This window comes from Coffea arabica, chromosome 3e (assembly GCF_036785885.1).
Source record: "Coffea arabica cultivar ET-39 chromosome 3e, Coffea Arabica ET-39 HiFi, whole genome shotgun sequence".
Taxonomy (NCBI): domain Eukaryota; kingdom Viridiplantae; phylum Streptophyta; class Magnoliopsida; order Gentianales; family Rubiaceae; genus Coffea; species Coffea arabica.
This window is the reverse complement of record NC_092315.1, coordinates 11,044,030-11,115,932: the sequence shown is the minus strand read 5'-3', so window position 1 is coordinate 11,115,932 and position 71,903 is coordinate 11,044,030. Positions and strand designations below refer to the sequence as shown.

Genomic DNA, 71,903 nt, shown 5'->3' with positions numbered 1-71,903 from the left:
AAAAATAATGATGGACGAACTCTAGCCAATAGACAACTTCGGAGATGGTTCACTTAATTCGATCACAGATGCAAGGATTATTCCAGTTACTATCTGATAAATTAGTTATAGTTGTCATACACGCGATAAACAACCAACTCTTCCTCAATTTGTCGATAGCCAAGGTACGACCGTTGACTATTTCTCTAATCAGGAAATAACCCTAGGTACGACAATAGAAGTTCAATTCCCTAATTGCATGAATAATTAGAAGAGCCTAATTCTAACCAATCAACACGCTACGAGGGTCTCTTTAAGTTAGCCTGCCTATCTCCCTGACACAAACCCAATCATGCCAGTTGCCACCAGTTTAGAATAATTAAACAATTACGGATTTAACTACCCTAATTGGCTTCAGGTTATTGAATTAATCTAGAATCCGGGCCCTGGATAATCGAATAATAAAACAACCATATGAACATAAAGCAGAAGATAGACAAATACCAGTGAATAATGGGAATAAATAAAAACTAATTCGATCTCACAAATTTAGTAGAACCAAATCCTCCGTTGTTCTTGACTAGACAAACTTAGCCACGCCTCATGAGAAAATCTTCAAGTAATTCCACTGAGGTCCAGGCCATCAAAAAAGCCAAGAAAGAAACAAAACTAAAAACTAAGCTAAAACTATTGATTGATAAATAGTTCTCTGTATGTTTGTCTCCTCTTTAAAGCCAACAATGACTAAAGCTTCTTATCCCTGTGGTCCCCTGCTGAAATTGAGAATCAACCCAAAAGTGGGACTCTATCGAATTCCTTGCTTTTAGTTTCCTATTGCCCGTAGGACTCCAATCTCCTAATCAGCAAAGGAAATGCAATCTCTTTGTAGTACCATGTGGGCCCGATTGTTTGAAATCCCAATTATCTCCAAAAAGTCCCTCATTTTTGTAGTTTTCTGTTTCACTTCCTGAAATTGAGTCAAATACCAAATATAAGTAAATATTAATAATTAAAACAATATTTGGCAAGGATAAAGGGGAAAATTAACAATAAAATAACCAACAATTAACACCCTATCACTAATGTTCCTTAATAAATCTATACCCAACAAGACCAGTTCAATGACAGAAATAACTGTTAGATCACTAACTCGATATTCCATTAAAATTCTTTTTTGTTCCATTTATGACACGCCTGTTGTTTATGAAGAAGAATGCTTGTCTGATATGCCACCTCACATGCACTTGAATATTTTATTGCCTTCTTGTTCTCCGCTTGATCCTGTTATTGAACCATACGGGCCAAGAAATGTCAATGCTTCATTAGGAGGAGAGAATGCAGGTACAAAAGTATAATTTATCCTATATTTATATATCTTTTTTTTATTTTTTTTAATGGGAAAGAGATGGAACTTAAGAAATGAAGAGGAGAAAGGAGGATTAGAATTCAAAATCTCCAAATCCTAGTCATTGAAGTCATTTTGGGTTTTTAATAGAATAATTTAACATTTTAGCTAATTAATTCCATCGCGGAGGACGATATCCATCAGTTTGATGCTGTACTTCAAAGCATTGGAATTATGTACATTTGACAGTATAATGATTATACGAAGATGCACTAAATTATACGGGGTTAAAGTATAATATATCCAAAAATCTTTTAAAACGAAAGGCAAGTCTAGGTTCACAACTACTAAATGAATATAAAAACTCCAATCTCTTTACTTTAATGAAAGTGAATTAGCTTGCAGAATCAATCATGCATTTTTCTTTCAAATGAAATTAATTGATTTCCTCTTATTTCTCTATTTCTCTATTTATTTTTGGTGGCTTTGTACTTTTTTCAACTTTCAGTTGCCTGTAATATCTTATGATATATTATTCTTTAGATACTAAAAATTTTTATGAAATTTTGATCATCGACATCATAATATAATATTTTTATGTTATTTATTTTTTAAGCTAGTTACTTTTAAAAGTTTTATTAAATGAAAAGAGAGAAAACATTCCAATGTAGTTGACTCCCTTAGGATTGAATTTGAAATCATGAACCAAACATTTATTGATAATTTGGAATCATGAACCAAACATTTTTTGATTTATAGTTTGAACTCTAACATATCAAATATTGATAATATATCATGTTTTACCAAAATTATTGTATATTCATGATCCTATTGCATATAAACCACAATCATTACAACTTTTATAAACCAGAATATACTTAAGTTAGAAAACTAAACATACATGTAATTTGAATTTTTTGTATTATGCTAATTCTATTTTTGTCAATAATGGAGTATAAATGATCCACCGTGTAAAGTTTTTTTTAACTTATACACTCTGACAATTAAAATTTTATAAATAGAGATAGTTGGAGTTTTTCTATTTTCCTTTTCTTTTATTCATATTTTTAGCACAATCCAATGCAAAGCAAAACCAACAAGTCTACTTTTTTCATATGAGAACAATATTTTTGGTTTTAGTATTAGTTTTTCTGGTGATCATGCAATTGGAATGAGAATTGTGGCTAATTAACAATTTTAATGTTAATTTTTTGTATATTGCAACGTTTTTATTTTTTAAGTGCCAACTATTAATCCATAACTGCTATCATTATTATCAATTATTGGAATGCACTAAATCTATCTAATTACAATTGTCACCATAAATGAAATTTACTTAATTTTAAAGCTTTTCATTTCATAACTGCTTCCATTATTGATCACTAATATTGCAATACACTAAATATATGTAATCATTAGAAAAATAAGGGTATTTTGAGCATCACCAATAACAAATCGGATATCATTTTCATTTTATGATTCTTCATTTTAAGTTTACTCTTATTATAATTCTTATTTGATCATTGGAGATGGTTTCTGGCTTGATGGATGGACTTGGTTTGATCAAACCAATACAAATGAAGCATTACTATATTATTGTCAATAACAATGTTTGTCTTCCCCTGAATATTAGTGATTTGGATGTTGTCTTTGGTATTATTTGAATTGTATTTTAGCTTTTTAATTCCTTTGCTATTTACTTTATGTCATTTTATAAATAGTTTTCAATTTTTTTCAGTTCTTCTTGTTTTGATCATTTGCAATTAATGATAATAGTGGTTTGTATGGTGCTATTTCATATTTCTTTTTTCCAGTTTAATACTATTATTTCAATTATAAAGGTGTCATATTTTTTGGGTGCAATATGAAAAATTCTTCATCATTACTATATAAAAAGTATGAATCTTCGTAAAAAGTACATAATTGTAAAATTTGCTTGTGATGTTTGTATGAAGATATAAGATGAATAAGAGTTCTCTTCTCCATGTATGTTTCTCCATTTTTTAAAGAATATCTATTTTTTGGCATTGATTTTTTTTTTTACAATCTCAACTAATGACCAATGAGAAATTTTCATACTTCAATTAATAAATGTTGATGCATATAATAATTGGAGATGGGGTCTAAGGTAGGTAATAGTTTTTAATGAGCAATTTTTAATTATAATTACCAATACTAATAAGATGTAGTCAATTGGAGTGCTTTATTTCTTTTAATTATTGCCACATTAAAATGTGATGATTCTAACTAAAAGACATGAGGGTAATTTAGTGATAACAAAAACTAAGATAAAAAAGTGCTTACACTTACACTCCCTAATACCAAGATTCATACTTTTTATATAGTAATGACAATGATAATGATAATGATGGTTTTCATTGGATTAATGATTATTCTACAAATATGGTTTTCAATTTATAGACTGTAAGCCAAACGATAACAAATAGCAAAATTTTGAAAAGATTAGGTAGTATTCAGCTTGTTATAAGTCAAAAAGTATTTTTTTTTAATTTTTTATAGTTTATATAAATTATTGGAAGGATAGTATTGATATTTTAAAAATAATCAAATTGGTCAAATATTAAAAACTGAACCAAAACTATTAAAATGGGGTAACATGCCTTATGTATACATTTAGAGGAGAAAATTGAACATTAAATCAAACTTCAGGGGGTAAAGCAAAAATTATTATAATTTGATTTGACTTTTTAAATTAAAAAAACATGATTTCATTCATTAGATTTGTATTAATGGCAGAAATTACATTATCACAAATGTAACAACAAATTTGAAGGATCTTCATATATATTAGATATGAGGAAATAACAAATACTTTATTGTGAAGCTCTAACCTATTCCAAATGCTATCAATATCTTTGACCCAACGAATATCTATGCATGTCTTTTCTTGAAAATCTACTATTTAATTGCTTCTTAGAAATTTCAAATTTGATAAATATGAAAAAGTTGAGATTTGACAAAGGTAAACGTAAACTTAAAAATAAAACTCTCATGAGAAAGTCCAGTAGAAAAGAAACTCTCCAAGAAAAATTTAGAAGAAAAGAAATCTGCCATTAGAAAATTCTAAGAAAGAACAATACTCTCATTAAAAATTTTAAGAAAGATTTTATTACCTATGAGGACAGAATAGAAATCATTAGGGTCAGAGAGAGAAGGAGGCCAAATGCCCTCCCCTTCTCATGGAGAAAGGTGTTGTTTTGTTTTAGAGGACCAGAGGAACTAGAAATCATTAGGGTGTTGTTTTGGATATCAATCTATTTTGTTAATATCTGATTTTCAATTTAAATTGAATCCACTGATTTTTTTTTTTTCAATTTTAATACTCCTGGCGTTTATTAAGTTGTGAATATAATATTTGTGCATGAAAATGAGAAGGAAAAAAGTTGCCAATTGACAAGGATTAATTCGGCCTTTTGTGTCACGGAAACCAACCTGTGAATCAGCTGATTCTTTTTTAACATTGTCCCATCTCTCGTCATCTTGCTGCTGGAAAACAACAATGCAATTATCATCACCTTATCACTTTCAACACCCTTTTATATTCCCCTTGGAAGAAAACAATTAGGCAAAAAAAAAAAAAAAAAAAAAGAAGTGGGTGGATTTCCAAATTGGACCAATTCATCATGTTTGAATTCATTTGACATTTTTATTCCCTAAAATCAAATCAAACAGAACTTCACAACTTATAGATTTCCAATACATCAAAACTATGGATTTGGACAACCGTGCAAGTAAAACCCATTCGGTTTAAGCAAAACAAATAGTTAGGTAGGCTACATGATCACATTTGCTTCTAGGTACCAACTTGTATGTTGCTGAATATTTATTCAGTTATCCTATTTCATTATTGATGATTTTTTTTTTTTGTGGAAAGATTCATTATTGATGATTAGTTATTATATTTCTCGCATTTGGATTCAAATGGGGAAAAAGAAGTCAAGATAGATCTCACAAAGGTTAGCAGCCCGAGTTGAAATACTAACCTAAGGATTAGGGCCTGAAGAAAGTTTTTAGTTTTACACGATTACCTCCACAAAAAATCTCATGGATAACTTAGGCCCTATTTGTTAACCTAATTTAATATTTAAATTTAATAGGTTTAAATCTTAATATATTCAGACGCATTTAATAACAAAAAATAAAATATTTAAATTAATTAAGTTAAGTGTCATTGAATTTTTTGGGCAAAACTTGTTTCAAAAAATAATTAATAAACTATGCACTTATTAGTTAATGTGATATATATTCATAGGTATCAAATTTAGTACTTACAAATTCAATAATTTAATAGATTTAAATTTTAGATTTCAAAATTTTAATTTTCAGAGTTCAATTTTATCAAACGCAATCCTTAGTATATTATATTTGTACACTGTTCTTTTTTTTTACACTATTCTAATATCAAACATTTAAAATTTCTGTTAATTGTAACAAGAGAGAAACAACCTAAAATTCTAGGAGTACCTAAAATTGCCTCGAGCATTCTAGCATTAAGGCCCTTTATTGTGCAAGTACAACCGAAGGAAAAGTTGAGAGGCAGTTTCCTAAGTATTTAAATGGTTTAAAAAAAAAGTAGTTAAATGGTAGCAGTGATAGTTTAATATTTACAATATCTTTTAGAATAATTGTTGTAACACTTTTTTATGATATGATGTATGTGAAGTGTAAAGGTAATTAAAAATATTTAAAATTATTGAAAAACGTGTTTATAATACAAGTAAAATAATATTTAAAAAACTATTTGTATCCAAACATACCCATTAATTAGTTTGATTACTAAGGAATATGGCAGTGACATTAACAATCAATTTCTAATTCAATTTAGTTTGACATCCACAACCAATTGCACCATACATTTCCCTTTATTTCCCTAAATTTTTCCTTAGGGTGCGTTTGGTTCCCATACCAGATGAGAGGAGATTAGTTCTGCTCGGATTATTCATCTTGGATTGATTCATCCTCAAATGAATAATCTTGTTATCCAGTGTTTTGTTGGTTTTATGTTAGATAAGATGTTTTAGAAAATAATCTCAACATACTTTTGGTTAGAAATAGGATGAGGTGGGATTACTCATTTATAGACCATAGTACCCTCTTTGATAGAACTACAACTGGGAGTGTTAAGTTTTTAGTAAGCCCAAACTCGGCTTATATATAGTTTAACATGAGCTCAATGTTAGTAAACAACACACATATGTGAGCTTTAAATGGTCCGAACCTGAACCAACATATAAGTTTTTTTTTTGTTTTGGGCCAAGTTTGAACTTACAAATGGGTTCATAAGTTTTAATTAACATGTCTAACCTTTGTAAATTAAAATTGACCAAGAAAATATAGTTATATATTTAACTAGTAGGGTCAAATTAATGTAAAATTTACTTTTGCTTTTAGTAGGGGCAAATTAGTTTAAAATTTTAGTAGGGGCTAATTTTTCAAAAATTAATTCTATTAATAATAGTGGTAATGAGTTCAAAATTTAGTTATTTCATTAAAATGGCAATTTTGTTAATAATAAGGGGAAAATTCCATCAAAATTTTAGTTATTTCATTAATATGGATAAATGAGCAAAACATATAGTTTTGTTGATAGTGTAGGTAATCAGTCCACTACTATGGTATATCATTAATATAGGCAAATTAGTCCAAAATTTAAAATTTTATTAGGAGGGGCAAATTCATCCAAAATTTTGTTACGTTATTAAGAGGGGCAAAAATAGTCCAAAATTTAGATAATATTATAGCGAGAGTGTAAGTGCACATAGTTATTTGAATAAAGCATTATTCTAATAGTAAGGGTAAATAAGTGTAAATTGTCATCATCCTACCTTTTACTCATCCAAGATACTCATACCACCTCCCTCTATAAGGTTACTTTATCCCTTATACGGGAGATTAATTCAGTTAGGTGAGATGTATCATCCTATATATAAAACGCAACTAAACATGGGATGATATAAAATTAAAAATCCAATCCTATGTCATCGTATGAACCAAAAAAATCCTTCGAATATATGAAAACTAGAATTTTTCATTTGCAGATAATAAGAAATTTTTTTGTTTTATTTTGTCATCTAAATTTCTTTTATTTATATCTATATCTATACTATATATAAAGCGGAGAGGATTGGTGTAAATTTTTTGTGTCATTTTTATAATTCCTAGTTTATCCTCCAAATAAAGGGTCAAATGTTACCATCATTTCCTTAAAATAAATAAAGAAACACACGCAAACACATACACACACCCCTATTTTTCTAACTTAACATAACTTTCAATAAAGCAATAACTGCCAACAACTCCCTATTCAAAAAAAAAAAGAGAAAAACACAATTTTCTATACATATTTCTAAAAGAAAAACCTCCAACAACTACTAAAAAATTTAATAATTTTTCTTGAAAAAAATTTCTTTCTTAATCTGTACACACATAGGGTGTGCCATTTCCACCGGTCCATATCATGATTGTTCTTTTGGACACGGATAGAAATGAACTGTATGTTTCATTTCCAATAATGAAATATGTAAAACCATTGCAAATTTTGTGCAAAGCCTAATAATAAAATGATCAATCATCAAGAAAACTTGCAAAACAATTTGATTTAACGTTAAAACTTTTGGTGTCAAAATAATAAAAGCATGAATTGAAGAACAAAAGTTCAGAGGTAAAACCGGTTTGTACTATCAGGAAACTAACAGATAAGGTCCAAGTTTGTGATGAATTTAAAAATCCAAATAAAGCATGCATAAATTTAAAAAAAATGTAGAAAAACCATGAAATCCTGAAATTCTTTTGTTTGATAGCACTGGTGTTTCAGAAAAACGCGGCACCCGGTAGACGTTGCCACCGCCCCCATACTTCATTTACGTGTCCAAAAACCCCATTCCCACAAACCAACTCCCCATTCATCACTCAACTCTTCTCTATAAATCTTTTGACACCCCCAGCCCATACTTTGCGCAACAAACATTGAAAGAAAATCAAGAACCCAAAAAAACCCCACAAGAAAAAAAAGAAAAAAAGAAAAGCCAATGGCAAAACCATCATCATCTCTACTCACACTTTCTTCCTTTCTTCTGATCTTTTTCATTCTTGCACTATTTTCCACCACCATCCAAGTTAATGCCTTGGGAAGGAAAGTGGGAGCAAGGGAGAAGATTGAGGATGTGAAGAGCAACAAAGAAGTTCAAGAACTTGGGGAATATTGTGTTTCTGAGTACAACAAGAGTTTGAGGAAGAAGAACAATGAAAGTGGTGCTCCTATAATCTTCACTTCTGTGGTGGAGGCTGAGAAGCAGGTGGTTGCTGGGATCAAATATTATCTCAAGATTAAGGCCACCACTTCAACTGGGGTTCCCAAGGTTTACGATGCCATTGTGGTGGTTCGGCCTTGGGTTCATACTAAGCCAAGGCAGTTGCTCAACTTCTCCCCTTCCCCTGCCACTAAATGAAGAAGAAAATGTTGAAAAAGTTGGAACTGTTTGGGAGATCTGATCTGATGATTATTAGTACCTTTCAGTGCAAATTCTCTTTGCTGTTAAGTGTTCGGTTTTTTTTTTCCTGTGTCTATTTATGACCGTGGTCATGATGATATGGTATATGATCCAGTAATAATTAAAATCTGTTGCATAAGTTATAAATTACTGAGTTTTTTTTCAATCTTTTTCCTGCTGCCACTTTTATGTTGTTAATTTCATAGACTTTTTGATATACCTGCTGAATTTCAAAAAATCAGAGTATATAAACTGAATGGATGCCCACAATATTGCTTAATTATTTGAGCTCCTGGAGTTTGGAGATGATTTCACAAACAATCAAACACAGGGTGAATGTTATCTCTATACTGTTCTGTATTCTTGTTTTCTTTTAGGTATAATTTAAGCATAGCAAGCTCCGTTCACTTCCCACTAATGGTTTGTTTTCACTTCCCAGTAGCATGCGTGACAGCATTATGCCTCCCTAAAACATTGGGCGAACGCCCATAAACTGGATCACCCTTTTTTTTTTTTTTTTAAAACCTATTCTATCCTATTCCAAGAGAAGGAGAAACCTAACCGCCAGAAAACATCATCGAAGGAATTCATTTTATGGCAACATAAAAGTGGCATGCCACAGATAACGGCTGATGGGAGATAATATTTGACCTTCCACCCACAACTAAGACTTAAAAGTCTTTGTGATTGACTAGAAACTTCATACTCAAAATTTTTTTCTTACACTCCCTCCTAAACCATTCCAACCCATCCCTCCCTCAATCCATGTTAGCAAAAGTGGAAACTAGAAGAACATACCCGAGCTCCAGAGGGGGACTGTATTTGATTATCTATCAAGAAAACAAAAAAGAAAATTGCCCTTATGTCACTTTCAATCTATTGCTGAATCCAGAACACTCCTTTTGCCATCCTTCTAGACAACATGACAGGACCAAAAGAGGAGCTTATGCTCAAGTTCATCTCTCCACTTAGATTTCTCGTGTCTATAGCAATTAGTGGCGGCCAATATTTCCCAAGGAACAAGACAAAAGATGTACGTCCCAGGAAAATAACAAAACGTCATCCACCGTGTCTAGTCCATCGAGGATGGTCTGAAAGATGGCCGAAGTGGTAGACCCCTGTTCCTATCTTTTTTCAACAGCCTGAATCAGACTTTTGTTGTTTTATAAACCTAATCCCAGAATTAACCTCAAAAGCCGGCGGTAGACCCCTGTTCCTATCAACCATTCATTTCGGTTACGCACAAGTTTTTCGCCTCGTACCAAACCGCTTTAGATAAAAGTATTACGTATCCGTCTGGATGTGCATGTTTTCAATGGGACACGGTTTTGTTTTCTCCACCAAAGCAACGATTCAATACTTTTCAATGCCCCATAGTTCTGAAAAGCGAAATCCAATGAACAATGCTTATCCAGTTGTATATTTGGTGTCCAATCCACTGCCCGAACTCTGAAGCTTCTTGGCCCTCAAAACCACACACCCCCGAACCAAAAAGACCATCAACCCCGCATTTGAGCTCCATGAATTTCCACATTCGATTTCCTCAAATGAACCCCCACACGACAACTTGAAGATGCATGTACCACTTCAAATTCCTGCGGCAGCTTCAAGAACCACTAAGGAAAATGTAGCAAACATTGGGCAAGGAACCTGTATAATATTATTGACCTCCTTGTCAGAACGGCTTTAGTCTAATTGTAGTTTGATCGCCTCAAACTACTAGAATAACTAACCCAACCAACATCCTACTAACATTACCAGCCCAAATCATATTCTAAGCTTCAAAACAATAATTTTTTATATTCTCGTTGCCTTATCTACAATCCTGTCTCTCTCTCCTATATTAACTCTTTCTATCGATCATACGGGAATTCTAAATCATTCTCAGCCACTTTGAAGTGCTGAGGATGCTGGCCAGAGCAGTAGATATTCCACATCTTAAAGTAAGCACGGTCCAAATTTTGCACCTGAAAAAATTGCCAATATGTAATCAGAACGATCTTTATGCTTATCAAATAACACAGTAGAATGTAATCACACAGTAACTATCAATGGAGCAGAGAAAACACGTCTACATGTCTATCAGAGGACCACCTGAATCACATGGAGCAGCAGACAGAAAGAACAGAATTGCTTACCCAGCGTGCTGTATCAAATAGAGGGCATGTCATACGAGCAGCTTTCAGTCTCTCTGTAAGATCCTGGAGCTTTGGACGATTAAGTGCCAGAGATACGGCCCTTTCCTCGTACTCTTTCATGCTTCAAGTTGCAAGAAAGAAAAAATCAGCAACCAAGAACAGTGTGTGGAACAATTACCATCAATAGTAATAATAATTAGACAAGTAAAAAGCAGCAAGAGAGAACCTAAGGCACCCCCACCAAGAAGAGAAAAAGGTGTGAGAAGCAAGTTGGTTAACAAGTCGAAAGATTCTAAAAAGATATGTTACAATTCCATTTTTAATTAAACAAGCTAAATGCAGAAGCCATCAGAAATATGGGTTAATAACTTACCCTGTCTTTCTATAAAATTTTTAAGCTGCAATATTGGATTCATAACCCATACTGTGTCTGTCTATAAAATTTCTAAAGAATAACCGAAGTGGTAAAGCGCCACATAAATGTCACATAGAAATTTACACATCTGATCTAACGCCTACATCAAATATCTCATATACACAGCATCCCTGCATTTTAATCTAATGTTTTATAGGAAATCTACAGCACGCAAACATGCAAGTCATCACAGGAACCTCCCATTCTAGACTTTTCAGTTGATGTCGAAGTTCCGTGTAAAGTCAAACATACAATCCACATGCTCTTATGTTAGTGATCCGAATTTAAGTAGATGTAATTCAGATTCAACAATTATAAACAAGTGACACAAGGATAATGTGTCAAATATCCAACAAAAAGGAAATTAAAATGAATATAGCAACAGACGTTTCTGCCTTAAAATTCACCAGAAAAATAGAGAAAACAAGTTCAAAAACATTTTACCTGCTGACTATCATCTCCTCGCCAAATCCTGTGGCCAAAGCCAATGATCCAGCAACTCTAGTTGCCATTTTCTCAAGTGGAAGGGTCACCATAGGCAAACCAGCCCAGAGAATATCAGTTCCAGTTGTGTGTGCATTGCACAAGGGCCTAAACAGAATAACAAGAAACAAAAATGTAACTTGAGAGTAGAACTTAACTAAGAAACAGCATAAAAACTTTATTTTCACAGCTGATGGTGAGCATACGTGTCGAGGAAAAGGTCTGCTAAGGCACTTCGCCTAATATGTTCCTGTTTCATAGCAACGTCTGTAAAAATAATTTGGTCTGGTTGCACACCCTGTGCAGCAGCATCTACAAAATTCCACAAATGAGCCAATTAGAAGATTCTTAATTTCTTATCAGTAACTCCAGCCACTAATAAGTAATACTTAATAACAAAAGGATAGAGGTCTCCACTCCATTCTAAGTAAAATACATACATGCACGAAGTCTCATTTCGCCTGCAGCTGGGAATCTCAGAAGCCAGAGAGCACTATTTGGCACACGTTTTAGAATATTGCACCTGTACAATTCCAAAGTCATAAGCACTATGTTTCAATCCAAATCAAATTGCTGAAAGTACTATTCTATAAGTTACCAGGTGGTAAAAATTTCTGGATCCATCTTGTAAAGCTGGTTAAAGCAAGCAAATATAAATTTATCCTCTGGAAGCCCATAATCTGATCTCTTATGCTGGAAATTTGGATCTAGAACATCCAGATTCTTCTGAAGAGACACAGACTCATCAAAATATTAGGGGAAAAAACTCCAGCAACATCATTAGAAGTTAACACACACCCCAATCAGCCCCAATAGATAAAATGAAATATAGAAGGCTAGCTTAACGTTTAAAACAGGTACCATAGTTGACGACAGCAGTTTACCTGCTTATAATCATTTACAAAATAGCAGTGGGGCAGATGGACAATCTTCTCAGAGTATATATGCGAGTAACACATAGGTGAAACAAACTGCAAAAAGAACGAGAAAAACAGCGTTCAAAACGGAATTCAGATGCATGAAGTCACAATAGAAGAAAATGAAACAGTACCTCATCTGTGACCAGATAATCTATATAGTTTGCTCCAGTTGTCCCAGGAAATCCCATGTATGAAACCTGGATGGGAGCTGGTTGCATGGCAAAAATTTCATTCCTAGCCCCCTATTTATATGATTAAGAAATCCAGAAAAATTCATTAAGTCAAAAGCAAAAAAGTGGATCGACGACACAAAGAAAAGGGTAGCACAAATGGCACGCATAAACAGTATCAAGTCCTCTTAAAGGGCACCAAAGAATAATTTTACCACTTTGGAATGAAAATCAGGAGGAATAAGAATTACTGGTTAATGATGACTCATAAGCATCACGGGGAACAAAAAATGTGAAATCATATTGAATTTGATAAGTATTTGAGGATTAAGAATTACCTTAGTATATCCATTGAGATTAATAAGTATTTGAATTTGATCGTCATTGATCATCCTGGCAATCACATCAGACGACAAGGAAGACACGTCCTTAAAATTTTCAACTTCTGACTGGATCCGCAACCTCCATTCAGTGCCGTCATTAGGACTCAAAGCATAGCAGAAAACCTGAAAAAGATATCTTAGTTCCCTTGCTTAAAGACAAAAAATGAGGAAAAAAATCCAATCACAGCTAAATCATAGAGAACCACAATTTCACCTCAACATTATTTCTATTGTGCATGCCAAATACCGAACCCATAAGGTGTGACAGTGGGTGATTACCAAAATCACTGCTCACATACCTGCCAAACAAAGGAAATCACATTCTTGTTACCCAGAGAGAGAGAGAGAGAGAGAGAGGTTAGAGAACTCAATGATTTCAAGAAGTTTTTCCATCAAAAATACATACCCAACCCTTAATCGGCCAACCCTACCCCCGCCCTTTATGGGTAATGGAGCAGGATGCTTGAAAGGAGGAAGTGAATATCGGGCAGCAACCACAGAACAATGGGCAGCATATTTTCGACTGCAAAATGATCAAATTAGTTCAAGATCCAAAGATCTAGTATTGTGCATGTAAATATGACTTAGTAGATCCTCACCTGATCTCCAGAGCAAGCATAGGATCAAGGGGATAAGCTATTGCATGGAACGGCTGCACGCTTGGAATGACTGACATCTAAAAACAACACTCATAAAATTAGAGACATGGCACTGACAGAAATAAACTAGTCTATACACTCAACAGCTATGCTTAGAGAAGGAAAACAAGTAGCTTTTATGAAAACCTTTATCTGTCTTCTGAGTATGCCTTCAACTTCATTAAACATCCCATCACGGTCATCCCAGTCACACACACACTGTAAAGGCAACATGAACATCAACTATCATCTGGACTGATGCAACACAACATACGCCTATACGTTTCCGTTGACAACAACTAGACATCAAAAGCATCTCAAACAAAATTAATGAGAGTTTCCTGAAGGGTCCTAATGTAGATATGCAAACATACCTGCAACGTGTGAAGAAGATTACAGGTAGCTTCTGGAAAATCTGGACGTAGCATCAACGCTTGCCTGTAACTCTTAATGGCTGCCTCCACACCACCACTACAACAATTGACATAAAAAAAGTATCACAGTTGAACAAGGTGTGTTGAGTCTTGGGATGAAATTAATCAACAGACAGAAACAACTATGCTATCTCCTTAGAACTGTGGAACATACCTGTCCTTGTAAGCTGAGGCTAAATTTGCATGAGCTTCAGCCATTGAAGGCCGGATAGTTATAGCTCGTAAATAGTCCTGAATTGCTTCAGTAACTCTTCCAATCTCCTTGAAAGTATTACCGCGATTGACAAGCCCATCAGCAGCCATAGGATCAATTCTAAGAACTTCATTGTAGCAAGTTATAGCATCCACATAATTACCCTGTAATTGGACAGAACCGACTCATTTCCCATATGAAAGTAGACTCAGGGTCAAATATGGTAGAGAAATAGGATAAGTTTGAAAGGGAAAGAAAGTATAAAATCAACTTTCATTTCTTGACAATAAAACAATTGATAAGCTTGTGCAACAAAGAGACAATACTCCTTTCTTCCACTTAAAAAAAGTTAAACTGCAATCCTACTTTCTTTCACTTAAAAGCTTTAACTGCATGAATGCAATCATTCAGTAACTCCAAATTTACCTGCTGTTTGTGTATTATTGCTAAATTATTGTAAGGAGCAGAAAGCCCTGTTGTCACAGAAATAGTTGCCTTGTAACATTGGGCAGCAACATTCATCATGTTCCTACAGGCGACAGAAACAAATTTTGGAACCACTTTATAAGAACATACAAAAGATAACCAATAGAAGTACTTGCAACTGCAAAGTCGATAGAAAAGGATGATACCAATTAACTTACCACTCCATGTAAATATTCCCAAGATTGGTTAGTGCCTGGGGATGACTAGGTTGGAGAGAGAGGCATTGCTTCACAGACAAGAAGAAAAATAATCAAATAAATGTCCAAGAGAAACAGCATAACAAATGTTCAAAAATGGAAATGGACCTACTCGATAACAATGAATTGCTTCTTCTACTCTTCCAGCATCTTTTAGAGCATTTCCCTAAAAGTAAATGACACAAGCAGTGTAATATTTATCAGATAAATTCCTTTCAAAAAAAGCTTTAGAAATTATAAATTGACTAAATGTACCAAAGAAAGGAAAAGGAAAATAAGAATGGGAAAAAAAAGAAGAAGAAACCAACCAAGTTATTATATGCCTCTAAGAACCCCGTGTCACATGAAATCGCTCTCTTATAGTGGAGTATTGCCATGTCCAGGTTGCCTTGCTCATAGTATACGCTAGCCATGTTGCCTGCAGAATTTGAATAGCTTAGATGTGTTCAGACAGTTAAAAAGTGAAAATCATGACACTGCCAAGCAGTGCAGTTTTACTCAAGAGTCGTAATGGTATCTCATAAAGCCAGAGATAGCACCCAACCTCGGTGAAAAATAACAAGACTTGAGCAGAGCAATTGTAAATCTAGAATTGTAAATCTAGAGCTGTAATAGCGTGAAATTGCAATAAAAGATTGCAAGACTACAGAACTGAATCACCAGCAAAAGGCTATCAGAATTAAGATCCAAAAAGAAAACTCACCAAAAGCCATTGAATAATCTGGTCGCGCTTGAAGGGCACGTTGATAACACATAATTGCATCCTGAGGCATTCCCAAAGCCTGGAAAATGCAAAGAAGATCTCGTATTTCTCCAGATTCTGGCCGTGGCATTTGCAGCTACCCGACCTTACTAGCACAATGCATAAAGCCTTACCTTGTAAACATTCCCCAGGTTCAAATAGGCATCTGCAAAATTTGGCTTCAACCTGACTGCTTCCTGAGTTCAAATATGACAACAGCTTATATACTCAACAAGAGGACACCAAAAAGTACACACACTCAATTGTTCAAAAGATTAATCAACAGCTAGGTCAAAACAACCAAAATAAACCGTGGAGCACTACCAATTCAATATACCTTATAATACTGCATTGCCCTATTAAGATCGCCAGCCTCCATGAAAAGACCAGCTAGATTGGACCATGCAATAGCAAATGATGGTTGTATACGAAGAGCCTCGACATAGCACTTGTACGCCTAGTCAATAGCAGACACTCAAACTCAGAAAACAATAAGGCAGCTGAATAAGATTTTAGAATAAACTGTAAAAAGGTGCAGGACCATGATACTAATGTTTTGACAAATTGCAACCTTTTTACAGGAAATTTTCAAGCTAAACCTCATAATACTAATGTTTGACAAATTGCAAGCTTTTTACAGGAAATTTTCTTTAACCACAAAATTATCACTTAAAAATCACAAAGAAATAAGAAACTCCCTCATGGCAGCCATTACCACCAAGTGCCCTCCTTCAGTTGATAAGGGGGTTACGCAAGAAGGCCAGCAAGGACAAGAAGAATCAAAATGGTGAAATGGGAAAAGGAGAGGACAGGAGCTTTCGCTGGGAGGAGAGATTCAAGAGCCACAACAGTAGGAAAAGACATCACGAGAGAGATGAGACACAGGAGAGGAGAATAATGAGGCTGCTGGGTCTCATGTTTCTTTTATCATTTTCATGTTTTTTCTTTCATGCTTTTAAGATCCCAGGATGGCGTGAAAGTGCCCAATTTATACAGTAATGACCATTGGTGTTTCTTGGGTCTTCCAAAGTGATAGCTTCATACCTATATGTACCAACCAAACAGGTATGTGTTTTGAGACCTTGAAAACCCATAGAAGAGAGGGGATTCCCCCATACCAAACGGCTGGTTAAAGACATAATGATAAAAGAGACCGCAAAGGGTCATGAAATAATTCTAGAACAAGAAGCACAAATCCAATAACCAGTTCAGTTGCTAATATATTGTAAAAACTCCACAATCGAAGAGCTGTTGGACATTGAACCACATGAAAGCTGCAGCGGCATGGAAGATTTCAATAGTTTACACTAGAAAAAAAAGAAGGCAGGCACTATATTCAGTTTTCAAACATCTCCATTAAACATGACTGACCATGATTTCCAGTCTTAGATCTCAACCACTTGAACTGTAGGGCAACAAAACAATAACATAAAGAGAAATTGAAAATCAACTGAGATCCTCTACTACCTCTTGCACTAAACCTTGAGCTTTCATCAAATTCCCAAGGTTACTATGAGCATCAACCTGCAAAATATGCCAGTGTCAAATGAAAAGCAATGCAAACAGCCCAACAATTCTACATGATTCAATAACATAGCTTTAGCAAGTAATTTACCAGACGATGATTCAAAGCAAGAGCTTGACGGCAACATTGTGTTGCCTCATTAAGCCTTCCCTTCCTCATATATGCACTAGCTAGGTTTGACCATGCATCAGCAAAATTGGGGCGAAGCTGCAAAATAATTCAAATCAATGTCATTTACTCCCTCAAACATGTACAAAAACCATACAGACGCCTGTCTTTTCAAGTTAACAGCTCTCTTACCACAAAGATGTGTGCAATCAAATCATTCATTTTTAATTAAGTAATTACGATGTTATTAATTGAGATAATAGCACAGATCATTCTTTGATACATATATTTTCCCTAATAGACACAGACATTTAAAAAGCGAATCAAATGTTCATGGTAGTTTTTAGTGGCCATTTGATTGATATGCGAGTCAAAAGGTGGAAGAGAGAACATAACACAGGGTGCTATTCCTTACTTTTATCCTATATTAGTAAAGCACAAGGGAAATTTTGGTGCAATGTCATATTTAATGACTTTTCCAAAACCTTAACACAACAAAATATTTACATTCAAGAACGGAAATAACCAACTACCCATTCCCTATGTTTTAACAAACTCTTCAGTGATCCCAATTAATTTAGAAAATGCATCAGAATGTGTATATGATGACGAGAATTCATGTTTCACATTTACGAAAAGAATCAAAAGTTGGAAAACATGCTTAACTCGAAATAAAAAGCATCCTTTTATCACACTAAGCATGCCTAACTGATATAGATAAGTAAGAGATAGGAAAATGGGGTACAACATTAAGTCCCAATTAGTATGTCACACAAAGATTCCAGGGTTTATTCCTTCAAGTTTTGATGGCAAGATTCAATCAAATCCAACCTTTCTAATGGAGAACGTGAAATCTTCACAAATTTCAAGCCCTCAGTAAAAACATCAAGTACCATGAAGGTTATACTCAATGAATTTCATTATGTCAAAAATCGGTTTGTTTTGAATTTCATTAGCGTCTTCAACCAAATTCAACCCTAAGAAATTAAGATGCTTTTTCCACCCTCTCAGTCACCTAATAAACATATTCAGGCTGTGTATTTTCTATTTCCTGCATTGCATGACCAAAGTATAAATAAAGAACACAACTAATATTCCCAATTTTCAATCAATGTATTAAAAAAAAGGCACAATCAGATCTCTGAAGCATACAGACCTCAATCGCCACCAAATAATACTGGATTGCAAGATCAATATTGCCTTTCTCCTGCTCAATTATACCCAAAAAAATAAAATAGTATTAAACATCCTTGAAAGAAAAAAATGTTACAACCAACAAGCAATATTAAAAGTTTACCTTCAAAGCATTTGCCATGTTTCCATAGCACTCAGCAAAGTGAGGCTCCAATGCAATAGCTTCTTGGTTCTTTTTAATGCATTCTTCAAAATCATGCAACTGAAGCAAATGATACAAGCTTTGCCTCAGATGTCGGCATTCATCTCATCCAAAAAATAAACTGAACAGTACGAGAATAAACTACATAAATTAGTGGTGACATTTACCTGATAATAAACTGCACCCAAAAGAAGAAGATTATCAGTCCGACGAGGGTTTCTATCATACACAGCCTTGCTATGCTCTAAAGCCAGCTTATAGTTCCCCGCTTTGTAATTCTGATGAGCAATTGTCAAGAGCATATCTTCATCAACTGCAACGCAAGGAAGTCAAAGTCCAAATATTAAGCCATGTTGAGGATGATAAAGCAAATAGCAGGATGCTGCCACCATTATTTGTTCTGAATAATAGCGTACAGATCTATTAAGGACAACTTCTAGAAGTCCAGAAATTTGCTTGATATTAACCATTCTGAAACCTTAAAAAACCATACGATGCTAGCTTACAATTATACATTTGACACCTAACTCCGAGAGGCAGGAATTCTGTTTTATTAATCCCATGTTCAAGAGCAAAGAGTTCAACCAACTAGCATTTAGCCAGAAACTCTGTATCTTCACAGCAGACCTTAAAATGCATCCCGATGTGCAAATTTTTAATTTTTCCCCCTGTTGTCGCTCAAACCCACGCTGCCCCCCCCCCCCCCCCCAAAAAAAAAAAAGGAAGAAAATCCTAGGATATTTATGGCATCACGACTTCCCAAAATAAAAAAAAACCAGCTTCTACTCAACCCAAAAAGGAAAAAGGACTATAATCAAGAGGGTATGATATTGACTTTTCTCTGCATAGAAGTTCAATTAAATTCATCTGAAATCATCCAAAACACCTCAAAAAATTTTACTCCCGTCAAATATCTAAAACTCCCAAATAAAATCTTCAAATGGACAATCAGTATGCTCAATCAGATCCATAAGCCAAAAATTACTAATTTGTTCTTTTAACTTAAGAAAGAACATAAAAAACCACCAAATTAACCAACAAAACCAGAAAACCATCCATCCCAAAATATTATCAACTGAACGCCATCCCTACAATTCCCAAGCCCTAATTTTTTTTTAAAAAAAAAATAACAATTGCAAACCATTAGCCACCCAAAAATTAACCATCATTTGAATCGCTTCGAAACCCTAAATTTCCAAACCCCGTCCCCCAAATTAGACCACAAACTGATCAAAGCCCCCAAAAAATCCAAATTCACAAAAATCAAAAATACCTTCACGGGACAAAAGCTCCTGCTTAATATTCGCAGATGGCGGCAAAGCACCGGAGTCGTTATGCAACGAGAACACCAGATCACTCCGCCGATCAACACCGCCTCCAACATTATTACTGTTACTACTATTATTCCCTATACTATTGCTATAATTCACAACACCAACAACCTGCTGCAACAATTGCTGATGCTGCTGGTGCACCTGCTGCTGGTGGTTCTGCACCTGCTGCTGGTGGTGCTGCCGCGGATCACTCTGCAGCGACAGCATCGTGGACGATGATGATGCAGAAAATTCTGCTACTAGTATATTTAGTTATTTATTCGTTTATTAATACAAAAAAAAAAGGGAAAAGGGAAAGGGAAAAGCAACGGAAAAATCGATCATCAGAAGAAGAAAAAAATGGAGGAGAAAAGGAAAGAACAGGAGAGAGAGATTGGGGAGGAAGGAATGATATTCTCTTCAGAAACTCATCGAATTTGAGGAAGAAAGCTTCCAGCCAAAAAGGAAAGAAATAAAAGTGGTCGAAAGAGTTTAAATCTAAATTAGAATAAATAAATGGAACCCCTCCCCCTTTTTCTTCCTCGCGTTTGGGTGTACGAGAGCGACTTCTCGATCTTGCTATTTCCACTCACCAGACATAGGTGAAATTACTGTTATAGCCTCACGTGAGGGGTTATGTTGTGAGATTTGTTGAGGACATTTGTGAAATTTAATGTGGCGGAACAAGAGAATTTGGGAGTGGCAATTGCGTGAAATCAGGCTTCGACTGCGCCTTCTCCACGCTAGGATTGCGCACTTGTACTACATGACAAAAATGGGCAGAGTACACTGGAATGCCTTTATTACCCTTCAGTTTGAGTTCATTATTACGAGAATAGTTTCGACCTTGTTCTCAAGTGGATTTGGTAGGGTACTTTTTAAAATTTCATATAAAATTGTAACTTCAATTTCTTTCTGAATTATTTCCAAAATAAAAACTTGTTTTTGTATTATGATTTCAAATTTTTTTACCTAATTGATTTTTATTGTATAAGTTCATGTTTTATTGCAATTGCTACTACTTTTTATTATAATTTTAGATTTTTTTAATCAAAAAAAGCTAAAAATTATCAACTGATCCGACACTATTTTTAAACTATAACTGTGGACTATCTTTTTGTACAAATAGAAGCATGCTCACAATTTGCTTTGCAGATAAATACTAAAGCACATTAAGTTTGTTGACAAAATATATAAACCGGCAATTTAGTTATTAATTACTCTATCTTTTGCAACTTTTTTATTTTTATTTAGAACAATCGTGCATTGACTTAGACCATGTTTGAAATTTCAAGGATTTATAAAAAAAAAAAAAAAAATTTCTGACACAAGTACTTTTAATAAAATGATTTTTTAATTACCAAAAACTACAGAGCAAACGATGAGTACTGGGTTAAAATTCTCATGACGGTCATCTAAGGCACCCTTTCAGGTGTCTTTGTTGATGCAATAATCCAATTTTTTGATGTAAAAAAAATTAGATTCCTTAAATTATGAAAAATTAGCTACAAAATTCTCTAAAAGTAATTTTAATATTTAAAAAAATAATTTTTTTGTAAATGCATTAGAATCGCAAATGGGGCTGTAAACAACTTTTATTAACACTAATTTAGAAATGTGTAACTTGTTATAAAAACTTTAGAGTGTGCTTGAATAGAGTGTTATTGGAGATATTTTTGGAATGATTATTATAATATTTTTTGTAATGTGGCATATTTGAGATAAAAAGATTGTTAAAAATATTAAAAAAAAACACATTGAAAATAGTATTTATGATGTAATCAAATAATTTTTGCAAATAATCTCTCATTCAAAAAATTTAAGAATTAATTCTAATAAAAATCACCTTCTACAAGATTAGAGACACTTGAACAAAAAAAAAATTAGAAACAGCTTAAATTTCGTTCTTTTGGAAGGTTAAAATTGTAAAGAGAACTGGAATGGTAGAAACATCGGTCACTTTCTTCTCGATACGGAGAACAGGGAGGGAATAATAAAACGCCCTCACTAGCGTTTGAATCCACTACAGAAGACAAATAAGAAACCGACGCGTGTAGAGGCCAGGTTTCCTAAAACATCACGGGAGGGTGATTTGGTAATTACGAGCTAGGAACCAGGTACCAAACTCTTGATAAAACACGTAGACATGATACGTTTTTTAAGATCGCGAGTTCTGGAGGACGGGACACGAGTTTGATGAGAGTGCGTGGGAAAGTGGGTTGGATTGGTTTGTGGGGGAAGAAGGTGGTGGTTGGTGATTGGTGGAAGTGGTTTAAGTTGATGGGGACAATTGGGCTTTTTTCCTTCATGGCTTAGCTAAGGTTCAAAGCACCTAGCCAGATAAAACCATAAAAAGTACTCCTATGAATTTAAATTCTAATTTGATGTTATCAAATGATTTTTAACGCCGACTTCAACTTTTGATTCCAAAAACAAAAACTCCTCTTTTTGATTTACTTTGAATCTCTACTTTTTAACCTTTTGGAGGCGAAAAAATTGAAAAAAAATAGTAATATCTAAAACAGTATTTTCACATTCTGATTGTGCGTTGGAGAATCAGAGAGACAGAACCGATTGAAACAAAAGACGTAATATCGATAATACTTATTTTTAGACTGTCAACGTCAGTAATTGGTTCGTATGGGAATTAAATCTTATAATTTGTTTTTCTTTTATTTTGGTCATAATTTAAGTGGTTAAAACTAATGAGTGATGTTGCTGTTAACCATAAGCTCGTGGTGATGCAAAAATTTTTGAAAATCTTTCACTTTTATGAATCCAATTAGTAATTTTATGATTGGTTGAAATTTTCTTACGGAGTACTAGAAGTAATTATAAACCTTGTCAACTTTCAATGGGCCAAACTCATGTGAATAAATGGGCTGAACTCGGCCCATATATATATGGTCCCTCATAATATCTCTCTTGAACTCCTTCCATGGGAGACAAATAAAAAAGTTCCTTCTCTCACGATTAGTCTATGTGGCCACTGGCCATTTGGTCCAGTGGTCATCACCATTAAAGGTGATGCTGGAGGTCAAGGGTTCAATCCCTGCCTCCCACAAATTTGCCACAATTTGTGACGGTCTTATTTGACCTTCATCGATGGAGTCTGTACTCACATCGAACCCCCTCCCCTTCCCCTTAGACTAGGCTAGATTAGGTTATAGGACATCTATCGTTGCGACAAAAAAATAAAATAAAATTAGTCTATGTGAATTTTGTTTTAACCTGTTATTAATTAAAGCTAATTTAGTGAGAATTAAAGCAATGCATCTTGTCCTCCCCACTGCTTAAAGCTAATTTAAGGGACGGTTTAAGCCTTTACCGGTTGTTAAATTAGTGCATCTTTGTCTTCCCAACAATGGTTAAAGCTCTAATTAAATGATGGTTAAAAGTTAAAATTGTGCGAGCCTGTAGCTAATTTCGTGATAAAAGTTATTTCAGTGATTATTAAAAAGCTAATTCAATCTTGGTACTCAGCATACACGCGTCTCTAAAGTACCAAAAAGTAACTTTATTTTTTTCTTTTTGGCCTTCGATCCCTCCTTACACCGTATATCTTTCCCGCTATCCTCCATTATTAGGTCTAAAATTCGAATCCTGAACCTGAAAACGAAGAGAACCCTAAAAGCACTTCAAATCATTTGTCCCGAATTTTATTTTTTGTCTTTATCCCGTCTATCCCGTCTTTGTTTAATTGCAACGTGTATTATACTGTTAGATTTATTCTTCAATAGAATTCTAAGAGTTATTGATCATTAGATTTATCTACAACAGAATTCTAAGGGTTATTAATTAATACACATGGTAGTTAAATAGAGATGAGATAGCCGAAACGAGACAAAATCCGCGACACACGATTTGAAGTGACTCTAAAAGCCTTCATTTGTCGGTTGGGCCAACCAAAAAGTAACTTGATTTATTAACCAAGTAAATACTAATTCCCCTAGTAAAATAAATTAAAAGTAATATTAACTCTTATAATAGGGAAGAGCAATGATATTTGGAAGCCTTTGACAAAGGTGGTGTAAGCGCATCTTCAAGCAGAAATGAGAATCGCTTTTGGCACAAAATTTGGAACCTGGACATTACTCGTTTTTTTCGGACACGATAAACCTACATTTACTCTATATTAAGGGGAAAGGGGATCCGAGGAGGCTCAGGAAAAATCCGAAGGGACTGAACTGGACATTCCTCCGAGGGTTAAAATGTTAAATATGGAGGGGGGCTTGCCCTGGCATTTTCCCAACCGGACAGAACCTAGCAGCCACAGACTAAAGGGATAGGTGAAAGGATGCAAGTGGCGTGGCTGTGAAATGGAAACTGACAGGCACATGTTCTTTGAATGTTCTTTTGCTCAGGAAGTATGGCTTGGGCTGGGAATTCTCATATCAACATTTAAGCCTTGGGCCTCAAATTTTAAGGATTGGTTTGACTGTCTTCTGCATTCAGAAGGAAAACAATCAGCAGAGCTTGTAGCTCTAACTATGCGGATCATATGGAAAAGCCAAAACCAGAAGATTTTTGAAGGAAACGAATGATAAGGACACAGACCAAATTGGTGAGTATGCAAGGGCCGTCTTACAGGAATATTGGAATTTGCACATCAAAGGATGGAACTTGTAAATCAGCAAAAGCTTACATGGGTACCAGGAACATAGCCAGTGGTCATCACCGGATGAAAATTTGCTCAAAACAAATGTTGATGGAGCCTTCTCTGAGGAGGGAGCAGGAATGGGTCTAGCGGTGAGAAATCACCAAGGCCAAGTGGAGGCAGCAATGGCTGAAAGGATTACTGAAGCTTTAAGCGCAGACCATATGGAGTGCCTACCTTTTCTCAAAGCTTTACAGTTCGCAAGGGATTTTGGTATCACGCACTTTATAATGGAAGATGATGCTCTTAGCATTGCTCAGAAGATTAATAGCAATGGGCCTGACTTATCTTTGTTAGGTAACTTGATTCATGGCATGAGATCTATGTTAAATGATTTTGATTTTTATCAGAGTGGTTCATGTAAAGAGGGCAAACAATGTTCCGGCCTACATCTTGTCTAAATTGTCATTATCTCTTGAGGGAAGAAGAGTCTGGCTTGTAAACTTCCCCGAGAGTGTCATTGATGCTGCTGCTGCAGCAAATTTGTTGTGAATGAAATCTCTTTTGAGTTTAAAAAAAAAAAAAATCATTTTTTTTTTTTTTTAGGTGTATCCCGCAGGGAGTGGATCCGGCAGACTATTCACCACCCTCAACAACTTGCTGGCAGCAAGGTTCGAACCAGGAACCTGAAGCTCCATCTTCAGCAACCTCAACCACTAGACCAAGCCCCTGAGGGGAAAAAAAAAAAAAAAATTCACTTTAACTCCTTAACCGTAGCATTATTATCAAATTTATTTCCTAATGTGATTTTTTAATTACTTTACCTCCACCGTTAAGATAACTCTGTAAGTTAAAAAGTTTTGGATAAAAATACACTTCTCTCTTCCACCACGACTATAGTGTTGCTATCACTTTAACCTCTTAAATTATAACATTACTATCGGTTTACCTCTAATATTATTTTGTAGATATTTATTTTATTCCATCGTTAACTCAATTCAGTGTGTAGAAAATTTGTGAATGGAATTACCCTTCTCTTATACATTATTTAATAAATAAAAGAGTTGGAACGATCATTCTCCTTTTTGTTTTCACATTAAGAGTACCAAAAAAATAAAAGTAAAAGGATTTTTCTTGACTTTTATTGATACCAAAAAAAAAACAGATAGAAGAGAGAAAGGTAGAAAACTCAATTTTGAATTTAAAAAACAAAAGAAAATAAGAAGAATCCAGAATTATCATTACTTTAAGATCATTACGATTGGAGTTGGGTGGGAAGTGAAAAGGTAAGGAGTGATTTTAAAATAATGAGAATATTGAATTCTTTTTCATTTGTCTTTTTATTTTTTAACAAATTTGAGTTCTCTCTCACTAAAAAGTAGTCTAAATTTTTTTAATGTTTAAAAAATATCCCAAAATATATTTTAAAAACTCTACTACTCTTAAATATTAAATATTCCAAAATTTTTTCTAAAAATATCCCAAAATATATTCTAAAAACTCTGCTACAGTAAAATTTTTCAAAAATACCCCCAAAAACAACTAATCCAAAACTAATTTTTGAAAAACTGAAGGATCAAAACAGGGTGCAAAAAGTTTGACTTTTATTTTCTTGGTATTGGTGAGAAAAAGAAGAATAACTATTCCTAATTTTTTACTTTTTAGGTATACAAGAGAAGAAAATTACTTTCGCCTATAATCTTTCAACATGCTAAGTTAGTTTAATAGTAGGGTAAAGCGTATAAAAATTAACTTGAATGGGTAAATTGATAATAATGCTATAATTTACGGGATAAAATGATAATACTCATAAGGGTTAAACATGTTATTTTACTTGAATTAACAAACTTCATTACATATAACTTTTAATCCCCAGAGTAAAATAATTAAAAAATGATGTTAAGGGAGAAATTGACAGTAACGCTAATATTGGAAGATCTTCTCCACGCGTACCATTTAGTGCTTGTGCACATTTGATTGTTTCACTTGACCACGAATTATTACGCCAGTATTATGGGAGTATATAATTGGATAAATTACATTTTACCGTCCTATAGTTTAATATTTTTTACATAATCTTTCTATGATTTCAAAAGTTATATATAATCTTCTCATGATTTAGATTAAAATGTCAGAAAATAATTGTTCATAATGGAATCACCTAGAACGTCAAAAACTCATTTATGGAAATGATCACTTTTCAAAATCAAACTTTGTATGGTCCCGTAAACGAGAGCAAAGCCTAAATCTATTATTGGTCCAGACTACTTGAGTCCATAGCGATCACTATTGTTGGTCAACGATGGTATATTATATTTTTGCTCAGCAATGATTTAACTCCATGAGTTGCCACCTACCCGGAAATCCTTATTTGTTGACATGATTTCCAGCTCTAGTTCTTGCCATCTTGTTTTTATAATGTAGTTGCTTTCAAGGAGAAGGGACTTCACCAACAAACAATACAAGATACAAGAAAACAGAGGAAACAGAGGATATTGAAGAAGAAAGAAAGAAAGTGGAAGATGAGGCTGTTTGAGAGAAAAGGGCCATGCGGTTTTACATCCTCTTCCACTGCTGATGAAGTCACACTTGGGATTGACGGCTCTGGTTTCACTGCCCTTGTCACAGGTGAAAGGCCAACTTTACACCCTTGATGTTTGGTGTAACAGTTGTCTTGTTTGGATTGTCAGTTTTCGTAGAAAAATTACGTCGTTTTCCGTGATCACATTTCCCTATTACCTTTTTCCCTCACATACATCAAATCGCTACAGTAATTTTTTCATGAAAAATCACGAAAAATGCAATCCAAACACAACCCAACACTTTCCAATGTTTGACTTTTAGATTAGACACTATGCACCTTTGAATTTTCATTTAGGCACTCCAAGGCTTCTAATGTTAATGAAATGACATAAATCATAAAGCGTGTGCTTTTACTTATTAGTTTTTGAGATTCTTGAAGATTAATGCCCTTCTTTTAGCATTGCATAGGCAAAATGTTTTAGTATTCAGAAATGGAAAGTCCGACAAAATTGGAAATTTTTTTTTTTTTTGGAAATTGGATGCAGTTACAAATTCATGATATACGACGTAGGCCCGTATTGTTGCTATACTTTGATTGTGGTTGATTTAGTTTGTGAACTTTAGAGTTTGATGGTAACAAAAATAGCTGTGATTAATAACTTCAGGGTGCAATATGTCCAATGCAAAGTTTTGACTGTCTGAATAAAATCTTAGGCGCGCAAGGTGCAATTAGTCCTTGCTTTTATACCTCTCACTACAGTTAGCTAATTTAGCATCGTCTATATTTCATTTTGAATTAATAAGCCGCATCCTCTATATGTTGCATGTGATGATGCTTCCCTGAAATAATCATCTATTTACTTTTTTTTTTTTTAATTTAGTTATGAGATGGTTGCAAATTTTTCACTTTTTTTTTCTCTTGTGAAAACTAAAAAGAATGAAGTGCTACTGGCTAATTTAATTTACAAATGGTTAAATGTTTCACTGCACCCCCAAAGGACATGTAACTAAAGTATAGATTTTGAAACCATAGGAGGGTTATATAACAAAGTGCAAAGCCATAGGAGGCTGTACTGTAATTTGCCCATTATTGATTGGTCGATGCTGGTGACAAACAAATAATTGCAGGGGGATCAAGTGGCATTGGTGCTGAAACAGTCCGTGTTCTTGCTCTACGTAGTGTCAGTGTTGTAATGGCGGTCAGAAATATGACTGCTGGCCAAGAGGTTAAAAGATGCAATCGTTAAGGAAATCCCTGCAGCCAAAGTTGATGTCATGGAGTTAGACCTTAGTTCACTTGCATCTGTAAGAAAATTTGCAGTAGAGTTTACTTCTTCTGGTCGTCCATTGAACATTTTAATGTAAGGAAATAGCTGGACCACCGGCAACCCTCTTTAGATTACTCAAATACCATGTGTCGTGGATTCAATATTGTTTGTTTTATAACATGTTTTGCTTTCTCTCATGTCAGCTTCCCTTGTTTGTATGTATATGTTTGTATTATTTTGCATGGTTTTGCACTTTCTGGGTACTTGCTTCTGGTTGTTTGATCCTTTCGGATTGTTTTCTGTTGTTTGTCTTCTGCATTTCAAGTAATAATGCAGGAGTCATGGGAACTCCATTTACGCTATCCAAGGACAACATAGAATTACATTTTGCCACAAACCACTTAGGTAACTCCTTTTCTCAATTCTTTACACAACATATTGCGAAACAAGCTTGGAATGACTCCATTCTTAAATTATTTTTAAGTGAATTGGCAAGCACTAATTAGATTTAGTTTTTTTTTTGTATTTTTTTTTATGTTTTGGTTATATGCAATGATGATGGACTACTTCATACCCTGATATTCCTTCTCCTCCGCCATACTCCTGTCCTCCACATTATTGCCATTGTTTTGGTAATTGATTTTCGTTTCCTATGTGTAATTCAGGTCATTTTCTTCTGACTAATCTGTTATTGGACGCTATGAAGAAAACATATCACGAAACTCAGAGAGAGGGAAGGATTGTAATTGTATCATCCGATGGCCACCGGCATACATATCGTGAAGGTGTTCGTTTTGATAGGATCAATGATCGAGAAGGGTGTGTATCTATTTTTCTTTTCTTGATTTTGAAATTTATCAGAATCTTCATGATACCTTTTTCCAGATTGCTGTTATTTGCTTGCCTAATCTTAGTATATTTACATTATGAAATTTGTTAGGCTCAACAAATAAATTGTTGTATGTTGGTTATTATCTGATTTACCTCTCCATTTTTTTGGCACATACTGCAGGTACAACGGTTTTTTTGCATACTTTCAATCAAAGGTTGCCAACGTACTACATGCTAATGAGCTTGCAAGATGCTTAAAGGTGATAAGTTCTGATTACTATTCTGAAGAGGCTGAAAAGCCTTTATCACTGATGCTTGAACTTTAATTGAAGCTTCTTGCATTGCTTTGAAACTCTTCCCAACGCCAGTAAGTTTATTATCCAGCTCAAAGTTGCTCCGTTAAAGATCTCATGTTAGTCTTCTAAACAAACAAATATGTCTGTTCTAAATTGATTAGTGTTTGGCGTTGATGTTAAAGATTCTTGCATAAACTTCTGTACTTAGCCATCCAATGCTGGTATGAGATTATCTGGCTATTTGATTGTTAAACAGGAGGATGGGGTAGGGATAACAGCGAACTCGGTTCATCCCGGAGTAGTTGCAACCAGTATCTTCCGTCAACTCGGCTTTTTTGAAGGTATTCCCAAGTTACTTAGGCTGAATGTCTTTCAATTAGAATCAAAATCTCTCTGTGGACATTGCCACTTTTTTTTTTACTCTCGAGTCCTCAGATCTGTTTTGACAGTTTAACAGTCATCATCTTGGTGCTATTCTAGTGTTTCTTTTTTGTACTTCTCCATTTAGTTCAATTCGTATGGTATTACATTCTACTTTGCTCCAACAAATCTGTGTTGATGAATTTTCATGTGCCTCTGCTACTTTTACATACTTCCTTACCAGATTAAGCTAACCTTGTTTGAGGGGCATCTGGCTTGGTAAAGCCTGAGAAGGGCCTGATTTTCGTCCAATTTTTGGTTAATAAGAAGCCCTTCTCAGTTCTAAAATTTCAGTAAGTTCAAACATTTTGTGGTCATCATCTAGCTGGTGGGTAGTGGCAGTGGGTTAGAACCATATAACACCTTAACATGTTGCTTGAGATTGGTGGTATTTCATTTCTTCATCTTCCGTTTAGCCTTGTTTGGATTGCATTTTTCTGAATTTTTCGTAGAAAAATTACTGTAACGATTTGATATATTTGAGGTAAAAAGATGATTGAAAAATGTGTTCACGGAAAACGAAAGCAAAATTGCTATCCAAAGACACCGAAATACGATTTTGTCGACTGTCTCATGCATCTTACTTTCTGATGCAGGTTTACTCAACTATGTGGGCAAATATATTATGAAGAATGTTCAACAAGTAAGTTATATCAAGCCTTTTATGTGTGTCATTTTGAAATGTTTGCTTCACTTAGCATATTATTTGGATGCAATTCTACTCCAATCTTTTGGGAAGAAACAGAATTCTTGGACCATTCTTTTTCAGCAGGATGCCTAGGTTAGTTGGCAATACTTCTTGTGAAGGAATCTTAACTTGTTTCAGAGGACTAAAATACATCTTGTCTAGTGATCTCTTTTTAAGGAAACATATTCATTTTGCCACTTTAAGAACAATTTAATGAAGGATCTATAACAAGAAATGTCTAACTCCATCATTGTCTTTTGTTTTCCTCTGCTTTCCTTGCCCCCCTGATTTGTCTAGGGTGCTTCAACAACTTGCTATGTAGCATTGCATCCGCAAGTGAAGGGTATAAGTGGTGAATATTTTGAGGACAATAACCTGTCAAAAGCAAGTTCCAAGGCCATGGAAGTGGATTTAGCAAGGAGACTCTGGGATTTTAGCATGAATTTAGTGAGGGAAACTGTATATGATGGTCTATAATCTGGCAGGGAAATAGAAGCAGTGCACTCAAAGTTTCATTTATATATTTATATGTAACATTTTTTTTTTCTCGATGACTGACTTTACGAAATAATTCCCTGGTGTTTGTGAATTCCCAATTCATGAGTTTAGAGCACCAATTTTCTACCACAAATTTTGTAAATTCTAAGGCAAACTGCACTCATGATCACCAAATTTTTCAAAAGGGAAAATTGTTCAAAATATGACTCACATTTGGTTAAATAAATTTTTTCGTCATTTACTTTTAAAATATTAATTTGAAGTCTCTTACAAATTCAACTTAGCAAAATTTGATTCCAACTCAAGTTTCTTACCACTTTTTAGCCTAAAATCACCATGTGTCCCATATACAGTCATTTTTTATGTATAAATCAAGAATCAAGAAAATTTCAAAAATACCAGAGATTCTGGTTTATTCATTTTCTTTTTTTCTTTTTTGTTTTTTTAGATATTTCTCTGTCTTACCTCCTACTTTTCCGCTGCTTGGAATACGTTTGGCTTGATGAATTTTCAAGTGCCTCTGCTACATTTACAAACTCCTTTACCATATTAAGCTAACCTTGTCTGGAAGGCATCTGGCTTGGTAATGTCAGAGAAAGGGTCAGATTTTCGTCCAATATCTGGTTAATAGAGAATCCCTTTGTGAGTTCTAAAATTTTACCGAGTTCAAACATTTAGTGATCATCATCATCTGGCTGGTGGATGGAGTCAGTGGCTTAGAAGTTAGAACCGTATAACATCTTAACATGTTTCTTGAGTGTGGTACTAATTCAATTCTGCAACTTCCGTTGGGCATTTAGTCTTGATTTTTACTTCAAGAAGCCTAACTCTTCAAATATGATTTGTCCATTGTCTCATGCATCTCTCTTTTTGATGCAGGTGTTTTCAAGTATAAGTGGTAAACCAATTCATTTAACTAAATTTACTCATACCCGTCCATAAATAGGTGAGTATGGGTATCTTAAATTTTTGCATATGAGTATTATTAGGTAACCCATCAAACCCAATTAACCCATTTAGAATGATCTTCTCCCAAGTTTCCTCTCTTCCCCATCCATTTTTTTTTTCAGATTTTTCATTTTGTCATGATGTTAACTACTTTTGTTTCATTATTATTATTATTATTATTATTTGTTGGTTTTATCTTATCATTTTATTTTATCTTAGTTTGTTAACTTGCTCATTTTTCAGCATTATCAATTTATGATAAATTTTAACCTCTTTTCTTATCTTTTCAAAATGAAATTTGAAATTTATACATGAAAAAAATGTTAGGGGTTCAAAATTTTTGGATTAAATTTTTATGTTAACTTTTATAGTACTTAGTTCAAATTTTTATATTCTTATTATTCAATTATTAAATAGTATGTAATTTTGCGAAATAAAGTACGGTGGAAAAAATTGATAATTAGGCTTATTAAGCATTATAAGCAAATATTTAAAACTAATGATGGGTGCAAAGGGCGGTATAAATTGATAACTTAGTTTGCAAAAATGAATTTAAATGAGTTTACAAAAAGTTAAAATAAATGGGTTATAAATGGGTAATTGGGTTACCCAATTCATTTTTTGATTTACCCATTTATATCCATTTAATTAAATGAGTATAAATGGGTTGACTCACTTATAGCCATTATCCATTTTACCCAACCCAAACCCGTCCAAATCATCCATTTTGACACTTCTATTTTCAAGTATCTGGCTAAATATGTTGTGAAAAAATGTTCAACAAGTAAGTTATTGCCAAGCTTTCTGCGTCTGTCATTCTGAATGCTTGCTTCACATAGCATATTTAGCCAGATGAAATTCTACTCCAATCTTTTGGGAATGGAAAGAAATTCTTCCTGTATTCTTTTTCAAGAGTATAAATAGGTTAGGTTAGTTAACAATAGTTCTTGTGAAGGAACCCCCACTTGTTTCAGAGACCTATATTATAACTTGTCTAGTGATCTCTTTTTAGGGAAACAAATCCCTTTTGTCACACCAACAGCAGTCCAATGAAGAATATTGATTTCCATCCAACTAGATTCAATGACAAGATATGTCTAACTCTATTATTGCCTTTTGTTTTCTTCTGCTTTCCTTCCTCCCTATTTTAGGGTGCTTCAACAAGTTGCTATGTAGCATTGCATCCACAAGTCCGGGGTATAAGTGGTGAATATTTCAAGGACAACAGCCTATCAAAACCAAGTTCAAAGGCCATGGACGTGGATCTAGCAAGGAGGCTTTGGGATTTTAGCATGGATTTAGTGAAGGAAAATGTAGATGATGGTTCTTGATCTGGTAGGCTAAACAGAAGCAGAGGATTTATCAAGTTCATAAAGTAAATTTTGATTTGGAAGCTTTTGCACTTTCAAAGTTGGATTTCTTTGGTTCAAAACTACGGTTGAGCAGTATTGCATATTGAGCAACTGCTGCAATGGACTAAAAACAACCTGTTGAAGTCATGCTCTTGATCTTATATGCTGGCAAATCCCAACTGCTATTTTGACCCTTATAGGCCATTTTATGCCATTGATCTTAGCTTTTATGGCCAGAAAGGAGGAGATTATGGAGGGTTCTGTTGAGATGTACTTGTAGACTAAAATTCTGCTAAGTATTAATTTCATGGCGGAAGCCTAATATAGTACCAAATTGCTATATCTCATTCTTCCAATAGTCATGATCTCAAACACAAGTTGTTAGTTCAAATTGTGTGAGTTATGGAGTTTCTGCCTAAAACCTCAAAAAAAAAAAAAAAAAAAAAGTTGCAGAGTTTCCTGAAGACAGAAAAGCCAAACCATTTTGCAGTAGTGACAGGCACATTGTCCTATTTTCCTTGTCCAAATTCAGCAAATTGACATAAGTTTGAAAAGAAATAGTAAATTAATCAACACAAAATACACAGAAAAAAAAATACATGCACGGATTTGGCTTCTTCAGCTGTCTTCTTCTTCCACACTAACAGCAAAATATTTGCTTATCAGGCACAGCTGATAAACCATTGTTCTGCTGTGTGACCCGGAGACTTGATAGCATGGTGCAAGGCATTAAGATCTGATTGATTGTTCCCTCCATCTTGAAAAGAAACGAGTCACATCTTACCCCCTTCATCCACACAAGCAACAAAGAAAACCAAACCACATCTTCCACACAAAATTAACAATGGAACACCATTCACCATCTACTCATTAATGGTGAAAGCCACACCATAGAATGACAGCTACACAGCTGAGCAATTATAATCTCAAGCTACCAAGAACCATGGCACTCCCTGCTGATATCAACAAAAAAAAAAAAGGTTAGAGCAATAATAAGGCGTTTATCCCTAAATTTCAACGTACTCATGTATGCACTACTGCAACTCAAAGTTGAAAAAAGTATGAAGCAACCAAAAGAAGAAGAAGAGGAGGAGGAGGAAGACGAAGAAGAAGAAACCTCAGAATTTACCGGCTGATGCCCTTCAACATCCTGCCTAGTAGATCCTCTGGGTGATGATCTTCAGATTCTCATTTCCATAGTTCCTCTGCGACTCTTCAATTCCACGTACTAAACATAAAACTCTGTCGTGGTCATTGCTTTTCCAATGCTTCATCTTAATCTTTTCAAGAGTTGATATACGCTCTAAACAAGAAGGGAACTTTTCCAGCTTCCAACTGAATTCCAGGTTTAACTGCTGAAGGCATGGGAAATAATCATCACTATCAGGGTCTGACTCTGTCCACTCAACAATGTCCAGTTGGGAGAAAGTCAAAACCCGAAGTTTAGTGAATCCTCCTTTAGTCAGTTCCCAACTTCCTCCATACAATGAATCATGGTGTAGCTTGAGGACCTCAAGATTGGGGAGTTGTTCAATCAACTGCATTTTACTACAGGGGAGAAACAATCCGGCAAGGAGCAACTTTTTTAAGCTCATAGGTAAAGAAAGCTCAATGTTCCGACTACGGAGGGAGTCAAGCAAGGAGCCTTTACGGAGGGGGTCTATCAACAGTAAGGTGAGTGATTCCAAACTTTCTAATCGACTCATGTTGCAGCATACATTTCTTCCTGCCATTGTGCTGGAAATTCTCAATTTGCGGATGTTTTGAATCTTCCTCATTATGTTTTCTCCTTCTTGATTAAAAGGAAGATCCAGATTGGAAAGTGTGTCTAAGTTGAGCAAAGTGGAGGAGTTTTCAACCGCGTTGTCTTTGGGCAAACGACCAATAACCGCGGGGCCTGGCCTTACATGTAGGTGCCTCAACTTTTTCATGCTCCAGATTGTACCTGGAAGTGTGACTTCCCTACAATGTTTCAAGCTAAAAGTTTCCAAATTTGAGATCTTTGCTATTGATGGTGGAATATTCTTAGCTCTAATAGCTAGATACCTCAAATTAAGAAGTGATTCAACTTCTTCTGGAAGCTCCTCTTGCATCAGGTGAATGTGGTCTAACTTCAAAACATTAAGACGTTTGTAGATGCTGAAAGGAAAGGAGGTATCAGCCAATTGAAAGTATCTTGCTGCGGTCTGATCGAAGAATAGCAGAGTCCGTAAATGTGGACAAAACAGTTTCGACTTTATGAAATCTTCTCCACTGGAAAAAATGGACAATAGAGGTAGGTTGGGAGGCTCATTGAAAGTAGAAAGCTCATCAAATCCCCGTAGCACTTGAAGGAAATTCTTTTCTTTGGCTTGGATCTTACAAAACTCAAATAACAAATCGTGAATGCAACAAGATTTGACTCCACCACTGGATCTACGTTCACTTATCATAACTAAGTTTCGACCAATTAAATCCATCATATATTCTTCGGCAATGTCTTCTAATCTCTTTCCTTCAACGTTTTCCACAAACCCTTCTGCAATCCACAGACGCATCAAGTTCTTCGTACCAATTATTTCATCTTCTTGAAATGCAGCAAAATAAAGCAGGCACACCTTCAAACGATATGGCAAATATTCATAACTGAGCTCTAATGATTTCTTGCACAATTCTGTGCTAGACACCATGGTCAAAGTCAACCTTTCAGAAAATTCTTCCCAAGCCCATACCTCATGCTCTATAGTTGCTAGAATTCCAGCTACAACAACAACAGTAAGGGGAAGTCCCTTGCATTTTTGGGCAATTTCCATCCCAAACCCACATAGTGGTTGAGGACAATCTTCCTCTCCAAATACTTTCCTCTGCAGTAATTCGCAACTCTCTTTTTCAGTGAGCGGGCGAAGATTGTGAGGTTGGCCACCATATTCAACCTGTGAAGCCACATTAGAGAATCGGCTAGTGAAGAGGATTCTATTTCTCTTGTTGTTATCTGGAAACGAGTACCTCAATTCATTCCATGCTCTGATGTCCCAGATATCATAAAAAACAACGAGATACCTATTTCCTTTCAGCTTTTGATAGAGCTTTTGAAGCAATTCATCTTCATCCAGAAATTCGAGCTTTTCATTCTCTCCATCAGAGTGCAAAATTTGAAGTAGCAACTTTTTCACGTTAAATTCTTGAGAAACAGTGCACCAAAAACGAATGTGGAAGTTATAGATAATTGAATTGTCATTGTAAACTTTTTTGGCTAAAGTTGTCTTACCAAGCCCTGCCATTCCCACAATGGGAACAATTTCCAGATGTTCTTGTCCGCTTATAAGTCGATCAATTACTTTTTCTGCCTCGTCATCAAGACCAACCATGACTTCATGGGTTATTGGTTTCTTACCTTCTGATGGCATATGGCTGGAAGGCTTGCAACCTCCTTGTTCTTGGAAGCTATGATTGGAAGGAGGACTCCCTATAATGCTTGAGCCACTGATCTGATCCTTAACATGCTTGATATGAATATTGGTATTAACCAACATATCATAAAAATCAAGGGCCTTTGTGGACTCTAAGGAGTCAGGCTCTCCTTCTTTCGTTCTGTTGAGCAAAAGTAGGCATATTATGATCCCTGCCTCAGTGAGGAGAGCTCCAATTTTTTCATTCAGCTCATCCATGTGCTCCTTTGGCTCCTTTAATATGCTTCTGAAGAATCTCAATCCAGCATCGAGTATTTGCATTTCATCTTTTACTGAACCCATAAAGCTAGAACTGCAGCATAATAGGTCCCAGAGACAACTTATCAGAGAATCATTGAAGTTGTTCAATATCTGTTGATCCATCATCGTAGTATGTAAAGATGCTGAGGTGCTTGAGGCTCTACGAACTTGCATATAAATCTCATAGACGTGAATATCAACTGGTTTGATCATCTCCAGTTGTTCACATATGATAGAGCAGTGCTCAGGATTGTACATTGCCTCAGCATCGTCCCAGAGGGAACACATGTAAGAGAGGCATGCTGCGATCAACACCACGACTTCAATGTGAGTAAATAGCAAGGAAGGAATATCTACCGTTCCTCGCAATTTGGCAAAGAGAATGAAACTTTTCAAGAATGTTAGCTTTTTTTCAAGGGCGCGAAGTTGAGCAAGCAAAGCCCCATAACCAGATGACATAACAGTTAGCAGATCCACCAAATTTTGTAGAATGAAGTCTATAAATTCCACAAGTTCATCATCTCTCATGCAAGAATTCAAATGCAATGAGCCGCAGCTTATCACAGTAATGTACACTTGGATGATTTCTTGCTTGAATGATTTGATCTGTTTCAAAAATTCGGGGATCACTTCATGGCAAACAATAAAAGTGACTGCTGCATCAGTTTCTGATCTACTGGAAAGATAGTCAATCTCCTCCTCATATTTGTTAAACTCCTCATATTTGTTAACGACATCTTCAATGTAAGATATGCAAGAATGAAGACTCACCTTCTTGCTGGGGCTCGATTCTGTTGCACCAAGAACTGTGTTGTTTATATCAGATAAGAAGAAAGGAAGACTCGCCTTCTTAGCGTCATTATAAGATTCGAAGTACAAATCATTGCTGCTGCTCCACTTTCTTGCACAGATAAGAAATAATTTGAGCAATTTAATGTCTTTAATCGCTTCCACAAGGTGGGAAGGTACAAACTGATAGTGCCTTTGGTGGTTGTCCAGGAGCAACTGGAGATCAAGTAAGACCCGTGATAGGTCATAATTTGTTGTTAAATTTATAATTATTCTCCCCCTGATTTTAGCCAAATATTATTTTAATCGTCGGATTCTACTTATATTTGATATTTTGTGCTTATTTCAGGAGAAAGAATGAAAAGTGCTTAAAATCAAATTTCAGAGAACTTCTTGATGAGTAGGTGTGCCCACGCCTAACTCCAGCCTTCTTGGCCGGACTTTCGGGATTATGTGCACGTGGAAAGCTTCCTAGAATGAGTGGAATAGCTGACTTTAAATCAGGAAATCACAAGACTCGTGGGCCGCAGAGGTGTAGATGATAAAAACTCTAATCCTACAAAACGTCAAGGACTTGAAAGCTTACTTTTCTTTTCAGCGGCCAATAGGAACAAAGCCAGAATCACGTATGAATTAGACTAGCTGGAGTTTCCTTTTTCTAGGGGTCAGACGTCTTCTTTTAGGAGGACAATTCCTATCTTTTTATTCGGACGGCTGAGCCGACTTTATTTTTCCTTCCTTGGCCGATTTGGCCAGGGAGAATTTTGTAAGCTTCAGATTGGTTTTTTGCATGGTTGTTCTCCATTAATGGAGAACTAACCTCCTACTGCTAGTCAAGGGGACAACTGGAGATTTGGTTCAACAATTTCTGTGAGATCTAATTTATTTTAATTGCTTCCTCCATTTATTGGTATTCATATGTTTCCTGCTTTTAACTGTTATAGCTCTTGTGTATGATTGATTAGTGCGCAATAATTAATTATTCATATAGGCTATTTTGCTAAATAGAGGTAATTGAATCCGTAATTGTTCGTTATCTCTATCTTAGTAGCGACTGGCGTAATTGGGTTTATGTCAGGGGAGCATACGATCTAACTTAAACAAACCCTCGTAGCGTGTTTGTTAGTTAGGATTGGGTCTTTCTAATTATTAATGCAATCTAGAAATTAAATCCTACGGTCGTACCTAGGATTGTTTTTGGGTTAGAGAAATAGTTAACGGTCGTACCTTAACTATCGAGAAATTAAGGAAAGGTTGGTTGTTTATCGCGTGCATGACAACTATAACTAATCTATTAATAAATGTGGAATTATCTGCGAATCAATGATCAGTGTATGAACCATTTCTGAAGTATACCCTTGGCTAGAGTTTTCCCTTAATTATTTCTTTGAATTAATTATTTTCTGCAGTTAATTTATTTAGTTAGCATTTAATCCAAAACCCCCCATACTTTGGACTCTAGAAGAAACGAATTATCTCCAGTCCCTGTGGATTCGACCCTGCTTATCACTATCTACAGAAATTATATTTTATTTGAGCAGGTATTTATTATTGCACAGGTTCGGCACCTGTCAACCCGATCTAAGCAAGTAGAGGCCATCTCCATCTCTTATGATGCGGGGATATTCCTCAATTTCAGTCTCAAATTTTAGTGCAGCTAAAGGAGAAACAAATCTCACCTTCTCCAAAGCTAGCAAGTATTTCTTTCCTGAAGCCTACTCGTTTTTGTTGTGGGATATTTCAATCATTCAACAAACAAACGGAGGAAGAAAGAAATGATTAACAAAGTAATTGAGACAAGGTTGGAATCATAAGAAAGTCATCTCAGTTTAGAAAAGCAAAGAAGTTTTTTATCCACTACTTTATTGTTTTTGGACTATTTCGTGCTCGTTTAGTTGTGGCATTGTCCTTTATAATACAAACCTGGACTTGTTTTTCAAAGATGCATTCCTTTTCATTAGGTAAAGAACAGAAGGGAGAAAAAGACAGAGACTTCAATTTAAATAGAAACATGCAACATCACAAAAATAATTTCTTTAGCACGAGTAATAAGTTGCTTGCTTATTGGAAGGCCAAAAAAAAAAAAAAAATTGAAAGTCATACTCATCTTTGCTTTCTTTAATTTTCAGTAGATTGTTTCTTTGGGAATTCAAGAATTGTTGCTCAACATATTTAGATCCTATATTATGAAATAAATAGTTTTTATTTATAATTAGTAAGAAGATCATGAAGTTACTTTCATAGATATTTCATATTCATGAGTGAAACTAATGACAACTTCAACAAGGCCTTAACACCTTGAACAATAAGCGAAGAGCAATCTCAATTTGTACGTTACATGAATTGGTAAATCTAAAATGTTAATGGCCAGCTTAATTGGGATTAACATTATTATGTAATTGTGAGATTCTATATTCCATTTTCAAGATCACTCCTTAAAAAAAAAACCCTAAAATGTTAAGGGACATGGCGTACCAAATACAATTACAGCTTTACGCACTTGAGCCCTGCGTGCATTCAGCGTGGAAGCCACTAGGTAATTATTCAATTGTTTTACAGATTGCCAAGACCCGGGCAATGATTCTTCAGTCATTGTTTCTCTCAATGCTAGACACTGCCAGCCAAGAAGTCACTAGGTCATTATACAATTATTTTGTGACAGTATAATCACTTTTTTTTTTTAATAAAAAAGTTTGGATGAGTTTGATTTCGATCACCATTATCGGTTAAGGCATGCCTTCGGACCATATATAGCTTACAGGGACTCTTATAGATCGTGTACCAACACAAACCTTATATCGACAGCGAGATTTATAGGTAGAAAACAAATTCATTTGACTAAACTTACCCATACCCGCCCATGAATAATTGGATATGAGTATTTTAAGTTTTTACATATGGTTATAATGGGTTATTCAATAATACCCATTTAATAAATGGATATAATTGGATAACCTACCAAATCCAATTAACCTATTTAGAATTATCTTCCTCAAGCCTCCTCTCTTCCCCAAACTAAATTCTTCCTTGAATAATTCTGGAATCATGTTAGAGTAATTTTTGTTTTCAAATTCATCTCCAATTGAAGTTTATTGGACAATAATATAAGTAAAAGATTTGACAAAAAAAATGAAGGATTAATAATCATTCAACTTTGTAGTCTGTAGAATCTTTCCTAGGTGTCATTTGGAATTTTTTTTCACTAATTCACAGTGTTGTAGTAGTGTTGTTGTTAGCTAATAGGCTATCTTAAGCTGAATATCTGTTTTCCTGATTTTTGTCATTTTTGTAAATCTGTTTTACTCTATTTCTTTTGCGGCCTTGCACTGATAAACCTTATAATCCATATGGTGCTTGGTGATTGTGATACAACTATAGTCTGTAAATAATGATGGGGCTTCAGTTTTAACTTTTTTTTTTTTACTTCCTTGGCTTCTCCACTGGATACATGAATTGCAATTTTGGTCTTTTGTTTGAGATCCAAACAATTAATGGTTTATTAACTTGCTGATTTTATTTTCTCGTAGTTTGTTAATTTGCTTATTTTTCAATGTTACCAATTTATGACAAGGTTTAACTTTCTTTCATACCTTTTCAAAATGAAATTTTAAATTTACATACGAAAAAAAATGCCAAGGTTTCAAAATTTTTGGATTAAGTTTTTATGTTAACTTTGATAGTACTTAGTTTAAATTTTTAAATTTTTATTGTTCAATTATTAAATAGTATGTAATTTTGCGACATACAGTACGGATGGGAAAAAATTGGTAATTAGATTTATTGAGCAACATAAGTAAATATTTAAAACCAATGATGGGTGCAAAGGGTGGTATAAATTGATAATTTAGTTTGCAAAAATGAATTTAAATGAGTTCACAAAAAGTTAAAATAAATGAGTTATAAATGGATAATTGGGTTACTCAACTCAAATTTTAACTTACCCATTTATACACATATAATTAAATGGATATAAATGGATTGACTCATTTAAACCTATTACACATTTCAACCCGTCCAATCACCCATTTTAAGACTTTTGGTGAGATTCAAATACACGATTTTTTGTAAAAAAAAAAAAAAAAATCCGTGGTTATCAATTGAACTAACTTACGTTAGTCATCATCATCTGCTAGTAGGCTTGCTCTTCATCTTTACGTGGCATGTGTCCTGTATGGCTGTATCTGGGAAGAGCTTAAGCCAAGGGAAATCTTTTAAAAGCATCTAGCTGATAATCTTTTAAGTTAAAATCCCTCATTTCAATGTCAAAATAAAAAAAAAAAATAGAAAACCCAAACAAGAAATTAGAGGCCGGCTTGGTTATCGTACGTCTGCGGTCTAACAAACAAGAAAACATGGTTAAGGAAAATGTAGACAAAGGATCAATTTATATCTTAATAGATTGTTTCGTAAGCAACGGGTTTCCATTATAAAACCATCAAATTCATGCTATACAAACGCTAGAGGATGTAGAAAAGAAATTTTGATAAATTTCCAATTCTGAAGACCAAGAGATCGAATTATTTAGCAGGGTTGTTTGAATCAATAATGCCACCAATGTGAACTAATTCATTTTGGCAAATTAAATGAATGAATGCATATATTTTAGGGGTTAATTCCACTTTACATCCTGCAGTTATATTAGTATTTCCACTTTAGTTCCTGAACTTTAAAGTGTGGCACTTTTGTCCCTAAAATACAGAATTTGTGCCATTTAAGTAAAACTATTGATGGAAATGAGACAAATTTTATACTTATGCGGAAGAAATTTTATACTTTAGGAACTAAATTGGGACAAATTTTATACTATGAAAACGAAATGGAACATAATTTTGTACCTTAGAAATTAAAGTGAGATAGATTTTATATTTTAAAGACTAAATCATTTCACTTTAAAGTTTAAGAATCAAAGTGGAAATACGAGTATAGTTAAAGAGTGCAATTTCATTTTGCAATATAAGTTGTTTGGCTGATTTGAGACATTTTGACGATATTAGTGCGTGATATAAAAATAAAAGGTGCAAAGTGATAATCTACATAAACTTAAAGGATGAAGAGTGGAATTTATCCCCACCGAGAATGATCTAGACGGATCAGCCTCTCCTATATTATATTGCCTCAAACAAAAGTAATCAAATAAATAATGGAAATAACGGGAAAAAGATAATTCCCTTGAAAAAGTAAAAGGTCGCATGGCACAAGATTTTGAAACTCGGATTGTTCATTGACGTTAAAAAAATGATTGGATCAAGAATCACTGGTTCAACCATTGGATGAATTGTTATTGACCAGTGACATCATAAATACATCATAAATATTATTAATAAATATTGGATAGGCATTGTTTTCATAAAAATTATTTGCTTACATTACAAACACATTTTTTAACACATCTTTTTATCTCACATACATCACATAAAAAAAGTACTACAGTAATTATTCCAAATAATATTTCAAATAAACTCCTATCCAAACACACTCAATGTTAAAAAGAATCACATCAATCCTCATTCTAATTTTTTATGTATTACTTGTTTGAAATTCAAGAATAACTGTTATATGTAAAGGGAAATGTTATTTGCACTTTCATTTTTGTTAATCATACTTTCACTGTCATTTTAATCATATAGTTTTCATATATTGGACTATAAAATAAAATAAATAGTGAGAGTGCAAATAATATTTTCCACAGTAAAAGGTAAAAGAATTATAGAATAGCATTATTATCTACATCTTTAATTTTTTACACTTTTAATTTTTCTGAATTATATGATAAGTAGTTTATAAGATAGAAATGAAAATAATAGAAGGCAATGACAAACAATTGAAATGCACTGAAGAGTTAACATAATTAATATATTATGTGGAATAAATGTTAGACAAGAGTTAAGGTATCATTATGAAATATAGAGAGATAAAGAGTATTAGAAATAAGATAACAATTGTTATTGCCTAAATAATTGGAGACAATTATGCATGGAAAATTAGTAAGGTTTAATTTTGGAATGCTATTGAATGAGATTAACTAACCAAATTTAATTTTTTTGGTTAATTAAATTTGGGCAAGGAACTGATTGGTTCAATAAAAACTATTCTGGTTTAATCGTTCAACGTTCGAACCGAATGAATTTTTTGGTTTAATGTGATATGGAATGATTTTCATCCAAACTGGCTTTTGAGGCTCACCAGATAGAAATGCAGGCTGGTCAACGATTTAACTAGTTGAACCATACAGTCCGAGCTGAGTTTTAAAACATTGGCACGACATTGTCAAATTGTCATCCATGATCGATCCACCATGTAAAGGGTATTTGGAGACATGAAAGTGGTAGGCTCACTGCTTCGGAATTTTTAGAATTTGGAGCTGATTTTGCCACAGTTGTTATTCTTTTTCCGCAGCACATTTTAACTGAAGGGCAAATTTGTCTTCCGGAGCCAATGATCATAATTTTAGCAAGTCGTGCATAAGACCTACCACATTTAACTCTTCTGACTTCTGAGTCTTCTCACTCAAACAATCATATTCAATTAGGGTTGCAGCGAATCAAACTGATTCGTGAGCCTGGTCAAATCTTGAGTCGAGTTTGAACCAATCAAGCTGAGTTATAGAGTCAAGGTGAAAATACTGATGCTTGCTTGTTGGCTCATCCAACTAGTTCACACGCGCGTGCGTGTATATATATATATATATATGTATGTATTATTAATAGCATTATTAATAGTGAAATTACGTATACGTCTCCAACATTTTTATATTTGTCAAGGTGAAATGTCTATTTTATATATTTTTAGAATATGTCATGAATTCGAATTCAATTAGGCTCAAACTTGAGGTTGAGCTTAAATTCGAGTGTCACATTGAGATCTCATCGAGTTTGAATTTGATAAAACAGTGTGAAGCTTGGCTCAATTATGTCAAAATTTAATTCGATTCGATTGCAACCCCAATCCCTCTTAACACTTGGAATTGTGTCTCAAACTTTAACATATTGGTGATCAAGACAAACAAAAGTATTTTGTAATCTAATCGTTAACACAATTAGAACAAGAATAAACTACTAACAATGAAAATACATGACTTGGGTTCTTTGATTTGAAACTTGGACTGTGAAAGTGTCTCGACAGAGCTCTGACGTAGGGATAAATAGGGGCTTGGTAAGGGTTGTGGATCCAATTTAGACGTTAAGGAAGAGATTGACTTAGATGGAAATGATAGACTTGCCTTGAGTATCAAGGTGTAGGGGTAGCAATTCCTGACACGACCCGAAAACACGACACGAATCTAACACGAAATTAATGGGTTTGGGTTGAGGTTTCAGGGGTTCGGGTAAGAATCGGGTCGAACCCGATGAACCCGAAAAAGAAACATGTCGATTTCGGGTCAACCCGTGGTAACCTGATATGACCCGTTTACGAATTAAAAATAATTTAATAAACATAAAAATCATTTTATCTAACTAAACTAAATCATTCTTTTTTTTCAAAAGCATTAATTACTTAATCCTAAATGAATTTATTTAACTTGTGTGAAGTTGAAATTATTATATTTGGACAAATAATATATTATGTTATTTTTTACTTTTATGCTGTTTTAATTTATTTTATATTTGGTTTGGGATAAAACACTTTTACAGTGTTTAATTTATTTTAGATTTGGTTTGAAATTATTTATTTAAATTTTTATTACTTGATGATGTAATTAATTTTGTGAGAAATTGATTTTATTAGAAATTATAGTGATAAATTAATAAATTAAAATTAAATTTCGGGTCGACCCGCCAACCCGAAAATTTTCGGGTTCGTGTCAGGTATCCTGACCCGTTTCGGGTTGGCGGGTCAGGTTCGGGTCAGCAGGTTTTTTGTTATATTTGGGCCTCAACCCGACCCACCAACCCGAACTCGACCCGATTGCCACCCCTATCAAGGTGGTTTGAGGATAAGCTTGTGAGTTTGGGTTCAATATGTTAGGCTCCTCATGAAAAGGGAGATCGTAAGCTTTATGAGGTTGCTTATTCTATGTTGGTTAAGGAGAACAAGAAAAAAAATGCTTAATATATAGGTAAGGGTTCAATGCTTACTAGTTTAAATATTTGGCTCAAGATTGGATTCTTGATTTATGTGTTAGACTTCTTTGGTGACTCCCTCACATTTTTTTTTCGGAGCAGTTTTCCTCGGTCAAGTGCTATAGAGACTAAGATTGGTTTTTTCCCGTTTTATCTATTTTTTTGGGTCAACTACAATTTGGTTTTTCAAAAGAGTTGGACCGAACAGCTAATGGGGTTTGCTGTTCAACAGATTTTATCCACATTTCAAACCACAGCCGGGGATCATTTATAACTAATCGTTAATATTTCTGACCTATAATCAATAGATTGGGCTTGCTGCAGAAAATTATTCTCCCAATTTTAGAAATTTTGTAGATGCAGAACAGATGCTTCTTCTTTGTAATCTTGATATGCAAGGGTCATCAACCAAATTTCATCATATCTAAAAGATAATTAGTCCATTAATTTGCACCAAATAAAGCGTAAATTTTGCTTAAAGCAAAATGAATGTAATTAACGGCTTGAAACCAATTCTAATAAATTCATCACAAGAAATCCATCACAAGTACTTTTTAGACTGCATGCATGTGTGAGACACGGAGTGTCATTGATACCACATTATTACATCAATTGAAAAGTGAAAACAAACAAATAAGTGCTTTTGAATTCCAATTGTGTTCTTGATAATAAGAAGCAATTGACGATAAGGCCTCTCTTTTACATTTTTATTTTAGTACTTGTTGAATACTAATAAACGATGTTGCTGTTACTAAGAAACCCATGTTTATTTTAAAAAATTTGCAAAAATTCCAATTTATAAAAAAAATTCCACTATTAATTCATTCTTCGCTGAATTATATAGATGATCTTGTAACGAAGGAGTTTATATTCTGTATACTGAATTGAATGAAGTTTTACCCAACCCTACATCTCTTGAATAGAATATATGAAATAGGTACGAACAGAGAAATGAAAATGGGTTTCTAATTAAATATAATTTGGACTTTTTAAATTGAAATTTGTAAGGGATACAATTTAAAAAGAATTTATAAAACATTCTTAGAAAAGATTCTTCCACTTAAAATTTAAACTTAATAAGTTTTCATTTATACAAATTGATTTCATATAGCTTGCAAGCAATTGCATCGTTTGTTGAAAAATTCTTAGACAATATGATAAAAGATGTGAGAAGAGAATGTAATCGAAAGGTTTTGAATTCGAGACATCGCAATTAGAGACGAGAAAAAATTTTCAACAGTATGTCGGCCCAACTGTAAATATATGAGCTGAATTTGGCCCATATTCACAATTGCTGAGATGGGTCAATGGATCAATTTTTTCTCTTGATGTTCATGTTGGCCCAAATACTGTCCGTCCTTTTTTATGTTCCCTGTAATTTTGGAATTTCTCTTGAAATCTTAAAATTGATAGGGAAAATTTGTCTAATGGCAACGGGTTTGATTCCTTATCGGGGGTAAAACTTCAGCAAAATTCATAATAAGAGAATTTGAAACTATAGCAAAACCATTAAAAAATATATCAAAGGTCAAGTGAAATTACATAATTGACCTGCAGCAGGTTGTTTAATATAGGTGCAAAACACTTGCTATGGAAATGACATGTCACCATTTTTGGGCCCCATTCTGACCTGCAGCAAGTACTCATGTGGTTTACTATTGTTATTAACTATAATTAAGTAATGAACAACACATTTGTATTATAGATTAGTACATTTTGGATAAAGATCAAATCTATTTTATCTCTGGGATGTACGTGGTGTACAAAATATACCACTTGTTGTACAAAAATTGCTTATATGGTACACTAAAAAATTAGAATTATGAAAAATATATTCGTATTATAGGTTAGTGCATGGAAAAACAAGAGCAAATTTATAAGCAAAGCCCCTACAATCCCTCTAGAAAAGCTTTCCTCTCTTAGTGTTTTCAATGATAAAAGTGTTAAAAATTAACTTTGGTAGAATGATGAACTAATCGTGGTTGCTTTTCGTTACAAAATGCGAGTACAAGTATTAATGTCAAGTCCAAGAAAGCCATAATACAAGAGAAAGAGTCTTTGCTTTATGTTTCAAGAATGCTTGTAATGTTGAAAGTAATGATCAAGCGGACACATTTCTCATCAGCTCTTCAGAGTATGGGAGAAGGTACTGCATTTGCACCAATGTCAATCATATCCCACCAAGTATGCAAGGAGAACTGTAAAGGACAAAGTTCAAAATCTCTAGGATGTATAATATTTGAGGCACATCCTCGAAACTTCATTCAAAAGCTCCTTAGAAGTTGCAATGAAATACTATCATCACTTAATTCATAATTACACTCTGATTATGCAGTAGTATCTATTGATCAAGCTCTTCTTCATGTTTCACTCTACAAGCAAGTACTATTACATTGAGCCAGCTTAAGCACTGATGGTAGCCTAGACTAGAGGCTAGTTTATTAGTTCCCGAGGCTCAGCATATCCACAGCTTGACTAGGATATGAGCAGCACCTGCAACCTCAGCCATAATAATTAACTACGGCCACAACAACCAAACCGGCAATATCCACCATAACCACGACGGCTGCCACCAGCCCGTCCTCCGTAACCGCCTCCAGGATTCCTTCATATCCACCCCCAGGATACTTGGATTCTTCTAAGCCATTTATCTTCTCAGTTTTTTTTTTTTTTTAATCTTTGCTGCCAACAAAAGAAACATGCACTTTCATTACATTACTAAGCCAAAAAGATTAGTACACATACATTACAAAAAAATCAAGAAAATGGAGAAAATCTCACAATTGTCAACTGAAGTAGAAGTCTCAGCCAACTCCCTACCAGCCACATCTGATGTAATCACTAGAACTGTAGCAAGTGAACTTCAAAAGAAAAGAAATATCTTGGAACTCATTTTTTCTTACGGAATTTTATCTAGTGTCGAAACTCATTTTTTACAAGGATGAAAAAGCTGGTGTATATTACCCTCAATTTGCAGGAAAGATGCTTTAGGGGGACAATGCCGTCAGAAAGTGAGATAAAATGCATGAAAGGGTTTTGACACTGGCCCATAAAGTAGTTTGGCATTAATACGATAACTGGTAGGAAGAAGTCCATCGAATCATAAATTTAATTAATGCCCTTTGCCCTTTTGGGTGTATACATGCATATATTAATGCCCAAGTTGAATCATGTCTAAATGCTATGTAAATGATAAGTCATTCTTACATGTATTTATTGATAATACTGTGTCAATTTGGAGTGACTTCTTCTTCCAAGTTGAAGAACAAGTCTTTATATGTTAAGGATTTGGTCAACGAGTGCAAAATTAATATTTACTTAGAGATACCGACAAATATACATAAATGCAAAGTAACGATAGATGTGAGTCTGCACATTTATTTAACAATTTTATTTTAAATTAGGTGTACTAACAAACAGTTTAGTTAAAGAATAAATTAGGTGTAAACTAAGTCATTCACGAGACAATAAACCATTTTTTTTTTTGGAATGCATTATCAATATTGGTGAAACAGAACATCGATACCAATTGCCGACAGTGTTTCCAGAACTTTGTTTGCCACTGTGATCATAGTATGTTAATCAAATTTGAGCTACATACATATACAGGCTTTAAAAGGAAAATGTATTTTTTACTACTCCCTGTATTTTCCAAGGTATTAGCGACAAAGGAAAAGAAAAAAAGAAAAGGAAAAGGATTCAAAAAGACTGGGCATTAAAGAGTTTTCTAAAAATTTTCATGTTGATGCTGACTCCTAAATCTTAACTTGTAGGAAACTTGGAAATCCCAACTCCTTAAATTGATATTGGCTATCAAAGTTCATAAGTATCATATATAAGTTAGAGGAACTTGAAAGAAGGCTATCGTGAATTGAAACACATTCAATTCTTGGGTTTAGACTTTGGACTGGCCATCGATGATACCTCCATCCGTAAGGATTAAAAAAGACAGGGTAAAGTTATAAACAGAATTGGCATACGTTTATTTCAGTTTTTTTTTTCAAAATACAAAAATAAAAAAAAAAGTTTTTTAGAAGCATGGGTAAGAAGGAAGGACTTCACTTTGCAAGCCCTAGACAACATGGCTATTCTTACTTTATACTTTTACAGTTCCATTCATGACCGTAAGCCCAAAATATGTTGATGGTTTTTTATTTGTTTCTTTGAGTTAGTAGTTATGAGTGTAATTCTTTGATGAAAATTATATTCTTGACCTGAAGATGCATTGTTCTTATGGACAAAAAAGCAGAAACAGTAAAAAGATATAACTTTCTTAACTGCCAAATCGTAAATACTGATTAATGTTCATTTTCAATATTATGGTATTAGCTATTAGGATACAATTGCTATTGATAATGCCACCACTTTTTGGGAAAATACTAGCTTGCATCCCCAAACTTTGAGCCATGGACATATTTTATCATCAAACTTTTTGGCATAACACATTTACTATCTGAACTATCAATTTTTGACTAACTGCATCTTTAGATGGAAAATTAATCAATTTGGATGAGAATATGCCAGTGTTTATCTGCAAATTTTGGGACATTTCGTCCTCAAACAATGTGTTTTGCTATTCTGTTGATTCTATCTTTTCTTGGTAGCAATTGACTCAGATGCAATTGTTTGAGGACGAAATGCGTCCTTGGTCCAAAGTTTGGGGATGAAAACTGGTATTTTTCTATTAATTTTTTGTTTGAAGATGAAATAGGTCAAAAATTGATAGTTCAGATACTAAATGTGTTATGCGAAAAAGTTTAAGGACGAAATGTATCTATGCCCCAAAGTTTGGCGATGAAAGCTGGTGTTTTCCCTCTTTTTTATTGGCACAGCAAATTTTCCCTAAAATGACAAAATCCCTTTTCCAAATTAAACCCAACTAGTACCGTAAATAATTATCATTTTAAAAGGAAATTATGGTGAAACTAAGCTAGCTGCTACATAAATACTAGTATATATCTTTTTTTTGAAAAAAATGATTGGATGTGCAGGTTGCTTTCATTGTCAATATTTTGCCAAAAATATTTTGTACTTGAATTATAAACATTTTTTCAATCACTCTTCTTATTTTTCGATCTTATTTTTTTTATCTCATATACATCATATCATAAAAATTACTACAATATTATTCTATAACAATTTTTTAAATAATTTTCAATCCAAACAGACCTGTATCATTCATCACTTACAAAATTCAACTTTCGCTGACTCAGTCACCACGTTGTGTAAAGTCATTTCCTACAATTAAATTTGAGGGACCAACCGATTTGAATTTTGGTGCGACGCTGAAAGCTTTGACCTGGAACCGGGGTTGAAAGTTGAAACCACAAACTCCGTCCTCACCGCTGTAGCCTAAAGGACACGAGACCCGGAGGCAATGTAAATTCCTCGCAATAGGCCAAGTAGACCAATCAACTAAAAAAAAAAAAATATCAACTAAAATCTGCAAGCATGCATGCGTGCTGTGTGGCTATAATGGCTCAACGTGTCCGGAGGTATTAAATCGAAGAAAACTATCATTGCGAAAGAACAAATGCATAAATCCTGGTAAATGAGGTAAAACAAGATATAATAATTGAGATTAAACATCATCCAATACAAAACGCAAGAGTAGATACTCCTAAGAAGTCTGCTTCAAGTAAGGAAGCTACATCTGATGGCGTTACATTCAATAACAAAAAGTCTTCTTGTTGGTCGCATCCTTTTCTTGCTAGCTAATCAGCTCAACAATTTGCTTGGCGGTAGATATGCTTAAGAGAGATTTGGTTTAATGATGCTGTTGGGATGCCTTGAATCAGGTCTTCGACCTTCGCTGAGCTGTTCGGGGGTCTCGCTAAAACTTACGGTATATATTAATTACCGTATCTGTTTTGATTTTAGGTCTTAGTTTTGGACCTATTTTTGGGTCCAGTCTGTTTGGTTGTATATATATACACCTTATATTCTGTCTGTAAATTATTCTGATTTAAACCCTATTAAAATCTGATTTCCCCTAAAACTGTTTTAGTGTCCTTGCTTGTTCTCTTGTTTTGTTGCATCTGCTATAACAGATGCGTTGAGGGACCGGCAATCAGCAAGAGTACATGCATGTTCATAGCGGATAAGTCAGGATGTTGAATAAGCTCAATCGCAATATTTGCATCTATTTCAACTTGCAAATATTGTATAAGTACACAGTTTCTGGTAAAATTCTGCAAATAGGTGTTTGTTTTCCACAGTGTTGAAAGCAGTAAAGTCTTTGTCAAGGATTTAAATTTTATTGAAGGATAGCCAGAAAGATACGCAACGTTTATGTGTTGAAGCAGTAAGTTTTTGCCTCGTTGCCATGCCAAAATAGCGTATAGGTGGATTTAGCAAGGTCTCATTGCCATGTCAAACATTTCCTCCCTCCAATTTTGATGGAGTTAGCAAGGTCACATTGCATTTGACACAACAAACGGTTTCAATTGCTGCTATGTTGAGAAGTTAACCTCGCTTAGAATGTGTGAGGTAAGTTTTCGAAATTTCTTTCTCTCTAATATCACATATAAATGTTATCTGGCAAAATCACATCTGTCCGAATGGTCCAATTAGCAATTACTGAAAGCCAAGGAGATAGAATTTGAAAAGGATTTTGATTTTTTTCTTTTCTGTGGAACTGGTTTAATTTGGCATATTTTCCTAATGTGCTTTTCTTACGTGACATAGTATTAATTGGTTTTTGTTAAATGCTAAAAGTGACTGATTTGACTCAAAATATCATGTGTCTGGATAGAGTAATATTTGAAATAATTATTATAATATTTTTATGGGGTGATGTATGTGAAATAAAAATATAATTTAAAATGTAAAAAAGACGATTGAAAAATATATTTATAATGTGAACAAAATAATATTTAAAATAATTTTTGTATCCAAACATTGTCATTCGGTGGTGAGGTTTGACAAGTGTGTCTTGCAGTTGAAGAATGTAGATAATAAGTGTTTTGACCTGCTAGATGAAAGAAAAACCTTGGCTGCAAATGACCTAATAATACCAAAGTCGGAAAGTCATCTACTAGTTAATGTATAAACAAGCTTAGATTAAGAGTATAGACAATTAGGTAAGTATTTATAGACGATTCTGTCGTCTCAACTTGGTTTGTCAATCTTCACTGGTTCCTGCTGTGGACTGGACCAAATCTTGACACGTTGCTGTTGTTCGTTAACTACACCACATTAAATATGCTCCTCAGACTCATTCACTGAAATTAGGGAGCACGAGACATGATCAAACCTTGATTAATTTTTTTTTTTTTTTTGTAAATTCCTAATCTTTTATCGATCCAGAGAAGAATGTATACTATAGAAGGGATTGCCCCTTAGTCAAATACATCAAATCAAGAAAAGAAACCTGTAATCTATACTACAAGTCTAGATTACATTCCCATGAATGTATTCTTGCACTTAAAAAGAAGGGTACAACATCTCCCTGAGATTTTCTCCTCTGACTAGGCGGCTTCTACCATGCCTCTCTTTTGAAGGCAAAAGCCACTGTGGCCTTTGATTGTGTCGTACGTATGAGAGTACAAGTTAGAAGATTTAGAATAATTACAGAAGAGCTTAAACATTTAGAAGATTTTACTTTTTACATGTATATATATATATATATATATATATATATCAGTTATATTTCTTTCAAGGCAGAATTTTACTTATGTTTGTGTCTCCTTATTTGGAGATCATAGGCTTATATCTTTAACTTCAAATTCAGTGGATAATTTAGATTAAGGACATATTGATGGATATAACACATGAATTAGTTCTTCATAATGCTCAAGTTTGGAGAGTGTGTTTGGAGAGTATCATTTCTTGAATTTAATAGTAGAGCTTATGGCCATTAAAACACTTTTGGCATAAGTTTAAAATTGTTACTTTTAGAGAAACTTTTGTGTTTCAAAATATAAAAAAATTGACTTTTAACAATTTTATTATAAATTTTCAATTGAATTCAGAGATACATATGTTTTAAAAATTCAAAATTTGCACATTATCATATAGAAAAGTACTTATGTAAGTATGCACTCAAATAATATAATCAAGCACTTAAATAAAAAAAATCTAATAATTGAAGTACTTATTGATAAGTCATCACAACTGCAACAGGTTCTTAGAAGAAAGTAGAGTAAATGCTCTTGGCATATATCTCTGCTCCTAACTTCCCGTAAAGGGACTGCAATTTATGATATTGTGGACTTTGTACCAATTACAGCAATAAGCTCCCAACGGCCAACTACATCGTGGGCCGACTCTCCGACTCTTCTGCCAGCAAATGGCAATGTGGCATAGATTTTCCTATAAATAGATATCAATCCCTACCCGATTTCTCATCCTTCCCGAAATCAGTTTTCAATACATAAAATTAATTTTCCTTGAGCAAAAATGGGTTCCAAGACGCTCCTTTTCTTTTGCATCTCCTTGGCAATAGTTCTTACTATTGCCTCACAGGTGGCTGCTAGGGAATTGGCTGAGACTACCACGTCAGCTGAGAATTGTAAGACATTTATTCTTCTCCTATCTAGTGTCCTCGTTTTTGCTCCCCCCCCCCCTCCCCCACTTTTTTAACTTCTCTAAAGTTATGTCTATATTAAGAAAATATATTTAGGATCACCATATTTCCCCTTTCTGATTGTGTACTAATTCCATTTTTAAATGCATGCCAAGCTTTGGAATAGTGATAAACAATGCTAAGGCTTACTTTTAAGTTTAAATACAGCTTCCATAAGGTTTTCATTTAAGTGTACAGGCTTCTACTAATGCTATCGTTGCGATAAAAAAAAAAAAAAAAGTACAAGCCTTTACTAACGTGGGAGTTGGGTTATGGTGGTTACTAACTATGATTGGATATCACGAAATTACCTATTAATAGGTAGTGTTTAAACAATCCTAGGGACATTTTCAAACAAAAAAAAAAAGAATACTAATTTTGACTTAAAGACAAATTATCGACCTGAATATAATATTATTGATTTGGTATTCTTTGAACCAAAAAAAAAAAAAGTACACAGATTAGTCCAAAATTCAAAAATTGTATGACCCCACATGAATTTATTTGACAAGGTGATTCCTAGATTACACTAATAGACGTGCATGCTTTACTATCCTCAATGCAGCCAAGACAGATGAGACAACTGGTGTAGAAGAAGGCAAGTACGGTGGAGGCTATGGAGGTTATGGAGGATATCCAGGTTATGGTGGCTACGGAGGACGTGGTGGTTATGGGGGCTACGGAGGACGTGGTGGTTATGGTGGCTACGGAGGACGTGGTGGTTATGGCGGCTACGGAGGACGTGGTGGTTATGGTGGCTACGGAGGACGTGGTGGTTATGGCGGATATCCTGGGGGTGGCTATGGAGGACGTGGTGGTTATGGGGGATATCCTGGAGGTGGCTATGGCCATGGTGGATATCCTGGTCAGGCTGTGGATGCTGAGCCTCAGAACTAACAAAGCCAGCGAGCAAGTTATGATGTAATATATGTACTCCATATAGCACTGTGAAGTACGAATAAGAGCTGGATTGTTATGTAATATGGACTCCATATATTTGCTAGTTCAATATTTAATCACTCCATGTCTCTTTTCTTGAGCAATATGAATTCAGCTTAGTAAGTTTCAACCCAAAGAAGAGAAAAAATTGAATATTTCAAATTGACAACATAACCAAGGCTACTTTTGGTCGGTTTATTTGTAAATCAGTTAACAATATTTTCAAATTGGTCTTTCTTTTCTTTTCTTTTGGGTATACCTAAACTAACCAATGCAAATATTTTTGCTAACATAATCAACGAACTCAATCTTCTATAAAGTTCGGTTATTTGTTTGGCTAACAAGTGATTTCAAAAGGACCCTTATTCAAACATGTGTCTGTCGAATATAGTATATAAGCTGAAAAGAATTGGTAATACCTAATATTTAGTCTTGCCGCACAAAAAGTGATCATTTCAAAAGCACAAGAAGATTTTGTTTACTTCACGACCTAACTCTCTTAAACCATAGCATGAATGTCGGAAATTCTAATTAGCTATTTGAGAGATCGAACATTTAGCTATTTTCAAGTATAGTGAAAAGGTAGATTACAATGAATTTCGGACTTAGGGATTAAGACTGGTCCATGATGTTTAGAGGGAAAATATTGGTTTAGATAAACGACTCCCATCGTATTTTAAGTATTATCAATGGTTCTATTTAGTTCATCAATTTTTAGAAGTGTCTATTAGGTTTCTTAATCTATGAATTTGGTTTTAATTGGTCCCTCCAAGCCAAAACTAAGTATGTTAATTCTCACTTTGCACCCTGAGGTTTGATATAATATTTAATTTCCTCCCCTAAGTGTAGAAATGAAGCATAGTAGTCCTTAAAAATGAAAAAAAAAAATCCTTGTAACAGTTTACATAAACTAAAAAGGAAAAAAAATTATAACTTTCTCTTCACAAATAACTAGCATAAAACTACCTTATGTATGCAGCTAACTTTATTTATTGTTATCACTATTGTCATCTTCATTTGATTTAAAGTCTAATAAATGGAAAAATAGATGCATAAAAATAAACATAACCCAACAAAATTAAGAAGAGATTTTAACAAATAAATGAAAGAGATTTCTTTTGCTTTTATGAATTTAATATATATTTCGATAAATCTGTCCTCCATCATCACTATGAAGGGAGTTTACACTCACTGTTCACAATTTTGTGACACCTCATTAATCGAAGTTGATAACTTGCTGTAGCCTTTTACTATTGATTTAAAAAAGAAAGAATTTCATATGAACTAAAATTTCCTTTATCTATCTGTAGACACCCAAAAAAAAAAAAAGAAAAAGGAAGAAAGTTTTTTTAGTATGAAGCAATGGAGCATCTTATGCACAATCCTATTTGCACCTTCTGCTAGCAAAAGAAGGAATCTATTGATCACCTGTTCTTTCCCCTCAATGAAAGCAGTCAAGTGTTGCTGAAAAAGGAAAAAAAAAATCATTATATTAGAGACACGTAAGTTGATTCCATGACTTTAAAATTACTTGTGTTTCAACTTCGAGAAAAGTAAAACAAGTTTCAGAAAAAAGTAAGGACGGATGCACTTTGCAAGATGTGGTATGGGGCAGGACAGTGTTTTAGAAATTCTTTATATCCCCTAAAAAATTTTAAACATTTCATACCTATCCTCCTAAGAAAAAATTAGTCTCCCTCCACCCTCAAAAGTTAAAAAAAAATCTTTTACATTCTCATAAAGTACAAGAATGTTGCACTTATATCCTTATAAATATTAAACTTTATCCCTAAGTTTTATACAAAAATATTAGATTGTACCCTTAAGCATGCATCTCCACAAGTCTTACCTCCTGAAATCCCAACCTCTGGTTCGGGCTGTGCCTATACATATATAGTGTTTTTGAATTTAATTCATGACCGCTAATGCTAAATGTATAACGGTTCTTTTTTTTTCAATCAATGGTAGAAAGTATAATTCTTCAATAAAATTTATAGTCTTGGGCTGAACATGGAGGGTTTCTTACGGCAAAAGATCAAGCCTAAAGCAATAAGATGATAGAGATTTCTTAAGCGCAATCTATAAATGGAGTATAACTCAATTGTGAAATTATAATATTTGAGGAAACTGGCTAATGGTAGCATTACAACAATTTTTTTTTGTTGCCTCAACAAATTTCTACTTAAATAACCAGTTAAACTGTTTAAAAATGAATCCAACCTTCGACTAGTGAAGGATGCATTTGTCATTGCAAAGAAATTTACTATGGAACTAAAATAGGTAAAATAACAAATATCACTTCCCGGAAAAAAGATTGATTGGATACAAGAGTAAAAAGAGTAAAAATAAGCAGTGTTCGACAAATACGAATTCAAAACTCAATCGATTTGGTCAATATGTTGTTGAAGGTCATTTTTCCTACAATTAATATTGAGCAATCAACTGTTCCAATTGACTTTTTTTTTTAGGATACTGAAGGCTTTGACCTGCAATTGGGGTTGTAACTTGAAACCACAAACTCCTTCCTAACGACAATGAAAGCTTTGACCAACTGATTCGTAAATTTTTTGTACGACACGAGGCACGGAGACAATATAATATCGTTCCCAATAAGGCCAATCATTAAATTCTGCATCCATGTTGTGTGGGTTTAGTGATTCAACGTGTCCCAAGGCATTAAATTGCAGAAAAAACTATCTTAGCATTTAGGGGGTAACCGGTCTTCTATTACACAATGAAGGGTAACATTTATGTTACACATTTTGATACCTTGATACCTATTTTTTAAATGATTATAATAATATTTCTATTGAAGTTGAATTCTTAAAAAGGAAGTATGTCAATGCATGAGGCAATTGGGATCGTCTAAAATGTCATTATTCGGTACCAAATTCAGTGTCAATCATATTTATTACATGAAGGTAGAAGAAATTTAAATAAACAATATATGTCAAGGTAAATAAACAGAACACTTGACTTAAATATAAAAATGTCACTGAGTTATCATTGAAAAAGTGGTATTGAAAATCTCACGTGTGCACGAGGATGTGTGACGTGAATGTTACACCTTAATGTGTAACAAAATATCCATAACCGCTCTATGGCAGTGAAAAAATGTGCAAATGCATGTTACCTATTTGGACAGAAGCAAAATCGATTGAGAATGTTGGGATGTTGGGGCCCCCGGGAGGAAGAACACAAGTTCCATTTCAGATCAGTTTGCTACCTCCTAGAGTGTGCAAAAGTTGAAATAAGATGTAAATAAATTTAGATAAAATGTAAAAAAAAAAAATTGAAATGATAATTTTACCCTGAATCGGTTTGAAATAGACTAGTGAGGATCCGAGAATGTGGTAAATAAGTACCAATAGATGCCTGTTCTCTAGAGCATTCATCGCCATGAGATCTTTGTGAATGCTTCTGAACGATGGCTTGTGAGACAAGCAGTGCTTTACGTGGTGCAGCAGTAAGTTTTGACTTCTTGCAATGCCAAAATAGAAGTAGCATAGGTGGCAAAGCATGTCCTCCCTTGAATCAATGTGTTCAGAATTGGACCGGATCGGTTGGTTCGATCGGTTGGACTGCAAACCGGACACGTCACCGGTTCGGTTTAATGCTAAAGCCGCAAGTTAATGAAAAACTGTTGGAAATCGGGCGAACCGTATGAATCATTAAAAATCATTCAGACCGTAAACCGGTGGTTTTTAAAATTTTCAAATATTCACCCAAAACTCAAAACAATAATAGGAATGGAGCTCCTGGGATTCGAACCCAGGTCTCCACAGTCACAACAAAGACTTGTTACCACTGGACTACATTCACGGGAAAAGTGTTTTTTGTAGAATGCTACTTATCTTAAGTTGAAAACTAAAATCTCATTAAACAAAAGAAAACCTGAGCACTAAGACACGGCAGACACCAGACAGCACCTTTTGGCTTTTGCTTCACATATCCTCTGTTCTCTGTCTCTGTTTCTTCTCTCATTTTTTTTTTCCTTGTAACCTTTCCACCTCCAAATCAAATACCCCGTGAAAAAATCTTTCTCAAGTCTTCCCCATGATCATCAAGCTATTATCTTAGCTGATTTATAAGCAAGTTGGAAGCTTCAACTTTCATAAGAGTTTTTTCATCTTGGTGAGTTTAATTTTTTCCTTTTCAAGATTTTTGTTTTGTATTTCCATTTGCAAATGATTTAGTACAAATATTTAAAAATTTTAAACTAGTCCATGACAGAGATGCCGTTTGTCTTGTAATAATTGTATTATCTATTACTATAATTTTACAATTTTTTGGAGTTTCATGTATAACTTTTAGGAAATTTATTATTATCTCAACTTAAATTTAGTTTTAAGTTATGTTGGTGAATGCATTTTAGAGATTTAAGTTATCAATAACCATGTTGCATCAGCTGTCAAGTTCATGTAGAGTGAAGACTTATGAAGTACTTAGCATTGAAGTTGCAAAAAAAAAAAAGAACCGGTGAATTGGCCGGTCGGACTGGTTGGACCGGTTGAACAACGAACCGGCCCCCTCTCTGGGTCAATAGCCGATCCGAGTTTAAAAACATTGCCTTGAATACTTGGAACTACAATGGAGTTAGGAGGTTGCAATCGCATTTGAACAACAAAAGGCTTGACATGCTGTTATAGGTTTTCACAATTTTTTCCATTTTTTAAATTTTGTCCAAAGAAAAAAAAGTCAATGAAGTAGTGTGTACATAATATTTTCTGACAAAAGCTTAATCGCTGTGTTCTTAAATTCGGACCAGGCCGGTTGGTCTGACCAGTCGAACCGGAAACCGGCCAAGTATCTGGTCCGAGTTATTCTAAAAAACCGAATGAGTAAAAACTCAATCAAACTCGGTCAAAAATCGGGATTGACCAAGTTTGATAGGAAAAATTCGGAAGAACCGGTTCCGTCAAAACCTTTTTTTAAAAAAGGTCAAACATTTTCAATATTATGTTTTGACCCCTAAATTGTTAAAAATTATTAATATACCTCAAATATTTTCATACATTATAAATGTCGTCCTAAAATTTGATGTTATTTTTCAATCAAGTCCATAATTTTATTTCTAAACTTGTTAATGTTCATTAAATAATATAAATTGCTACTTGATCGTTCTAATTTATTTGTATTTTCTTGTTAAATATATTTGAAACATCAAATATATATGAATATACCTTTATTAATATTAACATGCTTTTAGGTATTTTACATACAATATTTTAATTTTTAAATAATTTTTAATTATGACGTCATCCGGTTCAATCCCGATCGAGCCTGGTAGAACCCATTGACCCCTGAGCTCAACCGAGTCGATACTCGGTCCGAGTCTGAAAACATAGCTTAATTGCCGAGATTGCTAAATTCAACATTTAGCAAAAGTACTCGAGAAGGACTTCTGTTAAGTGTTGGATTGTGCAAGCTTGACAATTAGTAGTTAATGTATGAGCAAAACCTAAAGGATAAAGCGCATACAAAATTAGTGATATTTCTTACAGACAATTATTGCTTTATGACTTGGTTTATGAATCTTCATATGTTTCTGTCGTGGACTGAACAGAACCAAATTCTTTTGGTAGCACAAAATTTCTATACGTTAATACGCTGTCAGACTTAAAAAATTGGGGCATTACATATCACTAAAAAATTTTAATTTCCGCAATGGTATTCCACAATTAGGAAGAACGGGAAATAATCAAACCATGATTACAATATTTAGATAAATGTAGTGTTGCACTTTAACATGTAAGGCACTACATATCACTAAGGTTTTTTTGCATTGGCTAGGCTGCTTCAAGTATGCCTAATTGCTTGGTGAGTTCAGCTAAACATTAAATGGCAGGGTTTTAAACACAAATTGATCATTCTTATCAATTTCTTTTGAAGGCAATTCGCGATAATCACATACGAGGGCAGAACTTTACTAATGTTTATTTCTCGTTATTTGGAAAGCGTAGGTATATATGCATGTGTGTATGTTTATAGGACTTTTGCTCTTTTTTGAAAGATATATCTTCTTTATGAATTGGCTTTACAAGTACGCATACAAGTAATTTTCCAGTTTATACTTCAAATTCAGTGAATAGGATTAGATTAAGGGCATAATTTAACTTGGTCATATGGACAAGAAATAAAATGTGATACTAAATTATGACAAAAGAAACATTTAAGTCCACATTAATATCCCAATCTTACATTTGAGATACAAAACGGTATTCGTCCATCCTCTAACTTATAGTTCTTTCACATACACAATAAAAGATATTGTTTTTGTGATGCAAAAGTACCTTGCGTAATTAAACAGCCTACCAATCATACTTCTCTTGGAACTATTGCTGAGTTTAACATGCTCTTCCTTATTTCTTTTCTTCATAAAAGATCTGTTTGAAACGTTAATCAGCTTGGAATATATACAGTCGATCGAAGTGACGGCAGAGTCGATACATGAACCTTATCTTCTCCATGGTGCTCGAAGTCTATATGCCTGAAAGACGTAGAAATTAGAACAAATGCTTTTCGTTACATCTTTCTATTTCTTTACCTTAATTCACTAAGGGGACTGCAATTTATGATAATATGGACTCTATACCAAGTACAAACAATCATCTCTTAAAAGCCCAACTACATGGAGGGCCGACTCCCCAGCCCTTTTGATGGCAATGTGGCATAGATTTTCCGATAAATAGAGATCAACCTACACCTGCTTTCTCATCCTTCACGAAATCGGTTTCAATACATAAATTTTCCGTGAGAGCCCAAAATGGGTTCCAAGACACTTCTTTTCTTTTGCATTTCCATGGCTGTAGTTCTAATGATTACCTCAGAGGTGTTTGCTGGGGAATTGGCTAAGACTTCAGTTGACAATTGTAAGACATTTGTTTTCCAATTCACATTTCATCATTTTATATGTAGCATATGTTAATTTAGAATGAAGGAACAGAGTTTAACATTTCAAATAGATTTTTTCTTTTGGTACATGTGAAGTGTCGGAGTAATAAGAAACATAGCTGAGGTGTATATACAAGTGTCAAGCCTTTCCCAACGTGGAAGTTGGAGTGTAACGGTTAGTAACTGGATTAATCATCTTGTATTTCTAGTGTAAAAATATATTCTACGTTTGTACGTGTCGATGCATAAAACATAGTTTTTTCTTTTAATAGAACAATAATTAATTCTCAGAAAGTACGATTCGAATGATCTATTAGTTGGTAATAATTAACCATTTTAAGGGTATCTCTAAAACAATAATTAATTTGTCGACACATACGATAAAAGACAAAATTTCAAATGATTACGATATTTTTGAAATGGTAATCTAGAACTAGAAGCATTTACAGAATTTGGTCCAAACATTACATTTCGAAATTATGACTACAGCAAATAACGCCATGCCAAATTTATCTTGGTTGCAGCCGAGACAATTGAGACGAATGGCGTAGAAGAAGCCAAATACCGTGGAGGTGGCTATGGAGGGTACCGCGGAGGAGGATATGGAGGTTACCCGCGAGGAGGTTATGGAGGGTATCCTGGTGGTGGATATGGGGGCTATCCAGGTGGAGGTTATGGAGGATATCCTGGGGATGGGTATGGAGGGTACCCTGGTGGTGGCTATGGAGGACGTGGTGGTGGTGGCCGTGGAGGTTATGGGGGATATCCTGGGGGTGGATATGGAGGGTATACTGGTGGTGGCTATGAAGGACGTGGCGGCGGCCATGGCGGATATCCTGGTGGAGCTGTTGATGCAGAGACTGAGAACTAATCAAGCCAGCTTCTAGCTAGGTCGTGATTACTCGTCAATGCTTGAACCGGCTCACTGTGAAATACAATAGTAGGTTTGTAGTGTGAATCGAGGTTGGTTAGTGACTATGTAATGTGCACTCTATATCTTTGCCAGCACGTTCAATATATCCAGCATGTCTATTTCTAATTGTGTCTCTTGCATGGCCACTTTTGATGTTATGGCAAAATATTCTTCTACAATATGAATTCAGTTTAACTATTTTCAACTGAAACAAATGAGTAATGTTAACATTGATTAGATATTATTCAAGAAAATTTTTGATAGAATAATACTGTAGTATAATTTGTAATATGACGTATACAAGATAAAAATATAGTTAACAAATAAATAATTGATTGAAAAATATTTTTATGTCGTAACAATTTTTTATCCATTTTCTCAACTAATGGGCTATCCAAGAAAACTAGTATTTCAAAATGACAACGTATACTTTAGTTTATCTGTTGATCAATTAAACGTTAATTATCAAATTGATTTTTTGGGAGTATGTACTCTGTCACCTGATCCAATACAAATATTTTTGATAACAGATTTGTCGAACTCAATCTTCTATCCAGCTTGTTTCATGTTTGCCTGATAATAGATTTTAAAGGCACCCTTACTCAAGCTGTCCGTCAAATATAGTATATAAGCTGAAATATGATAAACCCTAACACTTGATGTGATCTTTTCCCCCTTTCCCCCATTCCAAAGAAATGGTAACAATTTGTATTGTTATTGATACTCATAAAAATACTATGACTTTACAAAGGTGGGATAAATCCCAAATATTAGGATTCCCAAGTTATCTAAATAGAAATTTACAGGGAGAAATGATTGAATTGGATGGTAAAATAAGGTTGTAAGTAAGAGATTTTGGGTTTAAAACCTCCCACTTAAAAAAAAATTTTCATCATTCCATTCTATGTCAATCCTTAGATCAGTAGCAAACTTAGCTAATCTTTTAGTTACAGTCAAAATTTACTTTTAGATTTTGTATAAAAGAGTTAATGCTAACAGAGATCTTATACTAAATATATTGTAGACACCAAAATTTGCATTCATTTTTATTTATTTTATTTATTTTATTTATTATTGTTTATTTATCCATTTATTCCTTTTCATTTCATGATATTTTTATTTTCTTAAGAAAATCATTTTCAATTCATTTTTTTTAGAAAATTAGAAAAGAAAAGAAAAGAAAGGCAGAAAAGAGAAAATTTTTTGATTAAAATCAGATTTTGTAAAAATAAAAATAAGAAAACCTGCACGCACGCTGGTTACTTCTTTTTCATACGAAGAAGCCAGCAGAGAGGCCTGTAGTGACTGGCTCAACAAGAGAAATGCAGAGGGAGGGGTAACAGAAAAAGAAGAAAGAGAAGGGAGATGTGAGAGGGAAGAAAGAAAGAGAAAATGCAAGAAAAAAAGAAACTGATTTTGTTGTATCTGATATTGCATGCCCTCTTCACGTCCCCCATAGGCTTATTTATACAGGATTTCCTCTAGATCCTTCTAGGCCTAACTAACCTCTCAACATAATGATCATGCATGCCTTGCTAATAATTAACTTCTAGAAATGCTAACTAACTTCCTGAAAAGGAACCATGTGAGCTATATTTCTGCTGAAGAGTATCTAGGGTCATTACAACACCTTCCCCTCAAGAATCCTAGTCACTAGGATTGAGCTGAAAATCTGGAAACTGTGATTGTATCACTGTGACATCTTCCCAAGTTGAATCTTCAGTGCCTAGGTTCATCCATTTGATCAACACCTAAGTCACCTTCTGCCTCTTCCTAATGACTTCTCGAGTAGCAATCACACTCTCAGGGGCAATTTTAACCTGTCCATCAGCAGTAGTTAAGGGCAGTTCCTGAGTCACAACATGATTCTTTGCTGAGGGTTTAAGCAATGAAACATGAAAGGTAGGATGGATCAAGGAACTAGCTGGTAAATCTAGCCTATAGGCTGCATTCCCAACATTTTGAAGAACTTTGTAAGGGCCATAATATTTGGAAGATAGCTTCAGATTTTTTCTGACTGCCACCGATGTTTGTCTGTAAGGTTGCAGCTTTAAATAGGCCAAATCTCCAACTTGGAAACTCCTTTCACTCCTGTCCTTGTCAGCAAACTGCTTCATTCGATTCCGAGCTTTGATTAGATTCCCCTTCAACAACTCATTCCATTTCCTTCTGTCCCCTAACCATTGCTCCCACAGCAGCTACTGGAGTCTCCAAGGCATTGATGCCTAATTGGGAAGGTGGTTAACCATATAGAGCCTGAAAAGGAGTCATCTTCAAGGCTGTATGATGGTTGGTGTTGTACCACCATTCTGCAGCAGCTAGTAAGGACTTTCATTTGTGAGGTTGTTGGAAGCACAGACACCTCAAGTAGGTCTCCACACACCTGTTCAGTCTTTCTGTCTGTTCATCTGTCTGGGGATGATAGGCAATAGAGTAGTGCAGCTCAGTACCTAGCTTTCCAAATAGCTCCTACCAGAATAAGCTGGTAAACAGTCTGTCCCTATCAGATACAATGCTCAGTGGTAATCCATGCAGCTTGTAGATGTTATCAAAATACATGTTAGCCACTGACTGTGCTGTATACTTAGATGGTAGTGCTAGGAGATGGCAGTACTTGGTGAACCTATCAATGACAACCAATATCACTTCATATCCTTGAGATTTGGGTAATCCTTCAATGAAGTCCATTAAGATATGTTGCCATGCTTGCTCAGGAATAGGTAGAGGTTGCAGCAGGCCTGGTGTCTTGCAGTTTTCTACCTTGCTTCTCATACAAACATCACACTGTTGCACCCACTTTTCTACTTCTCTTTTCATTCTTGGCCAGAAGAATGACCCTTTCAACCTTTGATAAGTTCCCAGATTGCCTGAATGTCGCCCAAGGTGAGAATCATGAAAGCAAGCTATCAGCTTCTGTCTCAAGCCCCCTGAGGAACCAATGTACACCCTACCTTTATACCTGAGCAAACCCCCAGTAAAAAAGTAATTTGGAAGGGAATCAGGTATAATTGTCAAGCCTTCAGCCAGCTTAGTAACTGCATTATCCCCTTGGTAACTCTCCAGGACTTCTGACAGCCATGCAAGTTTCATGACTGAAATGCTATGGGTAGAGCTGTCTTCTTCATAACCTCTTCTGGACAGTGCATCAGCCACAAGGTTTTCCTTTCCCTTTGTGTACTGTATTTTATAATCCAGTCCTAGCAACTTCGTGAGCCACTTTTGCTGTAGGGGAGTAGTTATCTTCTGCTCCAATAGGTATTTTAAGCTCTGGTGATCTGTCTTGATAATGAAATGATTACCCAACAGATAATGCTTCCACTGAGACACAGTTGTGATAAGGGACAACAGTTCCTTCTTGTATATGGATAACCCCAAATTCTTGGTCCTAGAGCTTGACTTAGATAGGCAATAGGCCTCACTTGCTACATTAGCACTGCACCTATAGCCTTATGGCTAGCATCTGTTTCCAGAACAAAGGGTAGGGAAAAGTTAGGAAGGGTCAGGACTGGTGTGCTACTCATCAGTTGTTTAAGTTTTTGGAAGGCTAGCTCAGCTTGTTTACTCCAGTGAAAATTATCCTTCTTCAACAACTCAGTAAGTGGCTTGGCAATGAGTCCATATCCCCTCACGAACCTCCTGTAGTATCCTGTAAGTCCCAAAAATCCTTTCAGTGCCTTCACTGATGTAGGTGTAGGCCAGTCCATCATGCTCCTGATTTTTGAGGGGTCTGCCTGTACTCCATCTCCACTGATAATGTGTCCCAAATACTCTACTTGAGACTTTCCAAAGATGCATTTGGAAAGCTTGGCAAATAGGGAGTGAGATTTGAGTGTTTCTACGACAGTCCAGAGGTGCAAAAGGTGAGTGTCTGGGTCTGGACTGAATACAAGGATGTCATCAAAGAATACTAGCAAAAACTTCCTCAGGTAGGGTTCAAATACATGGTTCATTAGGCTTTGGAAGGTTGCAGGTGCATTGTAATCCCAAAGGGCATAACAGTGAACTCATACAGTCCAGGGTGAGTCTTGAAGACAGATTTTGGGATGTCAGCACGACACATTCTGATCTGATGGTAACCAGCTCTTAGATCAATCTTGGAGAAGAGCTTAACTCCATACAGTTCATCTATTAGATCATCAATGATAGGTATTGAAAATTTATCTTTGATAGTCAGGTCATTAGTCGTCTATAATCAACACAAAACCTCCAAGTTCCATCTTTTTTTTTACTAACAGAATTGGAGAGGCAAAGGGACTATGGCTAAGCTGAATAATGCCACTATTGGGTATGTCTTTCACCTGCTTTTCTATTTCATTCTTCTGGTTGTGAGAGTACCTGTGAGGTGCTAGTTTGAAGGGTTTGGCATTTGGTACTAAGGGAATCTGGTTGTCACAATTTCTAGAAGTGAGAAGGGATTTTGGCTCTCCAAATACATGCTTGTAGTCTTCAAGTAAAGCACCTAGGGACTGTTGAAAACCAAGATCCAACTGAGTTACAGTGTTTACCTGAGTTTCAGTCATCTTCAATCCACAGGCACGCTTTTCACATTCTGGTGCTCAATCCCTTCTTCTCAGAATTATCTCTAGGAAATTTAAGGACGGCCTTCTTAGATTCCCCTTGTAACAAGATCCTCTCCCCTTTCTTGTCAAAAGACATGTTCAACTGCCTGAAGTGAAAGGTGATGGGGCTGTGTGCAGCCATCCAATCTACCTCTATGATCATATCATAAGGCTCCAAGTTAATGATAAACATATCTTGAGTGAACTGTTTACCTTGCATTTCCCAGCTCATGTTTGGAATAATCTTGTTACAAGTCAAATACTCCCCATTGGCCACCCTGACCTTGAAAGGCTTGATAGACTGAACCATCCCTGGATACAGTTGAGCCACAGAGTTTTTGACAAAACTATGAGTGCTTCCTCCATCCACCAGAATTGATAGTGGAGTTCCTCTGAACAATCCTTGCAGTTTGATGGTGTTGTAAGTCATCTTCCCAGTCAGTGCATGTATCGCCATCTCCACCCTTTGGCAGACTGTGCTCCTTGGTATTCAATCACCTCTCATTCCTCCAGATCATCAGAATTATCTTCTATTGCTACAATCAGATGGATCTCCTTCTGCTTGCAATGGTGGCCGGGACCAAACTTTTCCCCACATTTGTAACAAAGATGGTGTTCTCTCCTGTATTGCAGCTTTGCTGGTGTGATCTACTTGAAGTTCTGAGGGATCTGCTTCTGGACAGCATTGGCAATGACAGGTTTTGTGTGTGGCAGGGCGTACTGAGCAGTAGTCTATGTGGTACTCCCCAAAGAGATGGTTTTCTGATGAGATTTGTGCTTCTTGTGGTAAGCTTCAAAGGCATTCTTCTGCAGTCTGGCCAATTCAAATGCTTTGGATAATGTCTTAGGATCGTGAGTCTTCACCATTGGTCTCAATTCGTCCAGCAGACCACTCAAAAAACAGGAAATGTAATAGGTTTCTGGGACGTGTGGGGCTCGAATCATTACCTCTGATAGAAGCTCTTCAAAATTTTCTTGATAGGCAAGCACTGTGGAGGAGAGTTGTAGCTTGTTGAATTCCTTTACTGGATCCATTTGTCCTAAGTTACCAAACCTCTTACACAATTCTCTCGAGAACTCCACCCAATCTACCTTGTTACCCCTAGTTGACTTGAATCCTTAATACCATACGCCAGCTTTATCTTCTAAGTGAAATTCTGCCAGCTCCATCCATTGCTCCATGGGAATGTGTAGAAACTGGAAATATTTCTGAAGCTTCCTGATCCACTCTCTCAGATTGTCCCCTCTAAATGCTGGAATTTCCAGTTTAGGTACGCTAGTATAGAAGGTGCTCCCGACACTCCTCTCTCATTGCACTCGATTCACCATATCTGAGCTCCTTGAGTGACTTACCTCTGGGGATCCCAATATTCCTTTCTCATGATTTCCACAGTTCAAACTGGAGAGCTGCTGAGAAATGGCTGCCATGAATGCGTCTAACTTGTTGCTCAGCTCAACACTTACTGCATCCAACCTATCCCCCACGCTTTGCTTGTCTGCGGCCATGGATTCCAGCATTCCTTGGATTCTGCTATCTTACCTGTGAAGTTGTTCCTCCATTGTCTTCATCCGTGTTCCATTTGCCATTGTGATATACAGGTCTCAGCTTCCTAGTCCAAGGACCGGAAGCTTTGATACCACTTGTAGTGACTGGCTCAATAAGAGAAATGGAGAAGGAGAGGTAATAGAAAAAGAAGGAAGGGAAGGGAGACGTGAGAGGGAAGAAAGAAAGAGAAAATGCAGGAAAGAAGAAACTGATTTTGTTGTATCTGATATTGCATGCCCTTTTCACGTCCCCCATAGGCTTATTTATACAGGATTTCCTCTAGATCCTTCTATGCCTAACTAACCTCTCAACAGAATGATCATGCATGCCTTGCTAATAAATAACTTGCTAACTAACTTCCAGAAATGCCAACTAACTTCCTGAAAAGGAAACCATGTCAGCTATATTTCTGCTGAAGAGTATCTAGGGTCATTACAAGGCCATAGTACCAGAAAATTGCAACGGCTATTTGATCCTTTTTTCATTCATTTTTTTTGGATTTTTTCTTTTCCCTCTAAGCCCCTAGTTCAATGCGAACTCATGCCAGTAGAAATCATCAAGAATATTCTAGAAAACAATCCATCCAATGGCTTCAAAAATGCCACAAAAAATCCATCTCATCTGCACCTTTGCTTTTAGGGTTATGGGGGAGGTTTGTTCCATATAAAGGCTTCAAAACACTACATTAAGGAAGAAAAAAGAGATAGAGGCGGCGGATAAAGAAAAAAGAGAAAAAAGAGAGAAAAGGAGAAAAAGCAGAGAGTGAAAAAGGAAGAAAAAGTGCATAAATTTTTCTGGAAAAAAATTTCAGCTAGGGTTGAGCCTCTAGCCTTTTTCATGAGCAAAATCCAAACCCAACGTTTGTCTTTTAGAGGATTTCTTTATTTCTGCATAATCTACGATAGTAGAGGGACAAATTTTGTTCACAAAATTTTCAAGGAAAATGCCTCTAAGATCATAAAAGCGGGGCTCAAATTAGGAGGTTTATCAGCTCTTGAACAACTTCTGCAGCAAAGGAACTAAGCTCCCACCTACGATTTTCTCTTTTCCGATAAGTTCAAAGCGGTGTTTTTTCTTCTTAAATCGTTAAAGGTATGGTATTTCATCTTTTCCAGCCTCATCTAAGCTTAGATTCACATCAAACTTGTCAAAAATTCTTGCCGAACTTGTTTTCCTATTTTCCTTCTTTTTTTTTGTTGTTTTTCTGCTTATTTCATAGCATTTAGATCAGATTTTCTTGTTAGGATGGCATTGAACTTTACCTGTGGATCTTGGGTCTCATGGGTTTGTGTTTTTGGGTCCGAATTCTTGGTTTTTTGCTTGATAAAGTTGCTGTGTTTGATGAACTAAAAAGAGAAGAAAGTTGCGAAAGAAAGTTGCAGAGAAACAAAGCTTTCTTCGAACCAGATGCACAGAATTTTCAAAAAATTACATTTTGACCCCTTAATTTGTACATAATTTCGCTACGACCCAAAAACTCCTTCATTTGAATCATTTTTCCCCCTGTTAAGTTTTAATCCTCTTTTGCATGCTTAGATGTGTCTTTTAAGCAAATTATTTATGGGTTATAGGACATAATTAGGTCTTAATTTTTTTAGGTGATTTAATGGTTTGTTGGGTTTAGTAAAATAAGATGAGAATTGGATTTGGGTTATTTTGTTTGGATTTTTAGAAGTGGGTTGTAGTTATTTCTGATTGGGTTTTGACTTGGGTTTGGAAGCCAAAACCCATACATTTTTGGTTGGGTCTACTTAATAAAATGATGGGCTAGCCCGTCTCCTTTCCCTTAGGGCTTTAGTTGGGCCAAATGGCCTTCGGCCCAAAAAGAAGTAAATATGGCCCACGGCCTGGTTCTCAAGAAACTAGATCCAAAAATTGAACATGGTTCCCTAGACTTTTGAGTAATTATAATATGGCCCCAAATACCTTGGTTTTCTTTCAATTAGATCCCTATTTTAATTATAATTTGGTCCCTAAACTTTATTTTTTTATTTTGACCCCTAATTTTTGAAATAATTATAATTTGACCTCAAAAACTTTCTTAATTTTTGTAATTAGGTCCCTAGCAGTTTTGATTTCTTAAATATAAGTTGTTTATCTTCTTTAATTGTTAACTATACTTCATTTAAATGCTTTAATTGGTGGATTGCATGGTTATTTCCAATTCTTTATAATTTATTTGTTAATTAAATTGGTGCCTTGATCGTTTTT

General features: G+C 34.8%; 6 protein-coding genes and 1 pseudogene across 6 annotated transcripts; 4 read left to right on the top strand and 3 right to left on the bottom strand.

The window, feature by feature from the left end:
* The first annotated feature begins 8,243 nt into the window (after positions 1 to 8,243).
* LOC113736453 (cysteine proteinase inhibitor B-like) lies at positions 8,244 to 9,001 on the top strand. The gene has a single exon (XM_027263417.2). It carries the CDS (start codon positions 8,374 to 8,376, stop codon positions 8,791 to 8,793), a length of 420 nt encoding a protein of 139 aa, XP_027119218.1. The 5' UTR covers positions 8,244 to 8,373; the 3' UTR covers positions 8,794 to 9,001.
* Positions 9,002 to 10,472: 1,471 nt separating this feature from the next.
* Positions 10,473 to 20,826, bottom strand: LOC113736452 (probable UDP-N-acetylglucosamine--peptide N-acetylglucosaminyltransferase SEC). The gene is made up of 28 exons (XM_027263416.2): positions 20,277 to 20,826; positions 19,171 to 19,316; positions 18,965 to 19,063; positions 18,824 to 18,874; positions 17,650 to 17,766; positions 17,502 to 17,558; positions 16,372 to 16,491; positions 16,169 to 16,231; positions 15,996 to 16,074; positions 15,601 to 15,710; positions 15,405 to 15,458; positions 15,254 to 15,321; positions 15,036 to 15,138; positions 14,571 to 14,773; positions 14,357 to 14,453; positions 14,130 to 14,201; positions 13,944 to 14,020; positions 13,751 to 13,867; positions 13,559 to 13,643; positions 13,300 to 13,467; positions 12,923 to 13,033; positions 12,756 to 12,842; positions 12,470 to 12,597; positions 12,312 to 12,394; positions 12,078 to 12,183; positions 11,833 to 11,979; positions 10,974 to 11,094; positions 10,473 to 10,802 (listed from the first exon to the last, which is right to left on the bottom strand). Exons 1-28 carry the CDS (start codon positions 20,542 to 20,544, stop codon positions 10,689 to 10,691), a joined length of 3,051 nt encoding a protein of 1,016 aa, XP_027119217.1. The 5' UTR covers positions 20,545 to 20,826; the 3' UTR covers positions 10,473 to 10,688.
* A 6,451-nt stretch (positions 20,827 to 27,277) lies between these two features.
* LOC113737341 (short-chain dehydrogenase TIC 32, chloroplastic-like) lies at positions 27,278 to 31,535 on the top strand (annotated as a pseudogene).
* A 2,744-nt stretch (positions 31,536 to 34,279) lies between these two features.
* On the bottom strand, positions 34,280 to 40,808 carry LOC113737340 (putative late blight resistance protein homolog R1A-3). The gene is made up of 3 exons (XM_027264584.2): positions 40,704 to 40,808; positions 34,855 to 38,431; positions 34,280 to 34,693 (listed from the first exon to the last, which is right to left on the bottom strand). Exons 1-2 carry the CDS (start codon positions 40,806 to 40,808, stop codon positions 34,892 to 34,894), a joined length of 3,645 nt encoding a protein of 1,214 aa, XP_027120385.1. The 3' UTR covers positions 34,280 to 34,693; positions 34,855 to 34,891.
* A 13,798-nt stretch (positions 40,809 to 54,606) lies between these two features.
* LOC113736450 (uncharacterized) lies at positions 54,607 to 55,860 on the top strand. Its single transcript, XM_027263414.2, has 2 exons — positions 54,607 to 54,787; positions 55,407 to 55,860. The coding sequence occupies exons 1-2, from the start codon at positions 54,676 to 54,678 to the stop codon at positions 55,736 to 55,738; spliced, it is 444 nt and encodes a 147-aa protein (XP_027119215.1). The 5' UTR covers positions 54,607 to 54,675; the 3' UTR covers positions 55,739 to 55,860.
* A 3,842-nt stretch (positions 55,861 to 59,702) lies between these two features.
* On the top strand, positions 59,703 to 63,693 carry LOC140038648 (uncharacterized). The gene is made up of 2 exons (XM_072083997.1): positions 59,703 to 59,914; positions 63,199 to 63,693. Exon 2 carries the CDS (start codon positions 63,253 to 63,255, stop codon positions 63,559 to 63,561), a length of 309 nt encoding a protein of 102 aa, XP_071940098.1. The 5' UTR covers positions 59,703 to 59,914; positions 63,199 to 63,252; the 3' UTR covers positions 63,562 to 63,693.
* Positions 63,694 to 65,338: 1,645 nt separating this feature from the next.
* On the bottom strand, positions 65,339 to 65,704 carry LOC140038372 (uncharacterized). Its single transcript, XM_072083709.1, has one exon. It carries the CDS (start codon positions 65,702 to 65,704, stop codon positions 65,339 to 65,341), a length of 366 nt encoding a protein of 121 aa, XP_071939810.1.
* Between the last annotated feature and the right edge of the window lie 6,199 nt (positions 65,705 to 71,903).

What these genes read in the sequence shown, in the direction of transcription:
- LOC140038648 (XM_072083997.1), top strand. Translation starts at nt 63,253, where the DNA reads ATGGAGGGTACCGCGGAGGAGGATATGGAGGTTACCCGCGAGGAGGTT.
- LOC140038372 (XM_072083709.1), bottom strand. Translation starts at nt 65,704, where the DNA reads ATGAAGCAGTTTGCTGACAAGGACAGGAGTGAAAGGAGTTTCCAAGTT.
- LOC113736450 (XM_027263414.2), top strand. Translation starts at nt 54,676, where the DNA reads ATGGGTTCCAAGACGCTCCTTTTCTTTTGCATCTCCTTGGCAATAGTT. An exon ending in TACCACGTCAGCTGAGAATT is followed by an intron (nt 54,788 to 55,406) that starts GTAAGACATTTA and finishes TCCTCAATGCAG; the next exon opens with CCAAGACAGATGAGACAACT.
- LOC113737340 (XM_027264584.2), bottom strand. Translation starts at nt 40,808, where the DNA reads ATGACTGAAGAATCATTGCCCGGGTCTTGGCAATCTGTAAAACAATTG. An exon ending in GGGCTCAAGTGCGTAAAGCT is followed by an intron (nt 38,432 to 40,703) that starts GTAATTGTATTT and finishes CTTGATCTCCAG; the next exon opens with TTGCTCCTGGACAACCACCA.
- LOC113736453 (XM_027263417.2), top strand. Translation starts at nt 8,374, where the DNA reads ATGGCAAAACCATCATCATCTCTACTCACACTTTCTTCCTTTCTTCTG.
- LOC113736452 (XM_027263416.2), bottom strand. Translation starts at nt 20,544, where the DNA reads ATGCTGTCGCTGCAGAGTGATCCGCGGCAGCACCACCAGCAGCAGGTG. An exon ending in GGGAATATTTACATGGAGTG is followed by an intron (nt 15,139 to 15,253) that starts GTAAGTTAATTG and finishes TGTCGCCTGTAG; the next exon opens with GAACATGATGAATGTTGCTG. An exon ending in TACTCAGAAGACAGATAAAG is followed by an intron (nt 14,021 to 14,129) that starts GTTTTCATAAAA and finishes TGTTGTTTTTAG; the next exon opens with ATGTCAGTCATTCCAAGCGT.